The 72,089-nt window shown below is 33.4% G+C and overlaps 1 protein-coding gene and 1 long non-coding RNA gene across 2 annotated transcripts; one reads left to right on the top strand and one right to left on the bottom strand.

The window, feature by feature from the left end:
• Nucleotides 1-43,165: 43,165 nt before the first annotated feature.
• Nucleotides 43,166-46,577, top strand: LOC115720645 (GRF1-interacting factor 1). The gene is made up of 4 exons (XM_030649810.2): nucleotides 43,166-43,808; nucleotides 45,135-45,211; nucleotides 45,554-45,638; nucleotides 45,893-46,577. Exons 1-4 carry the CDS (start codon nucleotides 43,728-43,730, stop codon nucleotides 46,313-46,315), a joined length of 666 nt encoding a protein of 221 aa, XP_030505670.1. The 5' UTR covers nucleotides 43,166-43,727; the 3' UTR covers nucleotides 46,316-46,577.
• A 620-nt stretch (nucleotides 46,578-47,197) lies between these two features.
• Nucleotides 47,198-48,260, bottom strand: LOC115720646 (uncharacterized). Its single transcript, XR_004012286.2, has 2 exons — nucleotides 47,991-48,260; nucleotides 47,198-47,622 (listed from the first exon to the last, which is right to left on the bottom strand). It is a non-coding gene; the product is annotated as an uncharacterized LOC115720646 (long non-coding RNA).
• Between the last annotated feature and the right edge of the window lie 23,829 nt (nucleotides 48,261-72,089).

Raw genomic sequence — 72,089 nt, 5'->3', positions numbered from 1 at the left:
TGAATTAATTTAATATTTTTTAAATTTAATTCAAGATATTAGTGTAATTTGAATTTAAAATAGTTAGTATCTATCCTATTTGCTTAATAATCTATCTTATTTTTAAATTTGATTATATCTTATCTTATTTTTAAATTTAAGGTCATATTTCAAATATTTTAAATTTAATCTTTTTTTTTTTAAATAATTTGACCTTATTTAAATTTAAAATAAGATAATTATAATCATGTAATTTTAAAAAGATGTAAGATATTTTGCTAATTTTAAAATTTTGTTATTTTATTTATTTAAATTACATTTAAAATCTGAAAAAGATATTTATTTATCTTTTTTAATTTTTAATTTAATTTTTATTTATAAAATAACATTTAAATTTTAAAAGTAGTTAGCAAATTTTGAAATGATATTTAGGTTGGTTGAAACCTAATTTTCAAAATTGTAGGTTTAATTTCAAATTTAAATTTTTTTTAAAATTTTTCGAATTTTTCAATTTTTTTTTAAAACTTTTTCGAAAATTATTTAATTAATTATTTCGAAATTAATAATTTAATTTAAAATTAAATAATTCCTACATCCAACTATCCAGCTAACCTTGTTGCAGGAGTATGTGTTTTAGCCTGTGTGTAAGTTTTCAAAACCTATTATTACTTGATTGCAAATAGCCATGGTTACTTTTTGCCAGATCTATTGATCTGATGGCTCCCTTGGTCAAGATAATAATTTGTAACAGGTATATTTACAAACTTCTTTCATCTGTGTATGACCTAGCAACATGATAGGACACATCCAAAGTGTGCGTGTGTGAGCCTATGTGTTTAATTTCATTATTGATGCATATAGGTTGTTGTTGCTAAATAAAATATCATAGTTCTTGATAGATTTTATTTAGGCCCATTTAGTTTTTGGGCCTATTCAATTAATAACAGTTGTTCATTTTAAGGTTAAATTCCTCTCTTTTTGGCCTTGTGTGAGAGTTGGGAGCCATAGTAGTGGGTACAACATACTGAACCCAGCACTCCCTCACATGAACCACCCCAATTGTGAAGGCCCATTTGCTTGATTTGAATAACTGTACTAGGTTAATTAAACTAGTTTAACCTAATAAAATTGATTAGCAACATAATTAATTTCTTTTATTTTGAAATTAATTTAAGAAAATTATAGTTTAAAGAATTTTTTATTCTAAGCTAAACTATATGTATTTTCTTGTATTTAATTAAATATAGAATTATAACCATCTAGATTCTTTCTCGAGCTTAATTTAAATTTTTCATTAAATATTCCTATTTAAGTTGATATTTAGTTATCTACAACTAACCAACTTAAATCTGAATATCTTTTGGATTTAAAATTTCAAAATTAAGTTGAGGAATTTTAGGCATTGGTTATTAAGATTCTTTAGATATTTTTTTTAGGTTAATATCTTTTCGAATATTAACTTAAAATGGAATATTTTTAAATTAAGTGGTTACAACTTAATTTTTGATATTTAATTAAATTTAAATTTGAAAATATTTAGGTTCTAGATTTTTTCTAATACAACTTAAATTAGATATTTTTTCAAATTTTGTGGAAAAGATACTTAGTCAAATAAGATATTTTCTAGATAGTTATTTCTAGACTACTTATTATTTCTAATATTAAATAGGAAAATATTATACATTGTGAAATTAATTATTTAAATAATTAATTTTGGTACAATTTATTTTAAGTATATTTTTTCCTAGTATTAAACTGAGATTAATAATTAAGCCTTCTCTACACTTAATTATTTATTTCTTGAATTTAATACATTTAATTAATTTAAAAATTAAATATCTAAGTTGATTTTCATCATGATGCTTAAATATTTCTTTTTCATGACACTTAATTAAATAGAAAATTATTTTTAGTTGAAATTTATTTTTTCAACTAAATTTAAATAATTTTCAAAATATATTTTTTCTTTATTTTATTAATCAAATTTCGAAATTGCATTTCTTAAATGCTGGAATTTCGAATTTTATTTGAAAAATAGATTAAAGTTGTAAATTATTTATTTTAATTTTGGACCAACTTATATCAATTATTTTTTTTCATTTATTGATTAAATAAAAATAAATGAAGTAAAATATAGTTTATTAGAAATTTAATTAATTAGTCAAAGAAAAATCTAGATAGGTGATATTTTTGCTTGAAGTATTTTTCTAGTGTATTTAATTAAATAGAAAATTAATATTTAAGTTGATTTTCATCATCATACTTAAATATTTGAAATTTTGATTATATATTTAATTAAATAGGAAAATTATATTTTTTGTTGTAAATTAATTTTATTAATTAATTTTGGGCCAACATTAAAATAGAATAATTTTTTCAGGATTAATTTTTTATTTTAACATGCATTTTCGAAAATTGTATCCTTGAGTACTTTAATTTTTCGAAATGCAATATATATTTATAGAAAATTAAATTTGAGTTGTAAATTAATTTAAATTAATTTTGTAACAACTTAAATTGAATATTTTTCTAAATATTTATTGGAAATTATTACTAAGATGGAAATAATTCATGTTATTTTCATATCCATCTAAGTAAAATTTATAAATATTAAATTAAAATTTATATTTAGAATTTTTCATTCTAAATTGGAAATTTTAATTAAATAAATATATATTTAAAATAAATAGAATAAATAAAGAGAATCAAAGAAAATACAACTCTTTTTAAATAATGAGCTTTTAATTAAAAGACATTCGATCTCCATTGTGAGTTTTACACCGCGTTTGTTTTAGTGAGTAATCCTCCCTAATGGAGGAACGTTCATTAACAATTTCGCCCCGTTTAATCTCGAATGATAAGTAGTTTGTAAGTGTTTTGTATGGTATGGATCACCCCAATGGTGGCGACCATACTTGACTTGCAAATTGCGAAACAATGGTGGAAGCTCATAAGATAGAATTGCCTTGACTCTCGCCTAAATGGGACAACGCTGAATTCCAATCTTGATCGAATAAAAGGTTGCTAGAATGTTTAACATTTTAGACGAGCTGACAACTCTATTCAATGAATGGTAGCTTTGACTCTCGCCTAAACGGGACACTGATATCAGTTTGTTGAAAACCTTGGAAATTATTTAGGATTATAAGTTTTAGTATTTTCACTTGTCATTCCTACTTGCTATATGTTTATAATTTCTGAATTGTGTACGAATTTATATTGAACCATGTTAATTTCTGTTATTAAATTGTAGTTTAATTTCGAATCTTCATTGTTGGTCTAACATGTTTGTTTATCTAATGAGATAAATCCCTAATGGATTTTCACCATTAGACATACATAATAGTGTAAGATCTCGAAAGATAAATATTGTATATGCAACATCTAGCTGTTCATCAATTGATGACACCTTAGACTAGTATTTTTACAATATGAAACAAGAAGATTACATAAATAAGATTACTTTGTCTTTCGCTAATCGAAGCATCGTTGGATTCTTATTTATAAACGAAATTATCCTATTCCTCTTAGCTTATTCATTTCGAATTAGCTTCAAAACATATCATTGGATGAATGGTCTATAAATCATTTCATGTCATTCTATATTTTCTCTTAAGAAATTTAATGACGCATATGATTATAATCCCGAAATTCTATTCCCAATTGATATAAAACCTCAATCTTATAAATCTCCTACTTGTATGGGCAAATCAGACTTAGAGTTATATTAGTAGTGGTGGTCCAAGATACAATTACTCATTATATTTGGTATAAATTTAAGTCTTTGACTTTAATTTTAGATTCCAAACAGAAATTTTCTTATATTTCTAATTCCAAGATGCAATACAGTTACACCTTCACAAGGGTTTAATATCCATCTTCTATTAATGGATTCAAACTGTATGGAATATGAGTTAGGTATTCTGTGACCAGGATCCACTTGCACTATTCTAAGAATTCTTTGATGTAACTAAACCTAAGTCATCAAAAGACACTACCACATTTTTTTATCTATGGCATTTGTATCTTGTTCATAGTGGATTTGACAAGATCAATCTCTGCAAAGAGTTAATATGCCTATATCCACTGAAAGTAGTTCATCTCATTCGCAGATGGATGTACATTCAGGGGTGGATATGAGTTTTTCGTTGTATTCTTAAAACGATCACTCTAGATTATACCTTATGCAAAGAAATTTGAAATGTTTGAAAAATTTCTAAATTTCTAGCAATGGTTGAAACCATTAAGGTAAGTGGTTAAAGATCTTGCGAACTGATAGGGGTGGAGAAATAGTTAGTAGATATGCAGTTCAAAGATCATTAAATTGATTTTGAATTATATCCAAACTTACCTCCCCAGAAATTTCGAATTGCATATTGATGATTAGTTACTAGTCGTTGCCTAAATCCTTCTATGGTAATACAATTTCAGAATGATGTAATGGTTGTATACTTCATATGAATCATTACTAGATTCATGGATGACCTAATTAAAATCTTAAGAAAAGCTAGAACTGTTAACCATGGTTTGTTAGCTATTCTAAGTGATTAGGAGTGGACTATCCCATTGTCAATAGATAAGAAAGTGTCTAAGAAAATGACTAAGTCTGAAAAACAAGTAGCAAATAAAGGAGATATTTAATTCTTGATTCCAAAAGTGTTCTATCATCTTACATATGATGATCCCACTGCCTTTGTTGTCTTGTCACAACTAAAGAGGTTAATACCATTTAGTTTTCTTCGACATAATTCACGGTACCTTGACGTAGTGGGAGAGTTTCTAGGAACTCACCTTCTTATGACTTGGGAGACACTAGTGATTAAAATCCATTGTGAGTTTAAACAAGTAATGGATTGTCAAGATAAGAAACTAAGAAGAAAGCCAATAGAACTATGGTTTAATCCATTCACATGGAGTAACCTTAAGTTTTCTATTACAAGGACATAAAAGGAAATTTACGTTTATAAGTCTATTCAATGGACTTAACAAAACTTCCTGTTCCTAGTATTATAGGTTTGAGTTTATCTAAACCTATGGCTTGTGGTATACCTGGTAATTACTTACTCTAATGCAAGCAACTTACTTTAGTAAGATGCTGAACCATTTTATTTCTAATGGCAATCTATAGAAGCTTCACAACTTCTTAGACATAGATTTTATTTATCTAAGGAAAAGTCTCAACTATTCCAGAAAAGATCAAGCCATGAAAGAATTTCTTAAATCAACAGTGAGAGGTCTTAGATATGCTTTTGTATGCCTTAGACCAGACACCTGCTGTTGAGTGGGAGTAATGAGTAGGTATCAGATTAATCCAAAAGAAGAACATTGGAAGACAATCAAGTAAATCCTAAGATTAAGAAGAGGAACTATATGTTAGTCTATAAGAGTGTGTTTAAAACTCTTAGACTACACCACATCAGATTTCGAAATTTGTCTTTGTGCTAGAAAATCTTTCTGATAAGATGATGGTTACTCTGGGGGTGGAATAGTGATTTTGGAGAAGTGTAAAAACCTATCTGAAGTCTCTAGGTCTACCAGAGAGAGACTGAATGTTAAAGCTGCAGGAAAGGTACTTATTCAGTCTAAGGAAAGTTCTATACATCTTTGGCACCATTCCAAATTGCCTTAAACTACTAGTGTTAATTTCCTGATTAACCAAAAGTAGTTGCCAAAGGTATAGAATCCAGTATCCCAAGAGAGTAGACATATAGAGAGGAATTTCACATTATCAATGATTTTGTGATTAAAGGAAGAGTAATGGTGGAGAAAAGGTTGTGTTTAATTCAACCTTTCAGATCCTATTACGAGGAGTTTACTACTACTACACTTGATTTGTATATCAAGGTGTTGAGATTATTTGAATCGCACTTTTTGTTTTATATTAGTGAAAGTGGGAGTTTGTTGGGTTTTATGCCCTAAATAAAACTCATTTCAATATAATCAGATTTACTTATTAATATAGATCAGAAATAACATTTAATGTTGCAAATGGTTCACATGATTTATTTCATGATTATATGTACATAATGTATAAATTCATCTGAAACCCTTTTCACATACTTGATCCTGTTTATTGTGCCGTCAACACATTGGAAAGTAAACATGACTATGTGAATAAAGTTTCCTAGATTTATCAGACATAGGGTTTTACTGATATGATAATCTACAACAGAGTTTACTTGCATTTGGAGAAGTGCTATGCTCTTTCCAGAGCATTGGTTAAAGTAAAGCTCAGGTTGGATGCATGTAGTATGCATCGGAAGGGACCGATATTGAACTTTGACTTAGATTTATTAAACTTACCGGAATATCAATTCAAGTCAATATCGCCTAGTTGATCCTAGATCAAATGTTCTTAATCCTGTTATGATTAGGCTCAATCTTGAAAGGCTATTCGTGTTCTTTGATTTGTTAGTTAAGCCTACTTTTAGGTCAGGGTGATACGTACATTTTGGGAACACGGTAGTGCAATTGAGTGGGAGCGCTATCATAAACATGGAATCTATAGCTTCTATCTGGCGAATAGTAAGCAAAGGATGATCTCCTTCGAGCTTGACCAAAAGAAAATAAATGGTGGATTACTCATTTCACATAAGCTGAAATATCATTTATACGGGGTCAAGTTTTTTAAGGAATAAATACATTGTAGGGTGTAACGGTAATTTAATCCCTTTACAGTGTAGATCATTCATATAGAGGATCATTGATCACATTAGGATTATAACAATGGATAACTAATGATGTGTCTATATGGTGGAACATATAGAGCATTCTATATACTGAGAGTGCAATTCTAAGTTCTATGCGTGGATTCAACGAAGAATTAATAAGTTAGTGAATTTTAGTGCTAAATTCTTGATCTACTTATTGGAAGCTCGGTTATATAGACCCATGGTCCCCGCACTAGTTGAGATAATATTGCTTGTAAGACTCATATAATTGGTTTTGATTAATCAATTATAATTCTCAAATTAGACTATGTCTATTTGTGAATTTTTTCACTAAGTAAGGGCGAAATTGTAAAGAAAGAGTTTTAGGGGCATATTTGTTAATTATGATACTTTGTATGGTTCAATTAATAAATATGATAAATGACAATATTATTTAATAATTATTTATAGTTATTAAATAGTTAGAATTGGCATTTAAATGGTTGAATTAGAAAATTGGCGTTTTTGAGAAAATCAGATGCAGAAAAGATAAAACTGCAAAATTGCAAAAAGTGAGGCCCAAATCCACTATGTAGGGCCGGCCACTTTTGTAGGGTTTTTTCCTCTGATATTTTTATTATTTTAATGCCAAATAATTCAAACCTAACCCTAGTGGAATGCTATAAATAGATAGTGAAGGTTTCAGGAAATTTACACTTTTCTTCTAACACTTCTGATTCAGAAAAAAAACTGAGCCTTCGCTCTCCCTATCTTTGGCCGAACCCACTCTCTCTTTCTTCTTCCTCTTCAATTGCGAAATTCTTAGTGTATGAGTAGTGCCCACACACAACAAGTGATACCTCAATCATAGTGAGGAAGATCGTGAAGAAAGACTTTCAGCAAGAAGGAGGTTTCAGCATCAAAGATTCAGAGAAAGAGATCCAGGTTCAGATATTGATAATGCTCTGCTACAGAATGGAATCAAGGGCTAGATATCTGAACAGAAGGAGTCATTTAATTCCGCTTCACCCAATGTAAGGTTTCCTAAACTTTATATGTGTTTATTTCATCATTTTATAAAAGTTCATATTTAGGGTGTTAATAAACATACTTTTGAGTAGATCTAAGATCCATGTAAAATAAATTCCAACAGACGCATAATGGATATGTGGTGAAATCAGTTTCTTTGATCTTCAGTTGTAAGTAAAAAAGATGTTGACCTTAGATTTGGCCAACCGACAGTGGAGTCTAATTAATGTTGATGCTTGCCAAGTGTTACATAATTAGAACTAGAAAGTAAAAAAACACAAGGATTTTTATAGAGGTTCTACCCCCTGAGTTAGCAGGTAATAACCTACTCCCCTTTAGTTGTATTGATACTGAGAGATAATACTATTCATATCACTATAGGTGGGATCTGAAAAGGCTCTCTTAAGGTTACAAAATAGGAATCAAAGATGGTAACTCTCAAGTGTAGAGAGAAGCAATGGTGAGCGTGTGAGAGAGAGTGTGAGTTATCAAACTTAAAGTTTTACAACTTAATTACTTAGTTAGCACTTAGGATTTTAGGGTTGAGTTAAGACTCTTTATATAGGAGAGCTCAAACTCTAATTACAAATAAAATAAGCAAATATTTACATATTAAATTAGTAAAATACAAATGATCAAAATGCCCCTTAAAAATAGGTATTTTCCATCTACTTTAGTGGCTGTTAAGGCCTAATTCACAGTCCAGCTTGCAGTCCACGTGCAATGTTGTGCACCAAAGTCTTGCCAGGCCAAGTGTTTTCTGGTCATGCACTTGTAGGATGTAGGCTGGCCGGCCTTGTGCTTTCTAGAAGCTGGCCAGACGTGGTTTGTCACTCGTAGTCCTGTTTGAGTATCGGGACGCCCATTGGCTAGGGTGCTGAGTAGATGAATTAACCTCCTTGTTGGTGATCTGTACTGCCACATGGCATTGATATTGTCCATGTAGTCATGCCACATCAAGTGGGCAAAAATCAGGATAATATTTGCCTCCACATACTGATGCAGCCTTATCTAAGTAAATGTTGCTGCATTTTTAGTCTTTGAAATACTGGCATTTGACTGTTTGATCTCATTTGTTGCAGTAAGTTAACGTCATTGCACTTCCAAATACTTTTTAGTTGAGCACTGCATGGCAAGTGAAGGAGTGGTCCCATAGAAACTATATAAGCCTCTTAGAGGGAAACTCCTCTTCACTTTTCACTTTTCACTCTCACTAGAAAGTAACTTTTGAAGAAGCTTCTCCTTCTCTCTAGAGGTCAAACCCATATTACTCCATCTCCCGAGATTTTTGTGTTGTTTTGACAATCTAAGCTTCCCATTTTCTTAGTCAAGAATTTCTTATAGTGGGTAAGCTTTCTATTCTCACTATTTACTTGATTTATCTAATGTTGCCATGATTTCATGAAGCTTTCTTTGCTTTGAATATTCTTGATTCCCACGTTAGATTATAATCCTTTTAGTATTTTGATCTGCACGGCAGTCTTAGGATATGTAATGTGTGATTTCTAGATGAAGAAGATCTTATTCTGACCTTCGTTGCAATTCTTGGCTCCTTGAGTCACGAAGAACATGAAGAACGTGTTTGAGTTCTTAAAAAAACACATGTTCGAATCCTTTATACATCCTGTCTGGTTGAAAGTCTTGTTCAAGACTTGGCTGGCCATGGATGTTCACCATGGAGTCTGGCTGACCATAGGGGGATAACTTTAAAACTGGTCAGCCTATGCCTGGAAGTTAAACTCCTGGCCGGCCCTAGGCTGGGTCATGGGACTTGGTCGACCCTCTAAGGCTAGAGAACCCTGGTTGGCCAAGGCTAAGGTTCCAAGTGGGCAGCCATTCTTTTGTCTTCTTTTGACCTCGGCTAGGGTCTCGTGATGGCCTTTGAGGTATGTACAACTGTAGTCTTATGCATGGTTCCCCTTGAGAACTTTGTATAAGACTTGGTAGTGAGTCCATTATAGTCAAGTGCACAACTTAGCACTCACTATTTGTCTAAGTACATGTACTTAGGACGGTACTTCCCTGATACCCAACCTTGTACAGTGTAATTTACTTGGTAAGTACCCTTGGGTACAATTAACTGGAACTTTGTCTGTAGCTTTATCAAGTTGCTCACCTCCCTTTGTCTCTTCTATGCAGGTGATTTTGAGTGTTGATTTGGGGTGGTGACAACTACTGTATCATAGGTCTTGTCAACTTTGCTTTTGAGAAATAGCATTTTAGTCTGTCCCCGTGCTCCTTTTGTGTGATTCTGGACTAATAGTCATGGCCAAAATGAAATAATCGTATTGTAGGGTGCCTCCATATGATCCTCATGTTGCTAGTGTTGCAACGATGGGCAGAGTCAGAATTGTAGAGGAGGCGTCATAGCCTTATGATGATGTAGATCCAGAGGTCAGCCGGGTGGAGGTGCTTAAGATTAACCAGGGGCTAAGAGTTGTGACACTAAGTTTGAGGTTGAGGAGGCTGTGCCAATTAGGAGGAAGAGATACAGGACTTGAGTTGTCCTCTCCAACTGCAATTTGGGTGGATATGATGATGATGGGTTAGCTCTGAACAGGCTAGGCCAGCCTTCAGTGTTAGCCCTGGATCATGTCTTGAATCAATCTTCAGAGCCTCAAGTTCTGGACGTTAGATCAAAGGGAGACACATGTGTCTCTCCCACATCTGTCATTCCTACCGAGACTTTTGATAGGATACTTGCTAGTGGACTAGTGAGGGGTGTCCAGAGTGAGATACCCATGAGGGATCAGAGAGCACATTGGCTTGCTGTCAGTTGGATGACATGGTTAAAGCGCCATATTGAGCAGGGAGCGGTGTTGCCGTTACACCCATACTTCAGAGATATTGCTACTTACTTTGGGGTGTGTCCAACAAAAAGCACCTCGAAAAGTATAAAATACCTCTCATCAATGATTTTTTTTTTATACCCAGAGCTAGGCTGGCCTCAGCCTACTCCGTATGAGATTGGATACTACTTTGATTCAAAGTCTGCTCCAAAGCAGAACCAGATTGGGTACTTCTAATTTAGTCAGGTTGGCCACCAGTGGTTGGATGACACCAACAACACAGCTATGTCAAAAGTTGGTGGGTATGCCCAGAACTACTTTATCGCTTGAGATGTTCATGGGATTCGACATAGTCGCTTTCAATGAGTGCCGTCATACAAGCGCTCCATCCCTACTTTACAGATGAGGGATAGGTTGAATCACATCCTATCCTTCCCCGTGGAGACGAGGAACATTATCAAGTTGGCCAGTGTAGCTAGCTTTCAGAAGTACGGCATGTACCCTCCTGCTTTTGGAGTTGTGGAGGCCAAGGACCCATCAGTTGGTATGGATAAAGCCCCAGCTACTGAGGACGTCTATTCCGGTGATGGACAAGATCCCATCAGGGATGTTGATATGCCGCTGTTTCGAATAGCTCGAGATCTGGAGAGGAGAGAGAGGGCCCTCCGCCAATGCTTGGCTCATGGGGGCACAGTCGAGGATACTACTCTTCATATTAGGCCTGGAGGACAGAGGTCTCCAAGACCTACTCGCCCCTCGCCTTCATCTAGAGGTAAGGGCAAGGAAGTTGTTGAGGATTCAGATGATTCCTCTTTCGAGGATGACGGTATTTGATAGTTTATTACACCATCCTTTATATTCTTGTCTTGCATTGAATATTTGTAACGTGTATTCTGATTTTGCTACTTTATTTTTACGGATATGTCTTCCAGGTTGAGAGGTCTAGCTAGTGGACCTTCTGAAGAGCCTTCGGGTCATCCAAGGGCCAAGGTGGCTCAGACCACTCATTCTAGAGATGTTGCTGGATCATCTCTTCATCCTCCTCATCTAGGGCCTGCGCCTGTCGGGTAGCCCATGGATGACCCTCCAGCGAGGAAGGAACTGTTGGAATACCAAGACCTAAATTTACTAATAAGTATGTTTTTAACATTCTAAATATGCATTTCTAAAACAATGAAACTTAAGCGCATATAAAGTATGTGAAACCTTACATTGGTTGCAGCAGAATATAATGTCTCCTTCCACTCAGATCTCTAACCCTTGTTCCTTTCTGTTGCCGAGTATAATCAAGATCTGAGCCCGACACTCCTTCAGTTGTTTGGATTCTTCACAGTGTTACACACTATGATTGAGGACTAAGTTGCTATGTGTGGGCATGCACTCAATCACTAAGGCTCGAACTTTTTATGTGATGAACACTTAAAGAATTTGATATTAGAAAGAAGAAGAAGAAGTCTCAAAACTCTCTAGCTGTCTAACAAGATATAAACTAGGTTTAGAGTCATTAGTTGGATTATGAGACTATTATTTTCTTTTTATACTAATTTACTTAGGGTTAGGATTGAATTATATAGAATAAAAAATGATAAAATAATAGCTAAAATAAGCCTAGAGTGGCCGACAATGATAGTGGGCCCTACTAATTATATTTTTGCTATTTTTCAACCATTTATCTATTATTTCACAAATGTCATATTTTCCAATTCTAATCCTATAAATGCCATATTATAATTAATTATCAAATAAAATTTTCATTTATATTATTTATTAATTAAACTCCATAAAGTCTCTTAACTAACAAGTAAACCCTAAAATCTTTATTCTTCACAATCAAGCTATAACTTAGTAAAAAATTCATAAATAAGACATAGTCTAATTTAGAATTATAATTGATTAATTAAAATTAATTAACTGAGTCTTAAAAGAAGTATTATCTCAACTAGTATGGGGACCATGGGCCTATATAACCGAGCTTCCAATAAGAAGATCTAATATTTATCAAGTAAATTTTCTAATTTTTTTAATTCCTCCTTGCACCACTATAGATTTGGAATTGCACTCTTAATTATATAGAACGCTCTATATGTTCTACAATATAAATACGTTATGAATTATCTATTTGTTATAATCCTAATAATTAATGATCCTCTATAGATGATCTACACTGAGTAGGGACATATTTACCATTACACCCTTTAATGTCTTATATCCTTAAAATACTTAGCCACCTATAAATGATATATCAGTGAACTAATATAATCACTAAAATGAGTACTCAACCATTTATCTCTATTAACCTAAGCTCGAAGGAAATCATCATTTCACTTCTATATCCAAAATAGAAGCTATAGATTCTGTATTTATAATTAGCGCTCCCACTCAATTGAACTACCATGTTCTAATCTATATGTCATGAGAAGATCCATTTGTCAACTTTAACGAATAGATTGAAGAACATAAATATTGCAACTGAACTAGAACCTAACCATCTCAGGATTGAGATCATTTGATCTAAGATCAACTAGGTGATATTGAATTGAATAGATATTACGGTAAGTTTATTATATCTTATCCAAGTTTAATATCGGTCTCTTTCGATGCATACTCCATACATCTAACCCAAGCTTACTTTAACCAATGTCCTGGAAAGGACATAGCACTTATCCAAGGTGCAAGTAAACTACATTGTAGATTATCCTATCCGTTAAACCCTGTGTACTAATAAATCATATGAATACATTTAATCACACAATCTTGATTACTTTCCACTGTGTTGACAACATAATAAAGAAGAATATCAATGTGATAAGAATTTGGATGAATTTCATAAATCAAATAAATGACTAAATGATCACATGAATCAAATAACACACTAAATAAGTAATGAAAATAAATCTGTTTCTTTATTGATAAATGAATACATTAAAATAGAGTTTTATTTAGGGCACAAAGCCCAACAAACTCCCACTTGCACTAACATAAGACAATCAGTACATTTCTATTAATCCTAGATTTAGTATGTGCTTTTCAAATGTAGTTATAGTAAAAAAATTTATGAATGGATCAACTAAGTTATCTCTAGTATCCACTTTCTCCACCAGTACATCCCCTCTTGCCACATATTCCCTGATGATGTGGTATTTCCTCTCTATGTATTTACTTTTCTTGTGGCTTCGAGGCTCTTTACTGTTGGCTATAGCACCAGTGTTATCACAAAGTAAAACCAGTGGATTTTCCATTCCAAGAACAACACCAAGTATTGAGAAGAACTTTCTAAGGCAGACTAGTTCTTTAGGAGCCTCATCGACAGCTATGTATTCGCCCTCCACTGTTGAGTCTGATGTTGCAGCTTGCTTATCACTTCTCTAAATAACTGCTCCACTCCTAAGAGTAAATACCATCCTAGATGTAGACTTCCTGTCATCAAGACAAGCTTGGAAATCTAAGTCGGTATAGCCTACGAGACTTAAAGCACCACCCTTGTAGTCTAACACATAAGGCCTTGTTTTCTTTTAATATTTTAGAATATGCTTAACTCCAGTCCAATGTTCCTCTCCTGGGTTTGTCTAATACCTGTTCACAATTCCTACCGCATAACAAATTTTTGGTCTAGTGGATAACATTGCATACATTAGACTTCCAACTGCTGAAGCATAAGGAACCATTCTCATGTCCTCTATCTCTTAAGGATCAGTGGGACACTATTCCTTAGATAGACGGATACCAGGTCTAGAAGGCATCATTGCCCCTTTTGTGTTTGTCATTGAGAATCTCTCTAGCACCTTATTAATGTAAGTTGCTTGAGAGAAAGCAAGTGATCTGTTCTTTCAATTTTCGATGATTTGAATACCAAGAACATAAGTAGCATCACCCAAATATTAGATTTCGAATTGAGTGTTAAGCCATTCCTTAATGTCAGTCATTTTCTTGATATTGTTGCCAATAATCAAAATGTCATCAACATAAATGACCAGGAATACTACCACTTGATTATCCTTAAGTTGGTAAACACAAGGTTCATCATCATTTTGGTGAAAGCCGTAGGTTTTGATTATTTCATCAAACCTTTTGTTCCAAGAACAAGAATCTTACTTAAGTCCATAAATGGACCTATTGAGTTTGCAAACTTTTTCTTCCTGCCTTGGAAGCTTATAACTTTCTGGTTGCTCCTTATAGATGGTCTCTTCAAGCATTCTGTTAAGAAAAGCTGTCTTGAAATCCATTTGCAAAACTTCATAGTCAGAAGCAGCAGCTATGGAGAGTATAATTCTAATGAATTTGAGCATGGCGACTGAACTAATAGTATTCTCATAGTCCACACCTTCTATTTTGGTATAACCCTTTGCGACAAGTCTAGCTTTAAAAGTTTTGACTTTGCCACCAGCACCTCTTTTCTTCTTGTAGACCCACTTACATCTAATTGGATGATAATCCTCAGATGCGTCTACATATTCCTAGACTTTGTTCTTTTTCATGGAATCCATTTCTTAATCAATGCTGTCTGACCATTGTTTTCGTTCCGGACTTGCCATTGCCTGTTTATAGGTTAATGAATTATCATCAATACCATCACCAACGACCATATTGATTTCACAATCCAAGCCATAACAAGTTGGTTTTGTGGAAACCCTCCCACTACGACGAGGAGCCGTGACCTTGTGAACAGGAACATTAGTGGTAGATTTCTCGATTGTATCAACTTGTATTGGTTCAACTGAGGGAGTGGGATTATCCTCTACTTGAGTAGAAGAAGATGGAACATTATTTGGAGTTATATCTAAAATCATTTCCTCTAATACTACTTTACTTTGCGGCTTGAAGTTCTTAATATAGTCATCTTCAAGGAAAGTGGGGTTTGTAGAAACAAACACTTTATCATCCTTGCGACTATAAAATAGTCCACCCCTAGTCTCCTGAGAATTTCCAACAAACTTGCAAACTTCAGTTTATTTTTAAAGTTTTCCATCTTTCTTTCTTAAGACATGAGCAAGGCATCTCCAGATTCTATAATGGTGTAAACTAGGTATATGACCATTCCATAATTCTAAAGGTGTCTTAGGGATTGATTTAGATGGAACAACATTTAAAATGTTAGTTGCCATCTGAATAGCATATCCCCAGAAGGATGTAGGTAGAGTTGAATGGCTAAGCATGGACCTAACCATTTCCAAAAGCATGCGATTTCTTCTCTCTGCAACTCCATTTTGTTGTGGAGTGCTAGGGGTAGTCAGTTGGGAATCAATTCCAAGTTCAATTAAATGATCTTTGAACTGCATATCCATATATTCTCCACCCCTATCAGTTCGAAAGATTTTTAATGTTTTACCCAATTATTTTTGAGCCAATGCTAGAAATTCCTAAAACTTCTCAAACGTTTCAAATTTCTTATACATAAGGTAAATATGACCATATCTAAAGTAATCGTCAATGAAAGTGACAAAGTACTCATAGTCACCTCTAGCTTTGACATTCAGTGTTCCACAAAGATCCAAATGCACTATTCTTAGTGGTTCTTTGGCACACTCTCCCTTTGCAAAGAAAGAACGTTTTGTCATTTTACCTTTAGGCAAGATTCATAAACTAGTAATTCACCCAAAGTGATATTTTTCAATGGACCACCTTTGGTTAACCTTTGAAGTCTATCATAACCTTTATGACCAAGACGTAAGTGCCAAAGATATGTTTCGTCTTCATTATCGATATTTTGCTTTTTGTAGTTTCTAAGTTTAGCTATCTTAAATAGTTCATCTGGTCTAAGAACATAAAGCTCTTGTTCCAGAGATGCAACACAAATTTGAATATCATTACGAGAAATGATAGAACCAGAACTCAAAAAAATTCAATTTAAATTGTTGCAACTGTAAACATGAAACAGAAATCAAGTTTTTACTGAAATTTGGAATAAACATAATATTGTCTAAATTCAAAATTCTATTATGAAACTTGAGTTTTGCTTTTCCTCTAGCTCTAACCGATACCATTTTTCCATTACAAACTTTAAGTTTCAACTCTTCAGATTTTAAATAATTTCAATTTTTAAGCAGCTGCAATGAACAACAGACATGGTTAGTAGATCCAGAATCAATAATCCAAATAGATTTGTCATTCCCTAAAACACATGATTCAAAAACTGAAGCATTACTATTGTTCTTAGTGTTGAGAAGTCTAGGTCATTTTGGTTTAAAATGTCCCTTCAGTTCACTATGAGAACATTGAATAATATGTCTACTTAATTGTTCTTGTATTGTTCGAATTGCTGGTTGAATCTCTTGTGAAATATAATCTGAAGAAGTGAAATCACTTTCTCTATTCTTCTTAACTGAGCCTGAAGTAGTAGGATTGTCAGAGGAATCATTCTCAATATCTTTAGCTTTCTTTTTGCCCTTATTTGCAGTACTAGAGAGCAACCTCCTTGCAAGTGACAATGTCCTTTCATAAGCACGTAGTTCAGCGTTCACCTTGTCTATGTCAGACGAGTTCTAATAGTTAGTCATAAAAGATACAACAAATTAATTAAACTCTGGTGATAAGCTGTTGACAACAAAATGAACTCTTTTCTCTTTTGATAAATCAATTCTCAACAGATTTGCTTTTTAGAACTTCAGGTTCATCATGAGTAAGTGTGAATTGATGCTCTTACCAGGAGACATCTTCACACTATAGAGTTCATTTGCAAAGGCATGTAAAAGATGAGGATTGGGGGTGTGGGTTGTTCATTTTGACACTATAGAATATCAATAAAAAGAAATAAATTACTTGGTTCAAATAAATTCATACACAGATTAAGAAAATAACAAGTAAGGAAACATGTTTGCAAAAATACCAAAATAAAACATATTCAATTATTTTCCAATGTTTCCAACAAACTGATACAGTGTACCGTTTAGGCGAGAGTCAAAGATATCATTTATTGAATAGAGTTGTAATATCCCAGAAAATAAATAATATTTAAATGGACATATTTTATTAAATATGTAATTACTTGGGAAATGAAGTAGGATTATGATCTTACTTAGGTAAATTGTTGAGAAATTATTTAATGAAATTCGTTATTTTGGACCCGGCAATTGTGGAAATTTAGCTATGTGGTTAGTAATGTCACGACATTAAATGAAAGGATTATTTTGAGAATATCCCGGATTAAGTTAGAATTTTATTAGAATGTCGGATTGGGGAATTAGTAAAATTACCATAAATGCTCCTAGGTTATAATTTTAGTTTAGGTTTCTTTGAAGGGTAAATTAGTCATTTTTATGTTTTTGACATTTTGACCTTTGAATTTTGGTGGGCTGATTGTTATTTAAAAAAAAAAGAAAAGAAAAGAAAAGCAAACCCTATTTAAAGTTACTTCCAAGGCAAGAAAACAAAAAAAATTCATAAGATCAAGCTTCTTTTTTTTTCTTCTTCTCTTGCCGAACCCTAGAAGCAGCTGGGAACCAAGGAAAATTCATTTCATTTCTTCAATTTCCTGAGCTAATCTTAACCCTAGAAGCTAGCTAAGTGGAGGTGTGATCCTTCTACTCTTCTCTTGATTAATTTTCTTGAGTTTAGTTAGGTTTTGGTAAAGGTTTTCAATGAATTCTGAGCTGGGGTATAAACTGAGGGTAAGGTAGGTTCTTAGGGTTGAATTGAAACTTGTTTGAATGAAGATTGAGTGAGATTAAGGGCTGTTCAATTGAATTGGTGTTGAAAGTGATGTTTAGTGCAAATTGTCAAGTGAGATGGTGATTTTGAGTTAAATGGTGAATTGTGATTAAATGATGTGTTGAATATGTTATACTTGGTATATTGAACTGTTCTGGAAATGCAATTTAGGTCTGAAATGGTTTTGGTTCGAGCTGGGGGAGAAAACCCAAAATTTTTACGGTACGACGACAATAGGTCGACCGGATTGGTTCTGGTGTATCAGAACCGGTCGACCGGTTACAGCAGGGGAAAATTTCTCAGGTTTTCTCTGAACCCTGTTTTGGCTCGGGGTTGAACCTAGTACCTGGCTTTGAATGATTTTGAGTTATTTGAATTATTTTAAAGTTGGTCAAGGCCAAGTCTAATCGGTTTTAAATTAGGGTTTCAATCCAGAATTTTAAGTTAAGGTATTTATTGTGTTTCAATTGTCGTGACATAGGACCGGGATTGCCTAGCTTGTTCTTCCACTCAGGTCGGCCATACTTTTGACTTCTGAATTAAGGTAAGAAAAGTGGTAAGCACCGTATGTGATTAAAAACTAATGGATGAATGGAAGTGGCCTTAATTATTATCATGATGTTGATTAAAAGTTTATTAAGCCTAGGTTATGACCTAGGGTTGGAAACGGTTATTACCGTTATGAGTAATTACTCTTGAAACTGCGGTTAGGTTTCTTACTTATCGTTTGCTTTATCGGGCAATGATAGTGACATATTCAGCTCGTATGTGACGAGTGGTAAGAAAAGTGGTACTTTATTAAGTACCAGGAATGTGTGATGTTAAAAGGAATGCTTATTAATATCGAATAGTAAGTAAACATAATGGCATAAGATCAAGTTAATATTCACTTTTCTTCCAATTATTGTTTTGATCACTTTCTTGCTGAGTCTCTGTGACTCACGGGTGCTTTATGGTGCAGGTAAAGGGAAGGCTAAAGTTGAGCAACCATGAGTTTGTAGTCGCAGCAGCAATGTACATACCAGCCGTAGGCAGCCCAGTTTACAGGATGCTCTATTTTGATTGTATTTTGGAAAATATAAAGCTTATGTTGTAAAATACTTTGAAACCAGTTTGTAAATATTTTGAAAACAGGGGGACCCCGTAATCCATGTTACTTATCTTTTGTTAAACAGTTTAAAAGTTGAGTTTTAACTATCAAAATTTAATTACCCACACTTTTAGTATAATTACATCTTATATAATTATTGGTATTTTAAATAAATTGCACACACGTGGCGTCCCTGTTGGACAGGGCGTGACAACATGGTATCAGAGCGCCAAGGTTTTTAGATCCTGAAGACTGGTTTGATATGTACATTGGCTGCAAGGACCTGATCGACTCATGGTTTAGTAAGCTTTAAGTTAAAAGATAGCTTGTTAATTTTCTGATTACCTGATTATTTGAATTATGTTGATATCGGAATGGTGTGGGAAGAATTATAATATATGGAAATACTTATCAGCATTGTATTTCTTGGAATGTGATCGCAGGTGTATAGTTATGCACCCGAGGGGGACTGGTAGGGGTACCCGCGAGCTAGCTGGGCTCGGGGCTGCCGGTGAGGGTGAGAACCGTTTACCACCACCTAATTGGGAAGAGTTATATGCTGCAATGCAAGAAACTATTCGGCAGCAGGGTGAGCAAATCAGGGAATTAAGAGAGCAGCGAGCTCAGCCTGCTCTAAATCTTAATCCTGATCCTCCGGCACCTCTGGTAGTGCCACCGGATGCAGGGAATCGTTTGGAACCATTGTATGAGCGGTTCAGGAAGCAGAACCCGCCAGTGTTTGAGGGTGGTGCTGATCCACTCAAGGCGGAGCAATGGATGAGTATGATAACATCCATTTTTGATTTTATGCGAGTTGAAGATAATGACCGGGTCAGGTGTGCTACTTATATGCTACGAGATGATGCCCGTATTTGGTGGGAGATTGTATCTCAGGGCCATGATCTGAATAACATGACCTGGGAAACTTTTCGGGCCTTATTTTATGAGAAGTATTATAATGAGTCTATTAAGGCAGCAAAGGCAGAAGAGTTTATACGGTTAACTCAGGGTAGTATGACTGTGACAGAGTATGCTACTAAGTTTGATCGACTGGCAAAGTTTGCCTCAGATGAGGTGGCTACTGAAGCTGCTAGAAAAGCAAAGTTTATTCGGGGGCTGGATGAACACATCGCCCGGGATGTGATTGTTGCTTCTAAACAACCGGGGGTTGCCCAAACTTATGCTCAAATAGTTGAGTTGGCCTTAGTTTCTGAGGGTGCAGAAGCTCAGATACGAAAGAAAAATATTGCCAGAAGAGATTCATGGAAGCAAACAGCAGGTGCTGGTTCGGGTAGGGGTACTGATCCCGGTGACCGCAAGAAAAGACCTAGTGAATCATCAGCGGCAGGCCCAAACAAAAGATTCCAGGGTAACCAAGGTTTCCGTCGTAGTGGAAACGAAAACTGGCGGACTTTTCCTGAATGTCCGAGGTGTAAAAAGCATCACCTGGGCGAGTGTCAGGCTAGGGCCTGTTTCCACTATGGAATGGTGGGTCATATGAAGAGAAATTGTCCACAATTGCTACGGCTAGAGCAAAAGAAGGATGATACACCCGCTCCTGCCCGAGTGTTTGCCCTGACTCAAGCTGAGGCTGATGCTGGTCCTTCTACTGTGACAGGTCAGCTTTCTGTTGCTGGTACTTTATTGACTGTGTTAATTGATTCTGGTGCGACGCATTCTTATATTTCAAGTAGAATAATTGAGAAGCTGAATAAACCTAGTGATGTGCTTTCTAGAGGTTTTGGAACCTTGTTGCCTACTGGGGAGTTGGTTATCTCCAGCAGGTGGGTTCGATCCCTTACAGTATTGGTGGAAGGAAGAGAGTTATCAGTTGATCTGATAGAGTTGAATCTGGGGGATTTTGATGTTATTTTGGGGATGGATTGGCTTGCTAAATACAATGCCACCATTGATTGTAAAAGAAAGATGGTAACTTTTCAGCCTGAGGGCGAGGACCCCTTTGTATTTGTGGGTAAGATGCAGGGATCCCGGATTCCCTTAATTTCAGCCCTTAAGGCAAAAGATTTGTTGTGTGAGGGGTGCATTGGTTTCTTAGCAAGTGTTGTGGATATTACTAGGGAACCACTAGCGGGACCGGAGCATGTCCCAGTGGTTCGAGAATTTCTGGATGTGTTCCCAGAAGAGTTACCAGGGTTGCCACCAAAACGTGAAATTGATTTTGAGATTGATTTAATACCAGGAGCTGAGCCTGTATCGAAAGCTCCCTACAGGATGGCACCTGCAGAGCTGAAAGAGTTAAAAGTTCAATTACAGGGGATGATGGATTTAAAATTTACTAGACCTAGTACTTCACCTTGGGGTGCACCAGTTTTGTTTGTGAAAAAGAAAGATGGAACTTTACGAATGTGTATAGATTATCGGGAGTTAAACAAATTAACAGTGAAGAACAAGTACCCTCTGCCAAGAATAGATGATTTATTTGATCAGCTGCAGGGTAAGACTGTCTTTTCTAAGATTGATCTTCGATCTGGTTATCACCAACTGAGGATTCGAGAGGAGGATATTCCCAAGACAGCTTTTCGGACCCGGTATGGTCATTATGAATTCCTGGTAATGTCCTTCGGATTAACAAATGCCCCGGCAGCATTTATGGACTTGATGAACCGAGTGTTCAAAGACTTTCTGGATGATTTTGTTATTGTCTTTATTGATGATATTCTAATTTATTTAGACTCGGAAGAGACTCACGAAAGACATCTTTGAATGGTATTACAACGTCTCAGGGAGCATAAGTTGTATGCCAAGTTTAAGAAATGTGAATTCTGGTTACCTCAGGTGAGTTTCTTGGGGCATGTGGTGAGTAAAGATGGTATTTTAGTGGATCCAGTAAAGATTGAAGCAGTTCGTGACTGGCCTCGACCTAAGTCAGCAACTGAAGTTAGAAGTTTCCTGGGGTTAGCAGGGTATTACCGAAGATTTGTTGAGGGCTTTGCAAAGATTTCTACGCCTTTAACTGAATTGACCCGAAAGAATTGTAAGTTTGTTTGGACTGACAAGTGTGAAGGTAGTTTCCAGGAATTGAAGCAAAGGTTGATTACCGCTCCTGTGCTAACCTTACCAAAAAGTGATGGAAAGTTTGTGATTTATTGTGATGCATCCAAACAAGGGTTAGGTTGTGTTCTTATGCAGTCAGGGAAAGTGATTGCTTATGCATCCAGGCAATTTAAGGAGTATGAACAACGATATCCTACCCATGATATTGAATTAGCAGCGGTTGTCTTTGCACTAAAAGTTTGGCGTCACTATCTGTATGGTGAGAAGTGTGAAATTTATACAGATCACAAAAGCCTCAAGTACTTTTTCACTCAGAAGGATTTAAATATGAGGCAACGACGATGGTTAGAACTGGTCAAAGATTATGACTGCGAGATTCTCTACCACCCTGGTAAAGCAAATGTGGTAGCGGATGCTCTAAGTCGGAAAGGACCAGGGCAAGTTTGTGAACTAAAGGAAATCTCAGCAAAGTTGGCTGAGGATATGACGAGAGCGGGAATTGAATTTGTAATTGGAAAACTTGCTAATATCACCATACAGTCTGATCTATTGGAAAGAATTAGAGTAGCCCAACAAGGTGACCTTGAGCTACAGGGACATAAGGAGAAGTTAGAGGCTGGATTGGCAAGAGACTTTTCGTGCTTATCTGATGGGTTGTTGCGATACAAAAACAGAATCTGTGTACCGGTCGATAAAGAAATCAGACAGGAGATTCTTGATGAATCTCATACTACACCGTACTCCTTACACCCGGGAACAACCAAGATGTATCATGATGTGAAAGCTTTATACTGGTGGTCGGGTATGAAGAGGGATATTGTTGAATATGTGTCAAAATGCTTAACCTGTCAACAAATTAAAGCAGAACACCAAAGGCCGGCAGGTTTGCTTCAACCTCTAAAGATTCCTGAATGGAAATGGGAAGACATCACCATGGATTTTGTGGTGGGTTTACCCAGAACAGTAGGGTATTATGATTCTATTTGGGTGATAGTGGATCGATATACGAAGTCCGCTCACTTTCTCCCGGTGAGGACAACGTATACAGTGGATCAATATGCTGATTTGTATATCAAGGAGATAGTTCGACTTCATGGTTCCCCAAAGTCAATAGTTTCAGATCGAGATCCAAAATTTACATCCAAATTCTGGGAAAGTTTACAGCAAGCAATGGGTACTAAGTTGAAATTCAGTACAGCTTTTCATCCTCAAACCGATGGTCAATCTGAAAGGACTATCCAGATACTTGAGGATATGTTGAGGGCATGTGTAATGGACTTTGAAGGTTCTTGGAACAAGTACCTACCTCTGATTGAGTTTTCTTATAACAATAGTTATCAGAGTACCATTGGCATGGCTCCGTATGAGATGCTTTATGGAAGGAAATGTCGATCACCTATTCACTGGGATGAGGCTGGTGAACGTAGGTACCTTGGACCTGAAGCTGTCCAAAGAACGAGCGAGGCTATTGAAAAGATTCGAGCTCGTATGCTTGCTTCCAAAAGTAGACAGAAAAGCTACGCAGATCCAAAGCGTAGAGATGTTGAATTCCAAGTTGGGGATTTTATTTTTCTTCGGGTGTCCCCAATGAAAGGAATTCGAAAATTCGGGAAGAAAGGAAAGTTGAGTCCCAGATTTATTGGTCCATTTGAGATTCTTGAGAAAGTAGGTCAGGTAGCTTATCGGTTGGCTCTACCTCCTGCTTTATCTGGGGTTCATAACGTGTTTCATGTCTCGATGCTTCGGAAATATGTATCTGATACAACTCATATCTTAAGTTATGAAGACATTGAGCTTCAAACCGACCTGTCGTATGAAGAGCAACCAGTACAGATCTTAGACAGGAAAAAAAAGGTGTTGCGAAACAAGACTATTCCGCTAGTTAAAGTGTTGTGGCGGAACAGCAAAGTTGAAGAAGCGACTTGGGAGTTAGAGTCGGAGATGCGGGAGTTGTATCCCGAGCTTTTCAGGTAAATTTCGAGGATGAAATTCCCATAAGTGGGGGATAGTTGTAATATCCCAGAAAATAAATGGACATATTTTATTAAATATGTAATTACTTGGGAAATGAAGTAGGATTATGATCTTACTTAGGTAAATTGTTGAGAAATTATTTAATGAAATACGTTATTTTGGACCCGGCAATTGTGGAAATTTAGCTATGTGGTTAGTAATGTCACGACATTAAATGAAAGGATTATTTTGAGAATATCCCGGATTAAGTTAGAATTTTATTAGAATGTCGGATTGGGGAATTAGTAAAATTACCATAAATGCCCCTAGGTTATAATTTTAGTTTAGGTTTCTTTGAAGGGTAAATTAGTCATTTTTATGTTTTTGACATTTTTACCTTTGAATTTTGGTGGGCTGATTGTTATTTAAAAAAAAAAGAAAAGAAAAGAAAAGCAAACCCTATTTAAAGTTACTTCCAAGGCAAGAAAACAAAAAAATGTATAACATCAAGCTTCTTTTTTTTCTTCTTCTCTTGCCGAACCCTAGAAGCAGCTGGGAACCAAGGAAAATTCATTTCATTTCTTCAATTTCCTGAGCTAATCTTAACCCTAGAAGCTAGCTAAGTGGAGGTATGATCCTTCTACTCTTCTCTTGATTAATTTTCTTGAGTTTAGTTAGGTTTTGGTAAAGGTTTTCAATGAATTCTGAGCTGGGGTATAAACTGAGGGTAAGGTAGGTTCTTAGGGTTGAATTGAAACTTGTTTGAATGAAGATTGAGTGAGATTAAGGGTTGTTCAATTGAATTGGTGTTGAAAGTGATGTTTAGTGCAAATTGTCAAGTGAGATGGTGATTTTGAGTTAAATGGTGAATTGTGATTAAATGATGTGTTGAATATGTTATACTTGGTATATTGAACTATTCTGGAAATGCAATTTAGGTCTGAAATGGTTTTGGTTCGAGCTGGGGGAGAAAACCCAGAATTTTTCTGGTCTGACAGCAACCGGTCGACCGGATTGGTTCTGGTGTATCAGAACCGGTCGACCGGTTACAGCAGGGGAAAATTTCTCAGGTTTTCTCTGAACCCTGTTTTGGCTCGGGGTTGAACCTAGTACCTGGCTTTGAATGATTTTGAGTTATTTGAATTATTTTAAAGTTGGTCAAGGCCAAGTCTAATCGGTTTTAAATTAGGGTTTTAATCCGGAATTTTAAGTTAAGGTATTTATTGTGTTTCAATTGTCGTGACATAGGACCGGGATTGCCTAGCTTGTTCTTCCACTCAGGTCGGCCATACTTTTGACTTCTGAATTAAGGTAAGAAAAGTGGTAAGCACCGTATGTGATTAAAAACTAATGGATGAATGGAAGTGGCCTTAATTATTATCATGATGTTGATTAAAAGTTTATTAAGCCTAGGTTATGACCTAGGGTTGGAAACGGTTATTACCGTTATGAGTAATTACTCTTGAAACTGCGGTTAGGTTTCTTACTTATCGTTTGCTTTATCGGGCAACGATAGTGACATATTCAGCTCATATGTGACGAGTGGTAAGAAAAGTGGTACTTTATTAAGTACCAGGAATGTGTGATGTTTAAAGGAATGCTTATTAATATCGAATAGTAAGTAAACATAATGGCATAAGATCAAGTTAATATTCACTTTTCTTCCAATTATTGTTTTGATCACTTTCTTGCTGAGTCTCTGTGACTCACGGGTGCTTTATGGTGCAGGTAAAGTGAAGGCTAAAGTTGAGCAACCATGAGTTTGTGGTCGCAGCAGCAATGTACATACCAGCCGTAGGCAGCCCAGTTTACAGGATGCTCTATTTTGATTGTATTTTGGAAAATATAAAGCTTATGTTGTAAAATACTTTGAAACCAGTTTGTAAATATTTTGAAAACAGAGGGACCCCGTAATCCATGTTACTTATCTTTTGTTAAACAGTTTAAAAGTTGAGTTTTAACTATCAAAATTTAATTACCCACACTTTTAGTATAATTACATCTTATATAATTATTGGTATTTTAAATAAATTGCACACACGTGGCGTCCCTGTTGGACAGGGCGTTACAAGAGTAGTCAGCTCATCTAAAATGGAAACCATTCTAGCAACCTTTTATACGTTCAAAAATAGAATCTGACGTTGTCCCATTTAGCGAGAGTCAAGGTCATTCCTATTTCATGAGCTTCTACAATTGTTTCATACTTTGTAAGCCCTACTCTTAACAGCCACTATTAGGGTGGACGTTACTAAAAATGAAAGACTTACAATAATACTTATCTTTCGAGATTCTATGACGTTAAATTGCTAATGAACGAACATCCTTTAGGGATGAATCTCACTAAAACATAAACTGTGTAGAACCAACAATGGAGATCGAATATCTCTTTGATTAAAGCTCATTATTTGAAATAATATATTTTTAATTAATCACTTATTTTAATCTATATATTTTTAATAATGAAAATTACTTAATTTAAGTTGTTCAAAAATTAATTAAAATTAATTTTCAACTTTAATTTAATTTTTAAAATTAAATTTTAAAAAAATATATATAAAATATATATAATTTCTAAATTATATAAAAATATAATAAAATAAATTCCTAAAAAACATCTAATTTAAGTTGTTCAAAATAACTAAATTTTTAACTTAAATAATTTTTCAAAAATTAATTAAATAATAAATTAAGTATCTTGAACTAATTAGCATAATTTAATAAAAATATCTCTATTTAAGTTGATCTAAAATTGACAAATTTTCAACTTGAAAATATTTTTAAAGAATATCTGAATAACTAATTTCCTAGAAAAATCTACTTAATTTTTAATTTCAAAATATTCTAATTTAAATTGATCCAAAATCAATTTGAAAAATTAATTTTCAACTTAAATATATTTTCTTTGAAAATTTAAATAATTAAGTATCTAGAAAAATTTAATTAGTTATAACTTCTTTATTTAATTAAATATAGAAAAATACATATAGTTTATCTTGAATATATTTTATTAAACTAAGTGTGTTTTTCTTAAATTAATTTCAAAATAATCTGATGAAAAATTAATTTCATATATTTGAAAATTAATTATGTTGTTAATCAATTTTATTGGGTTAAACTAGTGTAATTAACCTATACAATTATTCAACTAAGGCAAATGAACCTTCACAATTTGAGGTTGTTCATGTGAGGGAGCGCTGGATTCAGTATGTCTTACTCACTACTATGACCCCCTAACTCTCACACAAGGCCCAAAATGAGAGAAATTTAACCTTAATTAAATAATTGTTATTCATTGAATAAGTCCAACACTAATTGGACCTAAATAAAATCTATCAAAAGTGACAATTTTATTCGGGTTTTTACATGGTACTGTATTTTGGCATTTTATTACTTTTATACTGCCACACGGCAGAAATTATAAAAATTCAGTACAGTTTATACTGTCTTTTATACTGAGCATATTGCCACTTGTCATTTTGCATGCCCCTCTCTATTTTTTTTTATTAATTAATTTCTTAAAAAGGTTGTTGATGTGATGCTCATGGTCAAATCATGGCAGCTCACATTTTTTTTTTAAAAAAAGTGACAAATAAAATAAAAAAAAATTATATATTATATTTGTTTTATAATCACACATTACCCCACGTTTCATCATTTCATATTTTTTTCATCATCTTAAGATGTTCATCTCTCTCCCATGTTCATCTTCTTCTTCATGTTCTTCTTTATTTTTATTTTTTTGTTTACAAATTCATACAGTTGTTTGAACTTTAGCCCTCAAGGTGTGCTTAATAAGAGAGAGCGAGAGAGAGAAAGACCAGTAGACAGAGAGCCTATCCCGTGAGAATATCTTCAAGAAGAACAATAGACAACTCAAACTTTCTAAGTAAAAAAAATCTCTTTTCTCTTTATTTATTTTTTCTAGAATAACATAAACTTAAGTGGATTTTTATTGTTCATACTAATTATGTTTAATTTTTCTTTTTTAGGGTTATAGTTAGCTCTGGTTTTGAGAGTGGTTTGTATCGTTTGATGGCTCTTATGATTTATTTTGTTATTTTTTTAATGTTGTTTTACTGTTGTTTTCTTTCATTCTCTTATCTCATTTTTTTTTAAATATTATTGTACTGCTCTATTTTAAATAGCAATAGGGAAATAAAAAAATTTGTATGTAAGTTATTTTCTTCAGTATCATATACTTCAATATATGTTCAGTTTTGTTTTGTTGTTTCACTGTTGTTTTTTAGTTGTTCTCCTTCTTTTCATTTTTGATGTCTCCTCCTGTATATTCTCTTGTTGTGCCACAGCTTCCCACATTTGCTGCAATTGTTATGTTGTTTTTTTTCCCAACCAGCTTCCATCTTTTTTTTTGTCTTCTAGATTTCACCACTTTAATGGAAGGTAAATCTATTACTGTCCATGATTCTTTTATTCTAGTTACCTCAAATAAATATTTAGTGGTTGGTTTAACATGTGTAATGTAAAACCAATATTTGTTAAACATACGAAACAATTGTAGAACAACCCAAAAATAACATTAGAAAAACCATGAACGCCCTAATATTAATGGTTTTAATGTTTCTGCTTCATCTCACCAGATTTAATGGTTATTTTTCGGTTGTTTTGGTGTTATTGTGGTGGTTCTGTCTGTGGGTGTAGAAGATGGAGATCTCGTTTTTTATTTTTGGTATTTACAGTATAAAAGAAAAAAAAAGTCCAAGGCAGTATAAAAGTTATTTTTGCCGTGTGGCAGTATTTTTTGTAAAAATTGGGTCAAAATCCAGTATTTTTGAAAGTTTCCTAATTTTATTTTAGCAACCTAGTCCATTTTAATTATCAAAATTAAATGGGCTCCCTATATGCATCTAGGCTCAAAACAAACATATAGGCAAATTAAATATCTAATAAGATAAATGATTTGAAAATAACCAAATAGATATTTTCAATATTATTTTGTAATCTTATAATTTAAAAAAAAAAATTAAAATAACAAAATAAACCAATTTTTAAAATAAATATGGTTAGGAAATTATTATTTTAAGATTGAAATAATAAACAAATAATAATTTTCCAAATTATATGTCAAAATATCTCAAATTAAACCTTTTTTAAATTTCTACAAAAATATGTAGGTTATTTAAATACTTAAAATACTGTTTATAAATTTTTGATAAGTAAAATGATATAAAATATCATATTTTTAACTTATAATTGATGAACAATTAAATATTTCACAAAATAACTAATTTTAAATTTGAAAATATTATGGTTAGAATATCTATAAAAAAATATCTAGGTTAATTTCAAAATTTATAATTATTTAATATATCCTATAAGATAATTTTAATATAATATTTCAAATTAAAAGGATAATGCTATCTTTAATTTAAAGTATATCCTATATTAAAATATCTAACCTTATAATTAAATAATATATAAATATTAAAAAAATTAATAAATTTTTTAAAATCTGACCATAATTTAAAGTATAAAATAATCAATTTTTAAATTTAAACCTCAAAATATCACAAATTAATAAAACCTATTAAAAAAATTAAATATTATCAATTTTAAAAATTTATATTTAAGTTTAAATGTTAAAATTAATATTTTATTTAAATATTAGTGATTTGAAATTCAAAAATCTGAAATTTGGTGAAAAATACCAAAAAATTCAATTTTCGGGTGAAAACACCCTAGCTGCCGAGAAGAGGCTACTAGCAGCCTGTACGCGCGCGCACGAGAGGATTGTAAAGTCTTCCGTTGAGTTTCCTCAGTGCCTGCAGGGTCTCGATGCACATAGTCGTGTTTGAAGGTAGGTTCTGGGTGAGGTGACCAAAGCTTCAGACAGAGATTGTCCTAGCACGCGCACGCACGCGCGGATGCTCATCTTGTCCGAAGCTTGGTGCGTGCGTCGTGCACCAACTCGACACCGAATGCACTAAATTTTCAAATCGACATATCTTTCTCGTTTTTAATCAGAATCAAGTTTTGTAAAAATAAAAGTTTCTTAATTTGTCATAAGGAATCCAAATAATATATTTTCAGAACGAAAAGAAAATTATTTTCATGGAAATTTTTGTAAATCACATACATTCATCAAATAACACATAAACCAATATGAGCACATTCAAATCAACACAATAAACATATTCATCGTTTTAAATCCATATTCCATGAAAGCAAATCATTACCATGACTCTGAGGCTAGTTTTTGGGAATATTTTTACCAGGATCTAGATTTACTAATAAGTATGTTGAATTAACATCCTAAATATGAATATCTCAAAAATAATGAAATTAAACACATAAGGGTTTAGAAAACCTTACATTGATTACAGCAGAATAATATGACTCTTTCAACTCAAATATCTAACCCTAGTTCCTTTCTGTCGCAGAATATTATCAAGATCTAAGCTTGGATCTCTTTCTTTCCTTCGAGTTGGTTACCACCCTCTTACCCACTATGATTGAGTACTTGACTTGATATGTGTGGGCATGACACTCTATCACTATAGGCCGAATAGATGAAGAACAATAAAGGAGACAAAATCATTATAGAAGAAACTCTCTAATCTACTAGTTATTTAACAGAGAAAACTAGGTTTGATTTGGTTGAAGGCAATAGTTAGATGAGATGAGAGCATCATGTTCCTTATATAGTGTTTCAAGTAAGGCTTAGGTTTGAATTATATAGATTAAAAATGAATAAAAAAATTGGATAAAAATCACACTAAGGCTGGCCACTTAAATGGACCATTCTCTAGTTACAATTTTGCCACTTTATTTCAACCACTTATTCTTCTTTTAATAATACTATATTTTCCAATTCAATCTTATAAATGACAAAACTATTTATTTAATAATTATAATTAATTATCAAATAAAATTACCATTTATATTATTTATTAATTAGACCATACAAAGTCTCTAATTAATATAAAAGCCCCAAAATCTTTTTTCTTCATAATTAAGTCATTGCTTAGTGAAAATTCATAAATAAGACATAGTCTAATTTTAGAATTATAATTGATAAATTAAAATCAATTATCTGAGTCTGTAAGTAGTATTATCTCAATTAGTGAGGGGACCATGAGCCTATATAACTGAGCTTCTAATAAGTAGATCTAGGATTTACCAAATAAATTCTCTTACTTATTAATTTTGCCTTGCGCCACTATAGATTTGGAATTGAATACTCTCAATTATATAGAACGCTCTATATGTACCAAGATATAGATACATTATGATTATCCAATATTACAATCCTAATAGCCAAAGATCCACTATAGATGATCTATATCGAAAATGGATAAATTTACTGTTCTACCCTTCAATGTATTTTATCCTTAAAACACTTATGGCATGTTTACTAATGAGTAATGAGAATCAATAGTAAGGTAACCATTCCCTTACATTGTTTACTTATAATATTAAAATTAAGAAAGGAAGAACTTGATTAAATAAGGGAGAAAAGAAAGGGAGAATTTCCCCCACCAATTTTATAAGGAATGTCATTAAGGGTAATGAATTTTAATTATTTTAATTTTATTTTTTAATATTAAATATACAATGATAATTTTGTCCTTTATAATATATCTTACAAAATAACTACCATATAATATAATTTAACTCAAAAGGGCAATTTAGTCAATTTAAGCATTCCGATTACGTTTCCTAATAAAGTAAACAAGATAAATCACAACTATTTCATTTCCAAAAAATTTTAGTAAACAACATATTACAAATATTGATTCTAATTATTTTTCATTTATTCCGTTACATTTCTTTCTTAATTTATTTCGATTCTGAATACTGTATAGTAAACGTAGCTACCTATAAATGATATTTTAATAAACTAATATAATTACTGAAATGAGGCCTCAATCATTCATCTCTATCAAGCCAAGCTCGAAGGAAATTATCCTTTCACTTCTAAATACTTATAGAAGCTATAGATTCTGTATCCATGATAAGCGCTCCCACTTAATTGTACTACCATGTTTCCAAGATGTAAATATCTACCAAAATCATTTGTTAGCTTCCACGAACAACTTGAAGAACATAAATAATACAACTAAGCTAAACCTAACCATATCAGGATTAAGATTCATAGACTTAAGATCAACCAGTGATATCAACTTAGAAAAATATAACAGTAAATTTATGATATCTTATTTAAAATAAATATCGGTCCCTTTTAATGTATACTCCATACATCTAATACTGATAAAATTTGCCAATACCCTAGAAAGGACATAACACTTATCCAAGGTGTAAGTATACCTTATCGCTGATTATCATGTCAGTCTAAATCTAGTGAACTGACAAATCATGAGAATTAAACTTTTGAAGATATAATCATGATTATATGCCACTGTGTTGATGACACTATAATCATGAATAAATATATATATATATATATTTACATATGTTCTAGACTTAATAGAATTTATACCTTAAGTATAAACATGAAATAAATCATGTGAACCATGCAACATAAAATAATTTATGATCTTTATTAATTAGTAAATCTGATTATATTGAAATGAGTTTTATTTAGGGCAGACAACCCAACAATGCATAGGTTTGGGAAAAAAGGGAAGCTGAGTCTTAGATTTTTTGGCCCTTTTGAGATACTGGAGAAAATAAGCCAGGTGGCCTATCGATTGACCTTACCACCCGCGTTGTCTAGGGTGCATAATGTCTTTCGCATATCTATATCTATATTGAGAGTACGTGTCAGATTCGATATATATATATTGAGTTACGATGATATTGAGCTCTAGACTTATCTTAGGAGGAACAACCTATCCAAATTTTAGACCGAAAGGATAAAGTACTCTAGAATAAAATGATCCCTCTGGTTAAAGTACTGTGGAGAAACAGTGAAATTCAGGAAGCAACTTAGGAATTAGAGTCACAGATGAGGGAGTTGTATCCTGAATTATTTAGGTAAATTTTGAGGACAAAATTTCTATAAGGATGAGATCGTTGTAATACTTGATAAGCCTAATGGTTAGTAATTAGCTTTTAATACATATTATGGGTTAATCAGGTAATGAGTGGGATTATGATCCTACTAATCTATTTTATTATAATCGTAATTTTGTCATAAGTGGATAAATATGCGTAATTTATTAATTACGGAAAATTATTTAGCATGTATGAATATGATATAAACTATTTATGGAATAAAAGTATTTTCAGATTTGACGACCTTGTAGACTCAATCGAGGGCCAAAATATAGGTTAAATTAGCAATTTTGATGGGGATATCATGATGAGATAATAGTATAAGTATTGGAGTAATTAGAAGTATTTAGGATTTGACCTAGTACCCTAGAAGTAGAGATTTTTTAGTGACTAAAAAATAGTGAAATAACTTTTATTAATAAAGTTTATTATTATTATTAGTTGATAAGTTTTACACTTATCAGTTTAATATATATAATACATTTTAAACAAAAGGTTATAGAACGAAACTCTCTCCTCTCCTTCGTTCAGCAAAATCCTCTTCTCTCTCTATCTATTTTCATCAATTTTCATTCGAAACCTAATAATTCAAGCTCTGATAGTAGCAAGATAGTAAACTATTGAAGAGGGAAAGCTTAAGGTAAGTATTGGTTTTGTTTTAAGTTGAAAATGATTGGTTTTATATGTTGACTTTGTGATTTAGAGTAGTTATGGAGATTTTGACTTCATAAAATTATGTATGGGTTGCCATTTGAGCTTTTTAAAATTTAAAGTCTGAGCTTTAATGGCGTTTTCCATTTAAGAGCTCATTTTTAATTTCTATTTCATTGGGATTGTTGTATGTTTGGTATATATGTGCCCTGTAAAGTTTAGAATGATTTGGATAGGTTTCGGTAGTATTTCAGAGAGTGCAAAATTTTAAATTTTTGTCATTGCAGAAAACGGCCTACTATTTTGAAGAAAACAATTAGCTTTTTCTTGCCAAAAATGGTTAGTCGTTTTTCCAAAACGGCAGACCTCATCTGTTGGTGTTTTTCAAGCCTGTTTTTTTGTATTTTCTTGGATTTTGAGGTAGGGATACCCTAGAGACTTATAAGGGATCCTTGGAATGAATTGTTGGACATGGAATAAGGCTAAATTACTTGGTTAACTGTTCTTTTATTGTTATGGCATAGGGCCCAGGATCATTGATCGTTCTCCAAATAGGTCGACCAACTTACCTGAATTGAGACTTGAAGTAAGAAAAGTATAATGTCCCATATGGCATGGCAAGTGACATGATTATCGATTGTCTAATTAGGCAATGAAAATATGATATACGGGCTCACTTGCTTAGGTGACGCAACATGTGAGTGCCATGTCATGGGATGGGCTCACCTGTTTAGGTGATGCGATATGTGAGTGCCAAGTCATGGAACGCGCTTGCCTGATTAGACAATGTGATGTAAGAAAAATGATTATTTCAAATTCCTATATTTATGGTTATTGAAGTAAAGCATCGACTTGCCTAATTAGGTAATGTGATGTAATAAAGATGGTTATTTGTCATTTTTATATATATGGTTGGTTATATTACGTAACTCTTGAAATGTTATTGTTTAATGACAATAAAGTGGATATTTAATTATTATAGGTATTTCCTTTATTACTTTTCTTGTTGAGTCCTCATAACTCACGAGTGCTTTATGGTGCAGGTAAGGACTAGGTGAAGTTAGAGCAGCCATGAGGCGATGGTCTTCTTTGGCAAATGTACATATTGACCCTACCGGCCTGTGTGCCGAGTTGTCAAGAGTTGTTTAAGGTTGTATCTGTGATAGTCAAAATCCCGTGATCTAAAGGGGAAAGATCGGGAGCTGTACAATACCACATCGCTTGGGGAAGATCATGTGTGATGATTCTGAGACTGTGTAGGTATGGGGCTACATAGTTAAAGAGGACTTAAATGGATTGATTGGTACCACCTATATCAACAAGGTGCATCTTGTTTTTTGGTAGCGCATCATGAAAGAACTCCACGGTTAAGCATGCTTAACCTGGGGTAATTTCAGGATGGGTGACCTCCTGAGAAGTTTTCCCAGAATGTGTGCGTGTGAGGACAAAGCACCCTGGAAATACTCGTTTTAGTTTGTAGGGTCAGTCGTCATTCCATGAAGCAGCCAGAGTGATGTACTTGCGTATAAGAGCCATCATTTTGTGGGTGTAAGGGCCTAATGGAGGCTTGAAGCGAGGGACGCTACAAATGGTATCAGAGCCTTGACCCAACCAAAAGTGTGGTTGACGAGGACATCGAACTCTTAAAAGGGGGGAAATTGTGATAGTTAGAGTCCTGTGATCTGAAGGGGAATGTCTGGGAGCTATATTGTAACACCCTACTAGTTTAGCCGTGCTACACTGCTTTTCAAAATTACTGTGCAACCTTTGCTAATCAAAGGATTTATCAAAAGTGATAAAATTTAAACTTTAATAAATAAACATATACTGTGTTACATTTATATAATATGGGATCCTGTATCTACGTATTTCAACTTTACATAATCAAAAGATGTCGCACAACGACTACCAAATTGTTATCCCTAGTTGTCCCGAAGATCCAACACTCCAAGTCAAGCTGTCTCGATATATACAATCTTCATCCAGCTCAAAACTCACTGCCGTTCAACAATAGCTTTTTCCTTTACCCACACATAATATAACATCTGTGAGTCGACAGACTCAGTAAAAAAAGCATAAAACATAAATATATAACTGACCTATGACTAAGTGTCATAAACCTATCAACAAGTAATAAACCATAAAAACATGTATAATTGAGTCTCGAACGTTCTTGACCATAATAGCACATGCACTCAGTACTCTAGTCGTACTAGTGTTGGTAGCATCAATCGATACTATAAGCACAACTAGCCATAATACCACATGCACTCAGTACTCCGGTGTACTAGTGTTGGTAGCACTAGTTCATGCTTTCGAAAGTATAACCAACCATAATACCACATGCACTCAGTAATCTGGTGTACTAGTGTTGGGAGCATTGGTTCATAACTCTTGAATAGCCAAACACATACATTCACGATATCAAGATGCAATCATATATACACCAACTATCGTTCTAACGATATGTAATACATCTGGCAAACATAAACATAAACATGTACATATGTATGTGTGTTATACTAGTCTTACCTCAATTTTAATTTCAGGTGTGCCAGTCAACCTTAGTGGAAATAGCTGCTGGTAATCGAAGGCCCTAAGTCACATTTATAAAAAAAAACCCAATAAGTGTTACCCTAACACTTTTGGGGACTTAAATTGACAACTAAAAATTTTCCTATTGATAGATATCATGGAAGTACCCTAATTATTGAGAAAACACTCAATCGGGATCTTGGGAAAAAATCTTAAGATGGACCCCCAAATTCTGCCTAAATCGGATGGCCTGAAACTCCACTATCCCATTTTAAAACTTCCATAACTCCTGAAATTCTAAGCCAAACCTTACAAAATTTTGCAGGGTATCTAAAAACATCACAATGAAAATTTTTCATGTGGAAATACCAATCAAATTCTCAACAAAAATCAAACTAAATGGCCGTCCTAAATCTGCCTAAATCGAATGGCCCGAAACCTCCCTGTCCAAGATTGGAAGTCTTATAACTCATCCAATCCTGATCTAAATGTTACCAAATTTTGTAGAGAACCTAAAAACATCATAATGAACATATTTTATGAAGAAACCTCAATCAAATTCGCAACAAAAATCAAACTAAATGGCCATCCTAAAACTACCTAAATTAGATGGCCTGAAACCTCCTATTGTCTGAGTTTGGAAATCTCCTAACTCATCCAATCCTGATCTAAATATTACCAAAATTTTTACAGAACCTAAAAACATCATAATGAACATATTTCATGAAGAAACCTTAACCCAGTTTGCAACAGATTTAAGTTAGCACAACCAAGTTAAGTTTGAGTTCTTTGAACTCGAACTTGCATAACTTTTGCTACAACCACCCAAAACAATTCAAACCACTTCTAAACAGTCCTAAATAACCTTAATAATCAGTTCATAACCTTCATAAACTTATTCAACATGTTATAATATAAAAATCCACTGAAAACTAACAAAAATCCTAGAGAACTAATAAATTTAAGGTTAGGTTTTACCTTAGAAGTTTGGAGGAGCTAGTTGTTGAACTCCTTGATGAATTCTAGCTAGGAAGAGGATTAAAAATGGTGGAAAACACTGAGTTTTGGCCCTGGTTCAGAAGTCACGAAGTAGAGGGAGAAGGAAAAGGTGATTTGGTGTTTTTTTTTTTACTTTTCTTTTTGCTTTTGACTTTGCTTTTTCTTTTTTGTTTCTTTTTATTTTGCTTTTCCTTTTTGTTTGATTCCTAAGCAGCTGGTCATCCTCAAAAGGATGAGCCACAACCACCTATCCCTTCCAAAAAGAGTGACTAAGCTCTTATTGTAAAAAGACTAAAATGCCCTTATTTTCCCACAAAGTTATCTCATAACCCTAGTGGTAAAACGGTCCAATTCTATTATTTCGTTAAACTCCGATATTATAAGATATGGAATATTATTGCCCCGTAAAATGCTTGATACAAATTTGTATCCATGTGACTAAAATTGTCACTCGACCCATTTCCACAGTTACTGGGTATAAAAAAGTAAATATATGAAAATTCAAAGATAGCATGCATATCACACATATAACTCAATAAAATCTCTGAAATTGAGAAATAATAATCATAACACATATTTTCATGAACATAGGGTCTATAAAGCATAAAATACATAAATAATCACATAGTCATATTAATTAGTGCTAAGTGTTCCACTAATCCCATGTCTAAGTATAACAGCCGTTACATGTATAGTCTCACATCACCTAGGAAAGGTCATCTATGATGATTCTGAGACTGTGTAGGTATGTGACTACATAGCTGAAGATGGCTTAAATAGATTGATTGGTACTACCTATATCAACAAGGTGCATCTTGTTTTTCAGTAGCCCATCAAGAGAGAACTCCACAGTTAAGCGTGCTTGACGTGGGATAATTTCAGGGTGTGTGACCTCCTCGGAAGTTTTCCTAGGAAGTGTGCGAGTGAGGACAAAGCACGTTGAAAACACTCGTGTTGGTCTGTAGGTTCAGTCGTCATTCCGTGAAGCAGCCAGAGTGACATACTCATGTATAAGAGCCATCATTCTGTGGGTGTAAGGGCCCAATAGAGGTTTGAAGTGGGGGACGTTACAGTTTCTGTTGTGTATTATTTTGATTAGTTATTGTATAGTCTTTTTTTGGTAAAACTTTTATAACAGGATCCCCATAACAAAGTTTTAGTGTTGTTATAATGTTCGTTACTAGGATTATGTTTTAGTGAAGTTTTTAATATTATCACATATTTTAATAATTAATTAATTTATTATTATTAAACTAGTTTATAAAATCACACACGTGACGTTTCTACAGAATATGACGTTACAGACTTTTGAAGATCTTTCCATTTGGAGGAACTATACCATACTGTGCTTTGAAAAATAACTTATTAAAGAATTTATGAAGAATCTACAACTAAAAGCTAAAGTTGGTACAATTCAACTTTTACAAAAAATTATTTTGATTAAAAGATTATAATAATTACTAAAAAAATATATTTACTTATTTATTATTTATTATAAAAAAAAAATAAAACAAAACATATTTTAAATAATAAATTATAATAAAATAAATAATATTTTTATTATTTTGTTTCAAAATTTTTTATATTTTATTTTTAAAATTAACAAACTAAATTAACCTAATTTCTTATATATTTAAGTTTTAAATTTTTTTTTACATGTTATAAGAATAATTTAAAAATATTATAAAGTATTTTTATTAAATACATATGAATTTATACTTTTAAAAAAATAAATAAAAATATAAAAAATACAAATTTTTTATAATATAAACTTTTATATATTTATGATTATAATATATTATCATTATAATAAAATTTTAATTAAAATTGATAATTTATTAAACATTTAGCTCAGATTCTTTAAATTGTTCTGCTACTTTTTTCTGGAAACAGAGTTACAGTTATTTTTTCTCTTATAAAAAAAAAAAAATCTTTATTAACAATTAGCCATTCATGACTCATGAGGTCCCGTATATCTATAGATGCCATCTAGAAAGTCAAACTGTTTTTTATTTACCAATATTTTTTCTTCGTTGGCTGTTAAATTATTGTGTCTGCAAAAAGAGCGTGGGATAAACAGTACCCTCCTACGTGTACCATCATGAATTTCTAGCTAAAGACAGGCTCATATTATTATTGAGAACTGAAAAAGTAACCGTTGATACCTTTCAACAGTCCATTTTCTCCTTGCCTGCATGTCAAACACGTCCAAATGAAATCAGAGTTGTAGTTTTCTCAAAAATTGATAATCACATTTAACATTAATTTACACTCACTCATTTAACATTAACATTATAGACCCTTCATGCTAAATGAGCTATAATTGAGATTATTTAATCATGTATATATATACATTGGTAGAAGCGCGTGGAGATAGCTAGCTAGCTAAGTAGCTAGTTAGGTAGCTAGGCAGCTAAGGTACCGCTGTCTTTAGCAATTGGCACAGTGACAAAGCACCTGCACTGCACCTACATACAAAGGCAACAAAAGCAATAAGGAAAAAGGAGGTGAAGGAAAAGACACTATTGGAATATATATCATAGATATGATATGAGTGAGTGAGTAGAGAGTAGTACATAAATCAATTGAGACACCCCAACCACCCATCATGTTTGGGGAGCCGGGAGCACCACCAACCTTTTAATTTTGCTAAAGATTTGACTCCACCACTCTCACCCAAATTACAATACACATCATCTTTCTTTGCTATCATTATTACGAAATGTTTTTAGGACCCAGTGTATTTATGATAATATGGACTAGTCTTTTGAAAAAAAAAGGCAAAAAACTATTCACAAGAGGTGGGGTTGGGGGGAGTGATGAGTTGAGTGAAGCTAACTGTTCTTTGTTGTTGTATTTTGAGACCATGGTTTCAGTCCCCACAAGTGACCCCACTGCAAGGCATACCTCACCTCAACCACCTTGGTCCATGGTACTATTATAAAATGGGGTTTATAAAACTAGAGAATAACTGTAGTACTTAGTGAGGGTGCCCATATTTTTTTCTATTGATAGGAGCAATTTTGTTTTTATAATCTTTTTTAATGATAATTTACATTGTATATAATCTCATCAGACTTTTAAAACTTAAAAATAATTTACGATTTTGAAAATAAAATTTCAAATTTGAAATATCATACATATATCTAAAAGAATAAACACATATAACTAAATATTTAAATCATATTTTTAGTACTATATATAAATTATTTACAAATTACATTCTATAACTGTAATATATACTGCTATTATTATAAAAAATTGTTACTTTTAGAAACAATCTTTTAGTTACAACATAAATTTTTTGTGATTAAATGTGACTTTTTGTCACAATAAAATGTTACTTGTAATTAAAACATAGTATTTAATTACAAGTTGTTACTAATTTAATTTTAATCACAACAAATATTATGACTAAAAACACATTAATTTAGTCACGATAAATTATTGTAATTTTTGTGACTAATACTTTTAGTCACGAACTTTTTAGTTACAATACAATAATAATAATTTATAATTAGTCACAATTTTTTTTTTTAATTTTTAATCACAAATTTTATTACGATTAAATGTAAAATTTTGTATAGTATCTGCATATATGAAACTACTAGAAACCTAACAACCTCTAAAAAATAATAGGGTGCTCTTGCTATAAATTTGTTCAAATTATGAACAATTTTTTTTTTAAATAAAAAACTAAGAGCATTTCCGACAAAATCTCTACTTTTTTTAAAGCCAAAATCAATACCTTATTTTTTAGAATATTTCACCCAAGTTTTATGTTTTTTATTTTATATCAAATTTTTATATCTTATAGTACATGAGATTTTCTATTTTTTTTCTCTATATATCATTAAAATAACATATTTTTAATATATATAATATATATTAACCAAATTAAAATGAATAAAATAGTAGTTAGATAAAAAAATATTTTTAAACCATGAATAGTGGTTCTAGCTAGCATTCTCTAAATTTTTCTTTAAAATACATGTCTAGCATTGGTTTTACACTTTTATTCTTCGTTTCAAAGAATTGCTTCCTTTTTTAGGAGCTAATGTGAGTTCATGAATTGTGAATTTGTGAGTGATCTAATTCATGAACAAATATTTGATTAAACAATACAGAAACAAAAATATTATTATTATTATTATTATTATTATTATTATTATTATTATTATTATTATTATGGCTTGACCTAAGCTTAGCTCTTTCTCAATGTATGAATGAAAGAAGTCTATTGGATAATGTGCTGGTGCAGGATAAGTATGGTGGGGTCACATTTGACTTTGGAGGGACCTAATTGGGACAGTTGGAAATGGACTGGACATCACCACTACAGGGGCATGTGAACTCTCTCTTCTGTTGGGTCCCCTAGAAAAACAATCTCATTTCAAGATGTAATGAATGGAACATTTATGTCAATATCTGCATCCCAAAAAAAATAAATTAGCTACACTTATCTTATTATTGGAAAAAACAATGCATTTACTGGTTTTTTTTTTTATGAAAGATTTATATTGAACTTAATGCAAGAATTGATGGCGCTTGATAAATTAGTTAGAAGATAAATATCACAATCGTGTAAATTAAAAACTTTACTTTTTTTTTTTTTATATATAAGTAATTAAAAAATTCACTTGATACAATTAATAAATAGATCTCTCTAGCAATGTATTTTTCTCTAGCAATGTATTTTTCTCTAGCAATGTATTTTAAGATGATAAATTCTACCTTGAGATAGATGAGAAAGTGCCATATATAATATATAACTTTACTGTGTCAGTGTCAATAGCAATAGGTCACTTTATTCCTCTTCATTTGCAATTTGCAGAGTAATAGGATTCCATACTCCCTAGTGGGGGAGAGCTAAATTTAGCCTTTAGAAATCAAGAATGTGCTATATAGAGAATATATAAGTATAATTACAACTTACAAGAGAGCTATCTATCCATGCAGCCATGGGATAAAATATAAAATCTTTTCAGACCATTTTTTTAAAAGAATAATATTATTATAGATATAGCTGTGTTATCAGATAAATAAATAAATAAATAAAAGTTCTGATGCTGACAAAGATTCTTGTAGCATGCAACTCCATTTTTTTACTCTGTTCGAGTATCATAAGTGTTTTTTTTTTGTTAGTTTTTAAAAAGCAAGGTATATTTGACTTATTACCTATTTAAATATATAGCATTGGTTTGGTCTAGTCTTGTGGGACTACTGTATTAGTACATTTCACACCATTTGCTAGTTAGTACATAACTTTTTTTTTTTTTTAAGGTCATACATTTTTATACAGATAAGTCTACTCGTTCTAGACTTGTAGTAGCTTGTACCTTTATAATTCATTTATATGTATTTAAGAAGAAAATATAATATGAATGCAGGTGGGTGAAATTCAATATTTTTGATTAGTACTCAGTACACTGATCTAAAAAGTTAAGTTAGGTTAGACTTGTAATTTTCATTTAGTAAGATGATGATGATGATAATGATGATCTAATAATGGGGTTGGCTCAAAACCCCATGCTTTTTAATTAAATCAAACACTTTTGATGAGTTGAGTTTTATTTATTTTATGAGTGAGTGAGTGTATTGAAGAGTTTGAAATACACGCGCTTTGCAGAGGGAGAGAGAGTAGAGTGAGTTTGTGGGAAGGAACCAAAGCAAAACCATTTGGGGGGAATCTCTTGACAGAAGCAAGAGCGTCATCACATCAATAAGTGAGTGAGACTTTCAGAAAAAAATAAAAGAAAAAAGAAAGTGAGTGAGACCAAAATGTGTTTGGACCAAAATACCCCTCAAAACACAGCAGACAGATATTGTCATGCAAACATCTATACATGTAGATTCATTATTGTATATATCTATAGGTTTCTCAGGTTTTCTCTCTCTTTTCTATCACGTGACCCGTTCATTCATTCATTCAATTTCATATATAGTGAGTAGTGAGTGAGGAGAGAAGCAAGAAAAAGACATCACCCAGTCCCAGATAGCCAAAACCAAACAAAAAAACTTGCAAGGAAAAATCTTTTTTCATTTTTATTTTGTGGGGTGTCTTAATCTCATAATATCTTACTCTCTCTTTCTTCCTCTCTCTGTCTCACTCAGTGTCCCCTAATACCATCTGTGTGTGGTGGTAGTGTCATTGTATAAGGCAAAGAGAGAAAGTGAAAACAGAGAAGGAAAGAAAAAAAGCAGTGAAGGCATCTCTCTCTGCCTCTGACCTCTCTTTTGCACTCTTTTGCAGAGAGAGTATTTTCTCAGCTCTGTTTTTCTCTCTGAAGACTACTGTTATTACACTTTTTAGAGTGAGAAAGTTAGTGAGAGATAGAGAGATAGAGAGATAGAGTGTGTGTGTATTTTTGTGTGTTGTATAAAGAGTCGGGTATATAAAGAAGAGTGCTCGAAAAAATGCAGCAGCACCTGATGCAGATGCAGCCCATGATGGCAGCCTATTATCCCAACAACGTCACCACTGATCACATTCAACAGGTTCTCTATTCTCTATTCTCATCACTTTTTTTTTTTTTTTTTTTCATTTCTTTCTTTCCTTCATCTTCTTTTTTCTTTCTGTTTATCTTGGTCGGTTATCATCTTGTTTTTACTTTTATTCTTTTGTGTACAATATTCTGAGACTCTTTTTCTTTTTCAAGATAAGATTTTGATTGGTGATTCTTACTGGGTTTTCTGTCTTTCGATTATTATTGCCTTCTGTAACTGCTCTAGTACTTGATCTTTCTTTTTTTAACTTCTTTTTGAACCATTCCTATCGTTTAATCAGTTTTCTTACTTGGGTATTTTATTGTTTTATGCATTTCACTGCTCTGAAAAAGCTTCAAATTTATCTATGAATATTATGTCGGTGTAAATAATAATGCTTAATGGGTATTTTATGGATTGATGTTGCTGTTCACTTTCTCAAATGAGTTATTCCAATATGGGTTTTGTCCGTTCTTCTTTAATACGCCTTTTTGATCAGTTATTGTTCAATAATTTAATACCCCAGTTATGGAGGAAGCTAGTCTTTCACTATCTCTCTTTTTGTAATGTATATACTATTAAGTGTTCAATGTTATTTTATGTCGTTTTTCTGTTCCATTTTAGAAAGATGATGCTTTTTCTGTAGTAAATAGCAATGAGTGCAATTGTGAATATGGATATTTTGTGTCACATGGCTATTTGTTTGTCTAGCTTAGTTTCCGTGGGTGGCATCAGCCTACGACCTTAACTTAAAGCTGTTATATGTCTTTTCTGGCTCCCTTTTAGTACTTAAAAAGAGTGGAACTTTGCTTGGTATTATTGAATTCGAAGTTGTGACTGGTGATTAAATGTTGCTGAACCCTACCTTTATTATACTGTGTTTTTGCAAAAAGTCTCCTGAAAATGAGGCTTTAGGTGAGTTGTTAATGAGTTAATTTTTTACTTGGGCCGGCACCAGATGTCAAAAACTACAAACCATGGTATTGCTCAGAAAAGTTGAGACATTGATGTTGTACTAGTCTAGTGCCTTTATTTTTATGAAACTCTACTACCTGGTTTTAACAATTAACATCACATCTGTCGAATTCATTACATGTAACTAAGAATGTTTCTTTCAAACTTTATTTATTTGTGAGCAAAATGCAGCAGTCTTAGTCATACACTACCGAGGAATTTGTTAATAGTGATAGTATGAGAAGTACTTAAGAATGTCATTACTTGATGTATGAATATATTCCATGGAGAAGTAAAACATGTTTGTCCCAAAACTAGATTTATTTTTTGCCTTTTGATGCTATATTTCTAGTTTATGATTTTGTTCATTCATTATTATGGCAGTATTTGGATGAAAACAAGTCACTGATCCTGAAGATTGTTGAGAGCCAGAATTCAGGAAAATTGGGTGAATGTGCAGAGTATGTGATTTTCTAACTCCTTTCTTACTTTTATTTCCTTTTAGGCTTTTATGTGAGACTCACTTTCCTTATCTTTTGATTTTAAAAGTACTTTGTAATAATTTACTTTTCACTAGTCACGATGGTTATGGGTAAGATACTGGTGCCCATTGCTAGATGGTTTCTGCTGTAGCTTTTGATAATTTGTTATTCATCATATCTTATTCATTTTTCATTTTGTGCAGTAAATGAAATTTAGACCAAAGAAAAGGAATGGTTTTTGATATCATACTTTGAGATATTGTTGTTATTGTAAATTTAGCAAAATGGGAGAAGTGGTCTAATTCTTGTGCATTCTATCAGGAACCAAGCTAGGCTGCAGCGAAACCTCATGTACCTGGCTGCTATTGCTGATTCTCAGCCCCAGCCTCCTACAATGCATTCTCAGGTACAAACACCTTTCCTAATTCAAGTTTTAAATTCAAAGTCTTCTACTTAATTGTTTATTATGAACTCTGGTCTTAGATTATCCAGCTTTCCTCTTTACACTTGTTATGATTTGAACAAGTTATGTAAAATTTCTCTTTTGCATATTCTCTTAAGCACTAAACATTATGATGAGTTATGCTAGCTAGCGAATCTGTTGGATTAACTTCAATAAATCAACAGCTGAACACTAATTTACATCTTTTCCTCTTTTAGTATCCTTCAAGTAGTATTATGCAGCCTGGAGCACATTACATGCAACAGCACCAACAAGCTCAGCAGATAACTCAACAATCACTCATGGCGGGAGGCTCGTCCATGCTGTACAACCAGCAGCCATTTACAGCTTTGCAACAGCAAGCACTGCACAACCAGCTCGGCATGAGCTCTGGTGGAAACTCGGGACTTCACATGCTGCAAAGTGACATGGGTAGCGCTGGAGGCAGTGGGCAGCAGCTTGGAGGTGGAGGATTTCCTGATTTCAGCCGTGGCTCTGGAGGAGAAGGGATGCATAGAGGAATGGCTGGCGGTAGTAAGCAAGATATGGGAAGTTCTGGATCGGCTGAAGGCCGAGGAGGGAGCTCTGGAGGTGACGGGGGTGAGACCCTTTACTTAAAATCTGCCGATGATGGGAATTAATAAAGAGGTAAGAACTAAAGAACAACCCCAACTTACTGGTGAGTTAGTGTTAGGAAATCTAAGTTATGATGAGGAAAGATGAATTTAGGAGCAGAAGAAAATAGATGGGCAGGAGTAAAAAAGAATGAAGTTACTGCTGCTGTTTAAAAAACTTGCATTATCTTATGTGTAAAAACAGTGGTGATCGAGGGTCTTACTCTCAATCAAACTTGGAGCTTTTATATCTTTTTTAGTAATATATGATAATGCAGCATTTGTAGTACTTTATTATGTAAATTTTTAGCTTATATTTTCTTGCTCTCTGCAGTGCTCTGTATTTGTATTATATGCTTTGTCTTTTTTGTTTTTTGTTTTCTTCTTTTGGTTTTTAAAATTATATCCAATCTTTATTCAAGTGTTAGAAGTAATCTCAAATTGATTTTGTTGGGCTGAGCGAGTCCCTTTGGAAAATAAATATGGTTTCTTAGGTACATTAATGAACATGGCGCTTTCCTCAAAGCATTGCTAATTTGCTATGAGGCACTGCTTAGTACTACATGGTTATAGTTAGTGGTTTTTTTTTATAATTATTATTATAGTAAAATAAGTTGGAACTAATATTAAATTTTACCAATAGTAATATTACACTTTAGGACTATGTTAATGCATACATATTTTGGTTGAATTCTCTTAGATTTTTAGCATTTCTTGTATGTATAATGCATACATATATTTTGATAATTTGTATGGTGAATTTTTATAGATTTTTCTGTTTACTTTTTTGGGTTTAGATCTACTTTGGTTGAATTCTCTAAGATTGTTTAACTTTTATCTTTTCTCCTATAGCATTTCTTAGAAGAAAAGTCTCAAGTCTACCTTGTAGGTAACAAGCCTAGCAAAAGGTGAGAGGGACAAGGATTTATTGATCAATTAAATCACTCAAAACGAGTTCATCAAACTAAACAAAATGAAGAAAAGTTATGCCTAAAATTATTTAAAACTAAACCCAATGAAGAAGCTATAATATTAAACTAGGAGACTACTAAAATCATTTGGAAGAAACAAACAAAACTCAAACAATCAGACCCAAGTGAATGCTAGTAAAACCAAACAATCGACACTAAAGTTGGATTTAACAACGCCAAAGCCTCAACCAATTCAGGTGAAAAATTGCCCAACAAGTGCCAAATCGTCGACACCACCAATTCTCCTTTAATATTACGGTCCAACATCCTTAAGCCACAAATTCCAGACTCAAAATCAAGCGCCGCATCAACATTTATCTTGACTATACTTCCATGCGGTGGTACCCACTTACCATCGGCCACCTAATTAGACATCAAATCGTTCTAAGTCATAGCAATCGACTTAATAATCACCTAATCACTAGTACGAGAATCATCATGTTGGAGCTCAAAAAGAAAATCACAGATAAAGAGGAATTAAAACATTGTTATGCACTAATTTATTCTGTCTGAACCAAATTTGTTACAAAATAAACATGATCAATTCAATCTGATGCATCGAGAGCGAATCAATGAGCTTGTAAATGAACTAAATGAAATCAACACATATCATCAAAGGATAATCTACTTTAACATCACAAAGCTTTCGACAAAGAGAAAGTGAAGAACAATCCCATAAAGCATAATGACTTGTTTTTAACTGAATATGACAAAAGGGGGCATACTCATACCTCAGAAGCCCATATTTGGTAAGATTGCAATTGGAAGGAATCCAATTAGATGAAAATTTTCAAGCGAAGATCTTCACCTTCAGAGGGATATAGGACCCCACAACTTCTTCCACCACCAAGAGTAGCCAGAGGAAAAAAAATCTATCTAAACCCAAGATAAACCGTTTTTTTTTATTATTAATTATTAAAAAAATAATAATAATGATAATAAAGAGAATGACTCGTTCAGTAACATAAAAAAATGAAAAAAAAAATATTATTAATTAATAATATTTCCCCACTTCTATTGGAATCAAAGATCAAAACAAAAAAATAAAAAGAAATAGAATGTTAATTGATTGAGAGCGTCTGCCCACTTGTTGTGCTCTGTGGCAGTTTATTGCAGTTAAGAAGTTTCACTTTGTTTTTTTTCTGGTTTTGCTCTGTTTTTACTCTAACCGTACACAATAACTGTCTCTTTCCTTCTGGTTTTTCGATCTTCCTTGCCTGGTTTTACTGGTTTAACCATGGATCCTTACACACATAAGATGAAAGAGCCTTTGAAGTTGACTGAAGAAGAGGAATCTGTGTTTGACTTGTCTGATATGGGATGTATAGACCCTCCTGAGACTGAAGACCATGTTTTATTTGCCAAAGTTCTTACTAACAGAAAAGTTTGGTTGTCCACTTTCAAAAATCAAATGGCACAACACTGGAATGGAAGGTTTCCTGTCACTATTACAGAATCTTCTGATATGTTTTCTCTCAGTTTTGGATGCGCAGGAGATAAGATTTACAGGCTTCCATTTCTTAGTAAAACTAAGGGGCTGGCTAAAGCTCTTGGCAATATTATTGGTGAATATGTTGATGTTTATGAGGACTCACTCAATGAGGGGTGGGGGCCTTTCTTGCGTGTTAGAATCAAAATTGATATCACCAAACCTTTACTGAGAGGAAGAATGATCACTCTGCAGCAAGTAGAAGAAAAATTTTGGGTTGAATTTCGTTATGAACGTTTACCCGAATATTGTATGGAGTGTGGTCGGTTGGGACATCCATTTGATAAGTGTTTACTGTATCTTGAAAAGTTGGACAATGGGATCGAACCAGACCTGGAATACAAGCCTACAATGAAAGGGTCCCCTTTACCACTTTCAAGTTACGATCGGTATCGCACTGATTTTCCAAAGGGAAATGCATGGCCATTGCTCACACGCCTAGCAAAAAACTCCTTTGTTTCTGCAATTCCAAGTTTAAAGAATGGTGCTTTACCATTTCCTCGACAACTGACCCGAGGAGAGTCCTCCTATGATAGTGAAGAACCTGATCATTTCAACAACAACTCTCCAAATAGTACTCGCACAACTGATACTGGCCCTTTAAATTACAATATTTCTGCCCGAGGACCACTTTTGGACAAGGCTGCTTCAACTCAGGCCTTCACGGTTGCTAATTCCACCAATGTGGCAAAGGTTCCTGGCACTCCTTTGCTCGATACTCAACTAACAAAGTCTTCTTTAATGAACTGTGCATCCACAAAATCTCCAACAAAGTCTCAGCCTCAAACCAGTAAGCCTCAAACCAGTGAGATAATCGCTGATCTGTCAGGGGTCTTTACCCCATTTTCTGTCATTCATAATGCCCCACCTGCTTTTGCAACTTATCCCCCAAATACCAACTCATCTCATACAATTAAATTTAACCAAATACATACCCCATTACCCTCTACAATGCAAAGCAGTACACAGCCAATAGTGTCTTCTGGTATTGATCAGCCAGGGAACAAGGAGAATATGTCACCAAATCGTTTTACCAAAAGGCAATCCGATGGCCAAAATCTGAGGCAAACACTCAAAAGATGCAGAGGCAACCAAACTCAATTAATCTTCCCTTCTTTGTCAGAGGAAAGTGAATCTCACCTTGATGTTTCTATTGACGAAATGGATTCTATTGGTGCAAGTGACAACTTTGCGGAGACTGAATTTCAGCTCCGCAAGCAGCCATGAAAATCATAAGTTGGAACTCTCGTGGTTTGGGGAACCCGAGTGCGTTCCGTCATCTCAAATTGCTTGTCAAAGAGCAATCCCCAAGTGTGTTATTTCTTATGGAAACTAAGTTAGGTCCTAATTGTATTTCCCGCTTTCGCAATGTTTTACGTTTTAATAATGGACTTGAAGTCCCTCGTGTTGGTCTTAGTGGTGGTCTAATGTTACTTTGGAATGATGATGTTGATGTAACCCTTTTAAATTATAATGCAAATGTATTTGATGGTTACATGGCTTGTGCAAATGGTCCTTCATGGCATTTTACGGCTTTTTATGGTGCCCCTGCTGCTCATAATCGCCATCTTACTTGGACCCTTTTGGAAAGACTAAAAGATGTTGCTCCTTTACTTCCATGGATTGTTATTGGGGATTTTAATGAAATCCTTTCCAATCACAATAAATCGGGTGGTGCGTTGCGTAATGAGGCTCAAATGGATATGTTTCGACATGTGCTTGATCGCTGCAATCTAAATGAGCAAGATTTTGTAGGAGACCAGTTCACGTGGATTAAAGGGAGACATTCTACCGATGCTATCAAAGAACGTTTGGACTGGTGTTTTGTTAACACTTGCTGGTGTGAGACTTTTAAACCTATTGTTACTACTCACCTTGATTACTATCGTTCGGATCACCGTGCACTTGCTGTCCAAATTTTACCAAAAAATTCTCCAAACCAGCAGCAGTCCAAACGCACCAGATTTCGTTTCGAGAAACTGTGGTTGCAAGAGGATGAAGCTACGGAATTGATTAAACAGAACTGGTATCAAGATTCCAATGAAAATGCTGCTGTGATCTTCATAAACAATCTCACACGGTGTGCAAACTCCCTTCAAATTTGGCATCAGCAAAAGTTTGGCAGCTTTAAGAAAAAAATCAAACATGCACAGAAGAATGTTGCAGCTTTGAATAATGCTACAGACCGTTCTCCCACTGCTCTTCAAAGTCTAAAACACCATGAAAATGTGTTAGACGAGTTGTTAGCTCAAGAGGAAACGTATTGGCAACAGAGATCCCGAGTGGACTGGCTGCAAAATGGCGATCAAAACACCAAGTTTTTCCATGCTTATGCATCCTCCCGCAGACAACATAACAAAATCAAGTCTCTGGTAAATAATCAAGGTACTGTTGTCCATTCAAAACAAGGCATGACTGACATAATTACATCTTATTTTAATGATTTGTTCTCGGCTACTGATGTGCATCCTGAAGCATTGCTTCACACGCTTGATACGATCCCAACTACTGTTACATCAGCTATGAATGATTCATTGATTAAACCTTTCACAAGTGAGGAAATTTTCAGTGCTCTCAAAACAATCAATCCTGATAAAAGCCCGGGTAGTGATGGAATGTCAGCAATGTTTTATCACAAGTATTGGACAATTGTAGGAGATGTTGTCACCAAAGTGGTTTTGGGTGTTTTGAATGATGGTAATAGTATGGAAACTATTAATCATTCACTCATCACACTTATTCCAAAAACCAAAACTCCTACTGGTATGGGTGATTTTCGACCGATTAGCCTCTGCAATGTAATTTATAAGATCATCTCAAAGACTTTGGCTCTAAGGTTTAAAGATGTACTCCCAGCAGTTATCTCAGAAACACAAAGTGCTTTTCTCTCAAATCGGCTTATCACGGATAATATCCTTGTGGCTTTTGAATTAATTCATCACTTGAAGCATAAGACAAGGGGTGGTAGAAGCTATTCGACCCTCAAACTAGACATGAGTAAAGCTTTTGACAGAGTCGAGTGGATATATATCCAAGAAGTTATGTTAAAAATGGGTTTCCATCAAAAATGGGTTGACTTGATCATGAGTTGTCTTACTTCTACAAAGTTCTCTTTTATGCTTAATGGTGAAGAAGTGGGACATGTTCAACCAACCAGAGGCCTACGGCAAGGAGACCCTTTATCACCATACCTATTCTTGATTTGTTCTGAAGGGCTATCAAGGCTATTGCAGAATGAAGAGCACATTCAGAATCTTAAAGGTCTGCGCTTAACACGTCATTCACCATCAATTTCTCACTTATTATTTGCGGATGATAGTCTTCTCTTCTGTGAAGCTACACAAAGTTCGGCAAGGGCGATCAAGAAAGTTCTGGATATCTACCACCAAGCATCAGGTCAACTCTTGAATACTACAAAATCTGTCATGTCATTCTCCCCTAATACCACTCAAGCAGCTCAGGATTTCTTTCACAACACTTTGGGCATGCCTATTAGTGAATGTCATGAGCGTTATCTTGGATTACCAGCCTTCTCGGAGCGAGATAAAAAGGAAATGTTCAGTGATGTCAAAGAACGAATATGGCAAAAGCTTCATGCTTGGAATGAGAAATTATTTTCTGTTGGGGGAAAAGAAGTACTTTTGAAGGCAGTTGTGCAATCAATTCCTACTTATGCCATGAGTTGTTTTCGTCTGCCTTCGACTTTCTGTAGCCAATTAGAATCTATGATGGCTAATTTTTGGTGGGGATCTAATAAAGATGGTTCCAAGATACATTGGAGAAGTTGGAAATTATTGTGTAAATCAAAATTTGAAGGGGGTATGGGGTTTCGATCCTTTGTTCATTTCAACAAAGCTCTCCTTGCAAAGCAAGCTTGGCGAATCTTTAACATGCCCAATTCTTTGCTAAGCCGATTGTTAAAGCATAGATATTTTTCCAATAATAGTTTCTTGGATGCAAGGCTCGGTCACTCTCCATCTCTCACTTGGCAAGCCATTCATTGGGGGAGGGAATTGCTAATACAAGGTTTGCGTTTTAAGATTGGTAGTGGTTTCAATGTCCTTGCTGGCTCAGATAAATGGATTCCTGGACATAATGATTTCAAAGCTATTAGTTATCAAGGTCCATCTAATCTACCAGTGGCCAATTTTATAACAGAACAAAGAGAATGGAACATTGCTCTTTTGGAGCAATACTTTTTGCCTATAGATGTGGATAGAATTGTGACCATTCCACTCAGTTTTTTCCCATCAACTGATTGTCTCATTTGGCACCACACTACAACAGGCTGCTACACGGTGAATTCAGGTTTTCATTTGGCAGAAAATTTGGCAGAGGAACGAGAAACTAGTGCCTCTCACTCACATACCAATTGGTGGAAAACTTTTTGGAGTTTGAACTTACCTTCAAAAGTTAAGATTTTCGCATGGAGGGTTATGCAGAATGCTCTGCCGGTTGCTACTGGTTTATGCAGAAGAAAAGTAATTGATTCGGCTATATGTTCACTATGTAGCAATGCTTGGGAATCTATTGGACATGCCTTATTTAATTGTAACAAAGCTAAGGAGGTTTGGAAGCTTACCAAGTACACCATAGACCATACACATGCTTATAATATGTATAATGGTGATTACATAATCCATTTATCCACTCTACATTCTAGACAGGATTTTGAATCTATTGTGTGTACTATGTGGGCAATTTGGCATGAAAGAAATCAGGTTATACATGGTGGTGTCTCTAAAAACAGCCAAGCTATTGTGGATTTTGCTGTTCAGTATTTGGACAAGTATATGCGATCAAAGCTTAGAAACCAGAAGCAAAATCCTGTCTGCACCAATATCAATAATTCAGCTCCTGTGCAAGCAGCAGTTCAGCATCCAAAACCACCAATTCCATGGACTCCACCGACTTTTGCAGGCTTCAAATTAAATGTGGATGCTGCTGTCAACCATGACCTCAAGATCCTGGGTGTTGGTGCTGTTCTTCGAGACCATACAGGTACCGTAGTTGCTGCACTTTCTAAACCAGTTCAAGGTTGCTTTCGTTCGGATGAAATGGAGGCCAAAGCTTTGTTTCACAGTCTCAATTGGGCCTTGCAGTTGCAATTACAAATTACTCATATCGAAACTGATGCACTGCGAGTTTCCACTGCCATTAATTTTCCTTCTCAGAATCTTTCTAGTTTTAATGATTTAATAATGGATGTTTGTTATCTTTTATCCTTTTTCTCGGGAGTAACTGTTTCTCATGTTTTGAGAAATGCTAACCAAGCTGCACATGGTTTAGCTAAGTATGCTCTTGAGTTGGATGAAGATGTCTGTTGGATGGGTGAAATCCCTAATCCTATTTTCTCTGTTATTGTAAACGATCTTCAGTTTTAATAACAGTGAATTTCTTCAAAAAAAAAAAAAAAAAAGATCAAAACAATACTGGTTAAACGCGGAAGACAAGAACAGCAAGTATTTTCATGCCACTGCTAGCTCTCGTAAACGAAGTAATCAAATTTATCAGTTGCAAAAATCGAACGGTGACTGGTCAGGTTGGGATACTGGTGTAAATGAGCCTGTTTCTACTGATGAAGTTCGGCATGCCCTTCTCCAAATGCATCCAGATAAGGCACCTGGTCCTGATGGTATGGGGCCAGGTTTCTATCAAAAACATTGGGATGTTGTTGGTCCGGATATTGTAAACATGGTTATTGATTTTTTTGCTTCTGGTGTCATTCCTAATGATCTGAATACCACAAATCTTGTTTTGATTCCCAAGAAGAAGAACTTTGTTTCCATGAGTGATTTACGGTCGATTGCCCTTTTGTATAAAGTGCAAACCGTATGAGGGGTATTATTGATCAGATTATCTCTGTGAATCAAAGTGCTTTCATTCCTGGTAGACTTATTTCAGACAATGTGATGATAGCCTTTGAAGTGATGCACTATTTAAAACGAAAAACAAAGGGCAAGAAGGGGTTCATGGCTCTTAAACTTGACACGAGCAAAGCATATGATCGTGTTGAGTGGAATTATCTTCATGCTGTCATGTCTCATATGGAATTTCATTCGAAGTGGATTGATCTTGTTATGTCTTGTATTACTTCGGTCTGTTATAATGTAATCCATGGTGGTCATGTTGTTGGCCCTATCATTCCATCCCGCGGTATTCAGCAAGGTGATCCTCTTTGAACATATCTGTTCATTATGTGTGCTGAAGGACTTACGGCGCTTATTAACAAGTTTAAGGCAAATCGGGGTATTCAAGATTGTAAGGTGGCTCATGGTGCCCCCTCTATAACCCACATGCTCTTTGCAGATGACAGTTTTCTCTTTTGTTAAGCCACTACGGAAGCTGCTATGAGTGTCAATACCTTACTCCATACCTTCCATTTGACTTCTGGACAGCAAGTAAATTTTTCCAAATCTTCTGTCTTCTTTAGTCCTAACACTACTGCCCAATCTCATTCTGGTATTTGCTCTGTGCTTGGGATGCTTGAAGCGTCGGATGACAGTCTTTATCTTGGTTTGCCTAATATTATTGGTCGAAACTAGGCCTCTATTCTTAGTTTCTTAAAGAATAAGGTCATGGCTCGTATCAATAGTTGGGATGGCAAATTTTTATCACGAGCTTGCAAGGAAATTCTTCTTAAGACTGTGATTCAATCCTTGCCAACCTATGCTATGAGTGTCTTTTTAATTCCTCTAGGCATTTGTGAGGATATTGAGAAGCTTATGGCAAATTTTTAGTGGAAAATTACATCAAGCAAGGGTCGTGGTATTATATGGATGTCCTGGGAAAGAATTGTTGGGTTTTATGCCTTAAATAAAACTCATTTCAATATAATCAGATTTACTTATTAATATAGATCAGAAATAACATTTAATGTTGCATGGTTCACATGATTTATTTCATGATTATATGTACATAATGTATAAATTCATCTGAAATCCTTTTCACATACTTGATCCTGTTTATTGTGCCGTCAACACATTGGAAAGTAAACATGACTATGTGAATAAAGTTTCCTAGATTTATCAGACACGGGGTTTTACTGATATGATAATCTACAACAGAGTTTACTTGCATTTGGAGAAGTGCTATGTTCTTTCCAGAGCATTGGTTAAAGTAAAGCTCAGGTTGGATGCATGGAGTATGCATCGGAAGGGACCGATATTAAACTTTGACTTAGATTTATTAAACTTACCGTAATATCTATTCAAGTCAATATCGCCTAGTTGATCCTAGATCAAATGTTCTTAATCCTGTTATGATTAGCCTCAATCTTGAAAAGCTATTCGTGTCCTTTGATTTGTTAGTTAAGCCTACTTTTAGGTCAGGGTGATACGTACATTTTTGGAACACGGTAGTGCAATTGAGTGGGAGCGCTAACATAAACATAGAATCTATAGCTTCTATCTGGCGAATAGTAAGCAAAGGATGATCTCCTTTGAGCTTGACCAAACGAACATAAATGGTGGAGTACTCATTTCACATAAGCTGAAATATCATTTATACGGGGTCAAGTGTTTTAAGGAATAAATACATTGTAGGGTGTAACGGTAATCTAATCCCTTTACAGTGTAGATCATTCATATAAAGGATCATTGATCACATTAGGATTATAACAATGGATAACTAATGATGCGTCTATATGGTGGAACATATAGAGCATTCTATATACTGAGAGTGCAATTCTAAGTTCTATGCGTGGATTCAACGAAGAATTAATAAGTTAGTGAATTTTAGTGTTAAATTCTTGATCTACTTATTGGAAGCTCGGTTATATAGACCCATGGTCCCCGCACTAGTTGAGATAATATTGCTTGTAAGACTCATATAATTGGTTTTGATTAATCAATTATAATTCTCAATTTAGACTATGTCTATTTGTGAATTTTTCACTAAGTAAGGGCAAAATTGTAAAGAAAGAGTTTTAGTGGCATATTTGTTAATTATGATACTTTGTATGGTTCAATTAATAAATATGATAAATGACAATATTATTTAATAATTATTTATAGTTATTAAATAGTTAGAATTGGCATTTAAATGGTTGAATTAGAAAATTGGCGTTTTTGAGAAAATCAGATGCAGAAAAGATAAAACTGCAAAATTGCAAAAAGTGAGGCATAAATCCACTAGTATAGGGCCGGCCACTTTTATAGGAATTTACCTCTGATATTTTCATTATTTTAATGTCAAATAATTCAAACCTAACCCTAGTGGAATGCTATAAATAGATAGTGAAGGCTTCAGGAAAATTACACTTTTCTTCTGACACTTCTGATTCAGAAAAAACTGAGCCTCTCTCTCCCTATCTTTGGCCGAACCCACTCTCTCTTTCTTCTTCCTTAATTTTCGAAATTCTTAGTGTAAGAGTAGTGCCCCCACACAGCAAGTGATACCTCAATCATAGTGAGGAAGATCGTGAAGAAAGACTTTCAGCAAAAAGGAGTTTCAGCATCAAAGATTCAGAGAAAGAGATCTAGGTTCAGATATTGATAATGCTCTGCTACAGAAAGGAATCAAGGGCTAGATATCTGAACGGAAGGAGTCATTTAATTCCGCTGCACCCAATGTAAGGTTTCCTAAACTTTATATGTGTTTATTTCATCGTTTTAGAAAGTTCATATTTAGGGTGTTAATAAACATACTTGTGAGTAGATTTAAGATCCTGGTAAAATAAATTCCAACAACTGGCCTCAGAGCCATGGTAATTGATTTACTTGCAAGAAATTTGGACTTTAAAACGATTGTTTGTTTGTTTTTGGATGGTATCATGTTGTATTGAGTGTTATTTGATGATCGATTGGTGTTTGTGAATTATCGTTAAAAATAATTGAATATCTGTTTCTGGAATTATTTTTATTGGATAGTATGGAAAAAATTAAGCAAGTTACTTTTTTACAGAACTCAATTTCGATTTAATTTGAATTAGTTATGATTTTTTGAAGATTCGGAAAAATCGGAGTTGTGCTGAAATTTTCCTGCGATCACGAAAACTGTCCGTACAGCTCACAATTTTTTCGTTTTTCTTCGTTTTTTCATGCTTTTTCATGGAATTAACTTCCGATTTTTTGTGTAGTTCTGTATTTATACTATTACTATTCCTAATTCAATTCTAATTATCATTTTGAATTAATTTAATATTTTTTAAATTTAATTCAAGATATTAGTGTAATTTGAATTTGAAAATAGTTAGTATCTATCTTTTTTGCTTAATAATCTATCTTATTTTTTAAATTTGATGATATCTTATCTTATTTTTAAGTTTAAGGTCAGATTTAAAATATTTTAAATTAATTTTTTTTAAATAATTTGACCTTATTTAAATTTAAAATAAGATAAATATAATCATATAATTTTAAAAAGGTGTAAGATATTTTGCTAACTTTTAAATTTTGTTATTTTATTTATTTAAATTACATTTAAAATCTGAAAAACATATTCATTTATCTTTTTTAATTTTTTATTTAATTTTTATTTATAAAATAACATTTAATTTTTAAAAGTAGTTAGCAAATTTTGAAATGATATTTAGGTTGGTTGAAACCTAATTTTTCAAAATTGTAGGTTTAATTTTAAATTTTTTTTTTAATTTTGAATTTTTCAATTTTTTTTTTAAATTTTCGAAAATTATTTTTTATTTAATTAATTATTTTCGAAATTAATTATTTAATTTAAAATTAAATAAATCCTACATCCAACTATCCAACTAACCTTGTTGCAGGAGTATGTGTTTTAGCTTGTGTGTAAGTTTTCAAAACCTATTATTACTTGATTGCAAATAGCCATGGTTACTTTTTGCCAGATCTAATGATCTGATGGCTCCCTTGGTCAAGTTAATAATTTGTAACAGGTATATTTACAATCTTCTTTCATCTGTGTATGACCTAGCAACATGATAGGACCCATCCAAAGTGTGCCTGTGTGAGCCTATGTGTTTAATTTCATTATAGATGCATATAGGTTAATGTTGCTAAATAAATTATCATAGTTCTTGATAGATTTTATTTAGGCCCATTTAGTTTTGGGCTTATTCAATTAATAACAGTTGTTCATTTTAAGGTTAAATTCCTCTCTTTTGGGCCTTGTGTGTGAGAGTTGGGAGCCATAGAAGTGGGTACGATATACTGAACCCAGCACCCCCTCACATAAACCACCCCAATTGTGAAGGCCCATTTGCCTAATTTGAATGACTGTACTAGGTTAATTACACTAGTTTAACCTAATAAAATTAATTAGCAACATAATTAATTTCATTTATTTTAAAATTAATTTAGAAAATCATAGTTTAAAGAATTTTATATTCTAAGCTAAACTATATGTATTTTCTTGTATTTAATTAAATATAGAATTATAACCATCTAGATTCTTAAATACTTTTATGCCTTAAATAAAACTCATTTCAATATAATCAGATTTACTTATTAATATAGATCAGAAATAACATTTAATGTTTCATGGTTCACATGATTTATTTCATGATTATATGTACATAATGTATAAATTCATCTGAAACCCTTTTCACATACTTGATCCTGTTTATTGTACCGTCAACACATTGGAAAGTAAACATGATTATGTGAATAAAGTTTCCTAGATTTATCAGACACAGGGTTTTACTGATATGATAATCTACAACAGAGTTTACTTGCATTTGGAGAAGTGCTATGTTCTTTCCAGAGCATTGGTTAAAGTAAAGCTCAGGTTGGATGCATGGAGTATGCATCGGAAGGGACAGATATTGAACTTTGACTTAGATTTATTAAACTTACCGTAATATCTATTCAAGTCAATATCGCCTAGTTGATCCTAGATCAAATGTTCTTAATCCTGTTATGATTAGGCTCAATCTTGAAAAGCTATTCGTGTTCTTTGATTTGTTAGTTAAGCCTACTTTTAGGTCAGGGTGATACGTACATTTTGGGAACACGGTAGTGCAATTGAGTGGGAGCGCTAGCATAAACATGGAATCTATAGCTTCTATCTGGCGAATAGTAAGCAAAGGATGATCTCCTTCGAGCTTGACCAAACGAACATAAATGGTGGAGTACTCATTTCACATAAGTTGAAATATCATTTATACAGGGTCAAGTGTTTTAAGGAATAAATACATTGTAGGGTGTAACGGTAATCTAATCCCTTTACAGTGTAGATCATTCATATAGAGGATCATTGATCACATTAGGATTATAACAATGGATAACTAATGATGCGTCTATATGGTGGAACATATAGAGCATTCTATATACTGAGAGTGCAATTCTAAGTTCTATGCGTGGATTCAACGAAGAATTAATAAGTTAGTGAATTTTAGTGTTAAATTCTTGATCTACTTATTGGAATCTCGGTTATATAGACCCATGGTCCCCGCACTAGTTGAGATAATATTGCTTGTAAGACTCATATAATTGGTTTTGATTAATCAATTATAATTCTCAATTTAGACTATGTCTATTTGTGAATTTTTCACTAAGTAAGGGCAAAATTGTAAAGAAAGAGTTTTAGGGGCATATTTGTTAATTATGATACTTTGTATGGTTCAATTAATAAATATGATAAATGACAATATTATTTAATAATTATTTATAGTTATTAAATAGTTATAATTGACATTTAAATGGTTGAATTAGAAAATTAGCGTTTTTGAGAAAATCAGATGCAGAAAAGATAAAACTGCAAAATTGCAAAAAGTGAGGCCCAAATCCACTAGTATAGGGCCGGCCACTTTTATAGGAATTTACCTCTGATATTTTCATTATTTTAATGTCAAATAATTCAAACCTAACCCTAGTGGAATGCTATAAATAGATAGTGAAGGCTTTAGGAAAATTACACTTTTCTTCTGACACTTCTGATTCAGAAAAAACTGAGCCTCTCTCTCTCTCCCTATCTTTGGCCGAACCCACTCTCTCTTTCTTCTTCCTTAATTTTCGAAATTCTTAGTGTAAGAGTAGTGCCCCCACACAGCAAGTGATACCTCAATCATAGTGAGGAATATCGTGAAGAAAGACTTTCAGCAAAAAGGAGTTTCAGCATCAAAGATTCAGAGAAAGAGATCCAGGTTCAAATATTGATAATGCTCTGCTACAGAAAGGAATCAAGGGCTAGATATCTGAACGAAAGGAGTCATTTAAGTCCACTGCACCCAATGTAAGGTTTCCTAAACTTTATATGTGTTTATTTCATCGTTTTAGAAAGCTCATATTTAGGGTGTTAATAAACATACTTGTGAGTAGATCTAAGATCCTGGTAAAATAAATTCCAACAAGAATGGCAACTCCAAAGCTTGAAGGTGGTATGGGATTCCGACACTTTCATGATTTTAATGTTGCAATGCTTGCTAAACAAGGATGGAGACTTTTATGTAAACCGGACTCTTTGGTGGGACGAATTTTCAGAGCTAAATACTTTCCTACTAGTGACTACCTCTCTGCCGAATTGGGAAATAATCCCAGCTTTGTCTGGCGTAGTGTTTGGGCTGCCCAAAATGTGGTTCGTTTAGGGGTCGTGCGTATTATTGGCAATGGTGAAACGACCAGAATCCTTTCAACCTTGTGGCTGCCTGATACTGAAAACAGGCTTGTAACTTCAACTCATCAAGCTCTTCTGCATAATAATGTGAGTTCTCTATTTTCTATGGAGACTCGTAGCTGGGATTCTGATGTCGTCAAGGACTTGTTCAACAACCGGGATGCTAGTTTAATTCTCGGTCTCCCCTTATCCTCAAATGTTGATTCTGACTTTTGGTCTTGGTCAAGAGACCGAACTGGGCTCTTTTCTGTCAAAACTGCCTACACTCTGTTGTAGAAGAACAAACCTCAGGCTTCTGGCTCTGATAATTTTGGATTTTGGCATAAACTGTGGCAATTGAAGATCCCACCCAAGGTCAAGAACTTGTTATGGCGTGCTATTTCCGATTGTCTTCCCACCTGTCTTCAACTGGTGACTAAAGACGTAAGTATCTATGCAATTTGCCCAGTTTGTAAGGATCAAGCCGAGTCTATCATCCATGCTCTCCTAAAATGTCCTTTTGCTATGTCATGTTGGCGTACACTAGGTATCACTTATGACCCGATACAACCATTATCTTTTGGTGGCTGGTTTGAGAAAGCGCTTACAAATCTTGATGAGGAGATTGTTTCACGGACTGCTATGCTGTGTTGGGCAATTTGGAAGGCCCGTAATCTTGTTGTATGGAAGAATAAAACATCCTCAAGAACTGAAGCTATTGCATCAGCACAAATAACTCTTGATCATTGGCGTAACACTCAAGATAACACTTCCTTATCTTCTTTATTCTTTGAAAGTAGAGGAGATAGAGCTAAGCGTTGGACTAAACCTGAGGTGAACAAAATCAAGATAAATGTTGATGCTGCACTCTTTCCACAGGATTACTCTTATGGATAAGGGATCGTTGCTCGAGATAGCTCTGGTAAGCTCATTGAGGCCAAATCGTGTTATTATGATGGTGTCTATGATGGGGAAGTTGTTGAAGCAATGGGGGTCAAAGAAGCTCTTAGTTGGATTAAAAGTAAAAATTGGTCTGATGTGGAGGTTGAGACTGATAGCATGCTCACTGTGCAAGGCATTCATAGTAATCAATCTTTGAATTTTATTTTTGGATTGATTATTCATGACTGTCAAGATTTATTCTCTTCTCTAAATAATATTAAGATTTGTTTTATCAGACGATCAGCAAACCGAGTTGCCCATGTTGTTCCAAGGCACTCTTGTTTTCTCTCTGGTCGTAGCATTTTTGAGTATAATGTTTGGGATGAGTTAACTTCCCTCTTGTATTCTGAGTGCTAATATTCAATGAAGTTGCTATTTCATATTCAAAAAAAAAAAAAACTTTTAACTACCCACTACTCACCTAATTCATTCTCTGATCAATATATCGTACAAAAGAGTCTAGAAAAAAAAAAATAGACCAAAAAAAAGGAGGAGAAGGAGAGAAAAGAAAACTCTGCTAAAATTTATAGAGAAACAGTACGATATATTTTCATCTTCAAGAAAATTTTAAAGGGGTAAGTATTAGGGTTCTCACTTATCTTCTTTTCTTCTCTTATAAATTTTCTTACTTTTTTCTTTGGTCTACTTTGATCTAGGCTCTTTAAGCCACAAAAGATCTTCAAAAGTGATATATAATCAAAGAAAAAACTAAGAGAATTTGATGTCTCCCCGTCTGTCCAATTCTTCATAAATTTTTATATTTCTCTTTGATTCCTTAAATTTCAAAAAATAAGTCAATATGAAAGTGCATAATCAAAGAGGAAGATAGAAATCTTAACAAAAAAAGAAGAAAACACAATTGTTATGCTGCCAAATTTCTCATAAATTATTTTTATGTTTCTCTTTGATTCTTTAGACTTCAGAAAATAAGTCAATGTGAGGGTGCATAATCAAAGACGAAAATAAAAATCTTAAAAATAAAAATGTTATGTTGTCAAAATTCCCATTAAAAATCAGCATAATCAAAAAAAGTCAAATTAATTAATTATCTACCATCTTATGAAGAAAAAAACAATCTAATTATGAAAAGTTACGATTAAATAACTTTGAGAAAATCGTGTTGTGGTCCAAAGTTAATTGTCGTAGAAAATTTCAGTCTAGATTCAAAAGGGGTATAATCAAACTGATCTCTATAATGAATATCTTTATATATTAAAAGTGCCTATCTAACGGCATTTCTTGGTTTAACAGAATATACTTAAAAATAAAAGAATATTCTGTTAAATTTAACGATTAGGTTTGATCTCCCGTTAACAAATAAACCCAATAATTAAACCAAAAAATTAAACAATCTTTTAAATATTAATAATCTTTTTTTAAATTAAAAAAATCATCTTAGCTTTATAAATGGAGATATTAGTTTCACGGACGATGAACACTTCTTGACCCATCTAATTTTTTAATATAATTTATTAATTTCTCTGTTATTATTGTTGCGAGTTTGTTGTTACGATGTAAAACAGAACTCAGCCTTAACCTTGAAACACGCTCTTCGTAGCTTGGTGCCCTAGCCGCTTGGTATCTCTCTCTCCCTATCTACTTTCTATATACATTGTGATATCTTAGTGAGAGATTCGGTGAGTTAACTGACCGAGTTAATCAAAAATGGCTCCGATTCCGAACGACTCATCTTCTTCGTCAATGGCAGAAACCTCAAAACAAACCTTCCTTCCTAACTCCGCCACATTACCCCCAAATTCTCTCAATTTCTCAAAGTTTCTCCTCTTCTATCATCATCATCTTCAAGAAAGCCCAATTTCATTCAATCAGAAATTTTTGCCATTCCTCAAAATCTTCACACATCAATTCTCTCCGCTTCTAAAAATCTTCATTTGTTCGCTTCTCAACAAATTGCTCTCTATGAACTCCTTCAATCAGATTCACTAATGCCAATTACATACATTTTGATTATATATGTTATATCTCAGCGAGTTGATTTTTTTCTTCGATTTTTGTTTCTGGGTTCTGTGAGTTTTCGTATTATATATCTTATTGTTTGTTTGCCATTTTATTCCTGCTATTTTGGAATTAGGTCATGGTGATTCGTGGTTTCTGCTCTGTACTCAATTTTTTTGTGCTTGCCGTGTTCTAATTTTGGACTTGGGTCATGGTGAAAATACTCATTATGTTCTAATTTTGTTGAACCATATTTTAAGTTTACTAATTCTGGGCATTGTTTAAGTTCCTGCTCTATTTTTTTTTTCTTTAGAAGGCAATATATAGAGTTCTAGAATCTAGACTATGGGTCATTTCATTGTGGGAATGCTTGTTTCATATTAAAACTTTTTGTTAGAATATGGGAGTGTATGTTTGATCTATAAGTCAAACTTTGCATTGAGTTCTGTTATGATTCTAAGAAAACATATGATGTCAGAACATAATGGATATACCATTATTTTTTTTTTCTTTTAAATTGTGTGTGATATAAAGCCATTATAATATTTTTAATGATTATATGCTCTGTAATGTCTCTTAATAAAATTGTGCTATTTACTGAATTGCTTTTGAGTTTTTACAATTGCTTTTTTTTTCCCTTTTTTTGTTTATGAGATTAGTAATAATAAGAAACATTCTTAGTTTTAATGCCTTTAGTTTTAGTATATATAATTATAGTGTTCTCTTTACATAGTAGTAAGGCTGATTTTTCCTTTCCCCAATTCAACCATTGATAGGATGCTCAATAGGATACCCAAATGCCTCTATTTTTTCAAGTAATTAAGGTGTATTTTTCATGGATCATTAAGTGCTATAATTCAATTTAGCTTTAGATATATGTTTTAAAATTTTACGCACTTTTCAAATGCCTTTGTTGATACTGCTACATAGCCTTCTACTATGTAAAGAGATTGCAGATATACCACTTCTGTTATTGACCCACTTTTTGGCTTTATAAATGGAGATGTTCATATAATATTAACACCTTACAGAATATTTATAGATATAAACTTACATTACAATGCTATCTTAAAAAAAAGAACTAAATAGAATAATCTACTACTCCAATAATAAATTTATTTACAATTTTATAATTACACTAATATTATTTTTAATACATTATTAAATAATATTTTAAATATAAATATTTAATTTTTTCAAACAAAAAATTTGTAATCTTTAAAAATAAAATACATTCAAAATCTTAAAAGGACCAAAATCTTAAATGAAACTAGCAATACGTGGTTCGGCACGTACATTCACCTAGTATATATATATATATGCATATATGTTTGATATATATCTGTAATGAAAATCTGGTACCACATTTCATGCTATAATTATATATATAATTGATGATGTATATAAAACATCTAAGGTTTACAAGAAGGATATAGGTTATTCTAATAAAATATAAATCTTGCACCCAAAACCAACTTTTTATGTACGAAGCAAAATAAGAAATATAACCCAACTTTTTATGTACGAAGCAAAATAAGAAATATGTTATGCCCCAAGGAACAAGTAGACATATATTAAAATATGTATCAATGCTAATTGAAAGACTGAAAAAAAATTGATGAACATGAAGCAAATAAAATGTACAAGCAATTTTGGAAACAAAATTTCAGTATATGTGACAAGATGTAACAAAATGATACACATCTTTGTCAAAACAAATTTCTCTCAACTTCTACTAATTCAAATTACTTTTATATTAAAGATACTAAATCAAGTAAATTTGAATTATTTCACAATTCTTATAAAATAGAAGTGTATTCAATTAATCTCAAAGGTCTTGTTTGGAGCGTCGTATTAGGTCATATTGTATTGTATTGTATTAAATTAGATTATATATATATCATATTTTTATATAATACTATGTTAAACTTTAATTTATATAAAAATATTATATATTTAGGTGTCCATAACGGTTAATACTACATATAGTTTTACATAAAAATATTGCATAAAATACAATTTAATATAATACTATACAATACAATACGATAAAATACGGCATACCTGGGTCGTTTACCAATATCAGTACTTGACGATTATACAATTCGAACAATTTTTAATTCGCCCCAAATTAAAAAAAGTAAATCCCTTGATTAATGATTAAAGAAAAATTTTGAAGTCCTATAGAAATTTTTTATGAATTATCAACCATTTTTTCTGGTTTGGTCTCAATAGGGTAATGAAAAACATTTCGATTTTTTCTCTTATTTTACATAGAATGGATTTGTCTGGACCAATACATGATTTTCTTTTAGTCTTTCTGGGCTTAGGTCTTATCTTAGGAAGTATAGGAGTAGTATTATTTACCAACCCAATTTATAATTCGCTAAAGTGAGACTAAAGAAAGAGTTTTAATCCAAAATAAACTCAATGTCTCTAAAGAATACAAGATCAAAAATCTTTGAACATCTATGAAGTGCGTTCGATTATAATTCCTTTCAAAATGATACGTAGGCAACCTAATTGCCAAAATTAGGTACAATCGCAATTTCTAAAATTCTCAAAGCGATCATTCACCTCAACAAAATTAAAATGGGGTCATTAATGTCACAGTCAGTAGTCCCGTGATCCGTAAGGGGAAACACCGGGTAAGCTGTGCAATCCCACACCGCCTGGGGAAGGTCAAGTGGGATGATTCTGAGACTGTGTAAGTATGGGACTACACAGTTGAAGAGGGCTTAAATGGATTGATTGGCACTACCTATATCAACAAGGTGCATCTTGTTTTTTGGTAGCCCATCTCGAAAGAACTCCACAGTTAAGCGTGCTTGGCCTGGGGCAATTTTAGGATGGGTGACCTCATGGGAAGTTTTCCCAGGAAGCGTGCGAGTGAGGACAAAGCACGCTAGAAATACTCGTGTTAGTCTGTTGGGTCAGTCATCAGTCCATAAAGCAGCCAGAGTAGCGTACTCGTGTATAAGAGCCATTAGTCCGTGGGTGTAAGGACCCAATGGAGGCTTGAAGCGGGGACTTTACAATTAACCTCTATAAAAATTCTAAATGAGGTCATACACCTCAAAAATTCCAAGTAAGGTCATTTACCTCAAAATATCAAAGTTAATTCTCCACAAAGTTATTGAAGATATAAAATCTTTTAACATTCTTGAAACTACGTTTGACTTGATTTCTATAAGAGGATATGTAGGCAACTTAGTTGATAAGACTAAGCGCAGTCACGATACCGTAAAATGGTATAAAACACACATCTCAAAATTCCATAAAAGGTTATACCTAGGAATTTTTCCAAATTTTCAAATAGCAAAGAATTCCTAAAACTGGTCATCTAGCAAAATTCTTATATTCAAATTTTAAAATACCGTATTCTGAACTACAAGTGGCTTGATCCTTCACAAAGAAGGTATGTAAGCAGCTCGGTTAATTATGTTGATTGAGTTCAGCTCCATTTCCAAATTCTCCTAATTTTCCTAAAATTTACACCAAGTTTAACATCATCGTAATTGGAATCAAAGGGTCTTTCCTTTAAACAAGAGGATTATAATTAAGAGATTATTTTATAATCTTGGATGGGTCGAACTTAAATTAATAAACTCTTATGATATATATTTGGCATAGAGGAAATTGTGTTTTGCATTTACTTTTAATATTCTAAATATAAAATTTTTGCATAACATAATTTTTGGCACGCCCTGTGGGACCCATTCTCCTTTTCATCTCTAATTATGTTGAGAACTAAAAAATCACACTTTAGTAATTAGGTGTGCTATTTTACAGGGAAAAATAATGGCACCAAAAATAATAATATTTTTCCACAAGCATGCACATGTGCACACCAACTCGAAGCAAAAGAAGGAAGATGGCTTTCTCATGACATTTTCTATTAGAATCCATAGTCAAACATAATTTTTGGCACGCCCGGTAGGACCCATTCTCATTTTCATCTATAATTACGTTGAGAACTAAAAAATCACACTTTTGTAATTAGGTGTGCTATTTTACATGGAAAAATAATGGCACCAAAAATAATAGTATTTTTCCACAAGCTTGCACATGTGCACACCAACTCGAGGCAAAAGAAGGAAGATGGCTTTCTCATGACATTTTCTATTGGAACCCATACTCAAATTAATGTTCCTAGAGAAATGAAGGTCATGAAAGCTCATCAAACTATGGAGGCTTTAAAAGGAAAAGCCACCAAAGGTGGAAAGAAGAGCAATGACAAATCCATTAAGAGAGGAGTTGCTCGAGCATCAAAGGCTATTGCAATACTGAAGTCTTTGGAGTCCATCCAAACAAAGTCAACAAAATCTAGTTGCATTCATATTGGAACCACAAAGGTTAAGCAACAAGGCCTGACTCAAATAATGATCGGTTTTGTTCCAATAAACCTAGTTGATGTTAGTTTTTGCATGGTGAACTCAACGGAGGAGAACACTAATGGTCTAGATTTCTTAGTACAAAAGACTACTAAAGATCCTACCTCATCACTTTGTATCACAAAGCTACTAAATAATAGTACGGCTGGGTCATACACCAAATATGATGGGGCAAAATCAGTTATTTCTAGAAAACCTTTTAAAGAAAAAATAAGAGGAATTGAGTCAGACCTTGTGAGAAAGACCTCAAAGTAATCTTGCTAAGGGATTTACATCAACACCTAAGTCCATAAGAAATGATGTAAGTACTGGGTTTAACTTTTCACAATTGAACTCGTACACATTTTCTAATGGCATAAATAAATGGACTTCAAGAGAAAAAGAAGAAGGAAGGTGGGAATATCTTCATGGTCTAAATACCATAAGAACCACCACTACTATAACTAGGGCATTAAGGAATAAACCAAAATAGTACATGAGACAAGTAGTATGCTCAAAACTACAGCCTGTACAAAAAAAGTTAGCTTATGAGTGCCCTAGTTTCTTAGCAGTTCAATCCAAAAGCTTTGATAAATGCTCCAATGACTCATATCACGATGTTGTTGAGTTTTGTGCCCTAAATATAACCCATTTCAATATAATCAGATTTACTAATTAATAAAGATTATAAATCACATTTTATGTTGCATGGTTCACATGATTTATTTCATGATTATATTTAATGTATAAATTCTATTATGTCCAGAACATATGTATTTGTTCATGATTATAGTGTAGTCAGCACAGTGGAATATAATCATGATTATATGTTCAAAAGTTTAATTCCCTGATTTGTCAGTTCACTGGATTTAGACTGGCATGATAATCAGCAATAGGTATGCTTACACCTTGGATAAGTGTTATGTCCTTTCCAGGGCATTGGTAAAGTTTACCAGTATCAGATGTATGGAGTATACATTGGAAGGGACCGTTATTGATCTTGGTAAAGATATTATAATACTTACCGTTGTATCTTTCTGAGTCAATATCACTGGTTGATCTTAGATAAAAAGATCTTAATCCTGACATGCTTAGGTTTAATCTCAGGAGTGCTATTCATGTTCTTTGATTTGTTAGTTAAGCCTAATTTTTGGTCAGGGTGATACGTACATTTTGGGAACATGATAGTATAGTTGAGTGGGAGCGCTAAACATAGATATTGAATCTATAGCTTCTATTAGAACATAGAAGTGAAACGATGATTTCCTTTGAGCTTGGCCTAATAGAGGTAAATGGAAGAGCTCTTGTTTCAGTGATTATATTTTAGTTCATTGAAATATCATTTACATGAAGCTAAGTGTTTTAAGGATAAAATACATTGAGGAGTGAAACGGTAAATTTATCCCTACTCGGTGTAAATCATCTATAGAGGATCTTTGATTATTGAGGTTAGAACGATGGTTAGATGTTTATATATCGTGGAACATATAGAGCGTTCTATATGACTGAGAGTACAATTCCAATTTCTATGAGTGGATGCAATAAGGAATTAATAAGTTACGGAATTTACTTGGTAGATTCTAGTTTTGCTTATTGGAAGCTCGGTTGTATAGGCCCATGGTCCCCATACTAGTTGAGACCATACTGCTTGTAAGACTCAGATAATTAATTTTAATTAATCAATTATAATTCTAAAATTAGACTATGTCTAGTTTATGAATTTTCACTAAGCAATGGCTTAATTGTGAAGAAAAGAGATTCCTGGGCTTATTTATTAATTAAGAGACTTTATTATGTCTAATTAATAAATATATTAAATGAAAATTTTATTTCATAATTAATTTTTAATTATTAAATAATTAGTTTTGGCATTTAAATGGTTAGAATTGGAAAAATGGCATTTTTGCGAAAATAAGGAAAGATTGTTGTAAAATAGAAAAATTCCAAAGTGAGGGCCCATATCCATGGCCGGCCACTTGTGTGGTATTTTCCATTTAATTTTTTCATTATTTTAATGCCTAATAAATCTTAACCTAAACCTAGGTGGTTGCCTATAAATAGATAGTGATGGCTCACACTTAAAAGATGAAGAAATTTGTTGCCTTCAGGAAAAGTTGAGCCATCTATTCTTCCTTCTATTTTCGAACTAGCCACCTTCTTCTTCTCTTCATATTTTCATACCTTGAGTGATAGAGTGAGTGCCCACACACATCAAGTGGTATCTCAATCATAGTGTGTAAGGCTGTGAAGAATCCAGAATCAAGAGAAGGACATTCGGGCTCAGATCTTGGTGATACTATGCTATAGACAGGATACAAGGGTTAGAGATCTGAGTGGAAGGAGCCATTAATATTCCGCTGCACCCAATGTAAGGTTTCCTAAAATTTATATGTGTTTATTTATATTGTTTTAGATATTCATATTTAGGATGTTAAAGAACATACATGGTAGTAAATCTAGATCCGGGTAAAACATATTCCAACAGATGTTCCATCTATAAATAATGAGAAGACTTTCCCAAGAAAGTTAGTGAAATGTAACAAAATTGAATCTGATAGTATGCCAGTGTTTGTTATTGGAATAATGAGTTTGGAGGAACAAATTGAAGAGTTGCAAAGAAAGTTGGCGGAGAAAAACGCTGAAGTTGAATATCTTGCATCACAATTAGCTAAACAAGCTAGTTTAAGTAAGCAAAAACCAGTGGAATAGGGGCAAGTGTCATCAACTTTGCCAACACAACCTTGTTCAAAAGAGCCTACACCATCAACTTTAATACCTCATCATGAATTGAAAGCATTAATCATGGAAAGCATCCGAGAATGTTATGAAACAACAAATATGCCTATTCTTGGATACCATAAACCATATCCGACCCATTATGATTATGTTCCATATCTCCTAAATTACATAAACTTACAATTTGAAAAGTTTGACGGGATAAATGGGTCCCCCAAAGAACATCTGGCGTACTTTGTCTCAGCATGTGGTGAATCTGCTCAGTCAGATTCATTACTCATAAGACAATTCGTACAATTGCTTAAAGGGGTGGCATTCACTTGGTATACACAATTACCACAAGGATCGATAATCACATGGGATGACATGCAAAGAGCCTTCATTGCTCAATTTGTAAGCTCAATAAGGGAAGTCACTGTTAGTGACCTAGCTGAAACTAAGCAGAGATCAAATGAATATGTCAACGAATTTATTACTAGATGGAAAAGTGTTCAACTTCAATGTCCAAAAAAATTGTCTGAGATATCTGCAATTCAATTATGTAGACAAAATCTCATTCCGGAGATAGCAGTTTACTTATGCTCCACAGAACCTAAAACTTTCAATGAGCTTGTTTCCAAAGCAAGTAATGTTGAGGTGCAAATAGCTCGTCAAAATGATATGTCATATGAATTAATGACTACCTTTGTAAAATATGACAAACGCAAAGGAGAATAAAAAATACTACAAAAACAGTCCATTATAAAAGGGAATATGGAGTATTCGTTCATTGATGAAGATGATGTCGAATAAATATTAGATGAATTACTGGCTGTAAAAGCTAT

Source organism: Cannabis sativa, chromosome 2 (genome assembly GCF_029168945.1).
Source record: "Cannabis sativa cultivar Pink pepper isolate KNU-18-1 chromosome 2, ASM2916894v1, whole genome shotgun sequence".
NCBI lineage: Eukaryota > Viridiplantae > Streptophyta > Magnoliopsida > Rosales > Cannabaceae > Cannabis > Cannabis sativa.
This window is presented reverse-complemented; position numbering and strand designations above follow the sequence as displayed.

Excerpts from the sequence above, each read along its gene's own strand:
- LOC115720645 (XM_030649810.2), top strand. The coding sequence starts at position 43,728 with ATGCAGCAGCACCTGATGCAGATGCAGCCCATGATGGCAGCCTATTAT. Across the intron at positions 43,809-45,134 it reads CCACTGATCACATTCAACAG|TATTTGGATGAAAACAAGTC; the intron begins GTTCTCTATTCT and ends TTATTATGGCAG. Across the intron at positions 45,212-45,553 it reads AAATTGGGTGAATGTGCAGA|GAACCAAGCTAGGCTGCAGC; the intron begins GTATGTGATTTT and ends GCATTCTATCAG.